General features: G+C 46.7%; 8 protein-coding genes across 10 annotated transcripts in view; 3 read left to right on the top strand and 5 right to left on the bottom strand.

Moving 5' to 3' along the window:
• Window positions 1-4,716, top strand: part of LOC101784855 (nudix hydrolase 14, chloroplastic) — an 11,749-nt gene extending 7,033 nt beyond the window's left edge. Inside the window, exon 5 of the mRNA XM_004966553.4 lies at window positions 2,626-4,716. Within this exon, the coding sequence (XP_004966610.1) occupies window positions 2,626-2,696 (71 nt within the window). The 3' untranslated portion in view covers window positions 2,697-4,716. The remainder of the gene's footprint in view (window positions 1-2,625) is intronic.
• A 10,194-nt stretch (window positions 4,717-14,910) lies between these two features.
• Window positions 14,911-21,448, bottom strand: LOC101785498 (SPX domain-containing membrane protein Os06g0129400). Of its 2 annotated transcripts, XM_004964358.4 has the most exons (11): window positions 21,214-21,448; window positions 19,823-19,895; window positions 19,312-19,432; window positions 18,580-18,891; window positions 18,220-18,324; window positions 17,647-18,104; window positions 16,921-17,222; window positions 16,436-16,620; window positions 15,954-16,144; window positions 15,610-15,743; window positions 14,911-15,516 (listed from the first exon to the last, which is right to left on the bottom strand). In XM_004964358.4, exons 2-11 carry the CDS (start codon window positions 19,873-19,875, stop codon window positions 15,278-15,280), a joined length of 2,100 nt encoding a protein of 699 aa, XP_004964415.1. In that variant the 5' UTR covers window positions 19,876-19,895; window positions 21,214-21,448; the 3' UTR covers window positions 14,911-15,277. The 2 variants fall into 2 exon arrangements, with proteins under 2 accessions (XP_004964415.1, XP_004964416.1); XM_004964359.2 differs by lacking the exons at window positions 19,823-19,895; window positions 21,214-21,448 and adding an exon at window positions 19,193-19,242.
• Window positions 21,449-25,721: 4,273 nt separating this feature from the next.
• LOC101785096 (pentatricopeptide repeat-containing protein At1g60770) lies at window positions 25,722-29,888 on the bottom strand. Its single transcript, XM_012845071.2, is given in 3 exon segments — window positions 25,722-27,003; window positions 27,006-27,465; window positions 29,542-29,888. Coding segments are annotated over 3 exon segments (1,593 nt in total). The 5' UTR covers window positions 29,758-29,888; the 3' UTR covers window positions 25,722-26,086.
• Window positions 29,889-29,950: 62 nt separating this feature from the next.
• Window positions 29,951-33,079, top strand: LOC101784707. The gene is made up of 5 exons (XM_004964356.2): window positions 29,951-30,348; window positions 31,363-31,568; window positions 31,799-31,897; window positions 32,008-32,081; window positions 32,470-33,079. Exons 1-5 carry the CDS (start codon window positions 30,048-30,050, stop codon window positions 32,684-32,686), a joined length of 897 nt encoding a protein of 298 aa, XP_004964413.1. The 5' UTR covers window positions 29,951-30,047; the 3' UTR covers window positions 32,687-33,079.
• A 700-nt stretch (window positions 33,080-33,779) lies between these two features.
• On the top strand, window positions 33,780-36,523 carry LOC101784021 (BTB/POZ domain-containing protein At3g05675). Of its 2 annotated transcripts, none has more exons than XM_012845702.2 (2): window positions 33,780-34,037; window positions 35,024-36,523. In XM_012845702.2, the coding sequence occupies exon 2, from the start codon at window positions 35,085-35,087 to the stop codon at window positions 36,375-36,377; it is 1,293 nt and encodes a 430-aa protein (XP_012701156.1). In that variant the 5' UTR covers window positions 33,780-34,037; window positions 35,024-35,084; the 3' UTR covers window positions 36,378-36,523. The 2 variants fall into 2 exon arrangements, with proteins under 2 accessions (XP_012701156.1, XP_004964411.1); XM_004964354.3 differs by having other exon boundaries at window positions 33,780-34,083.
• A 1,659-nt stretch (window positions 36,524-38,182) lies between these two features.
• Window positions 38,183-40,552, bottom strand: LOC101783624 (short-chain dehydrogenase TIC 32, chloroplastic). Its single transcript, XM_004964353.4, has 5 exons — window positions 39,893-40,552; window positions 39,290-39,529; window positions 39,022-39,191; window positions 38,837-38,883; window positions 38,183-38,734 (listed from the first exon to the last, which is right to left on the bottom strand). The coding sequence occupies exons 1-5, from the start codon at window positions 40,246-40,248 to the stop codon at window positions 38,483-38,485; spliced, it is 1,065 nt and encodes a 354-aa protein (XP_004964410.1). The 5' UTR covers window positions 40,249-40,552; the 3' UTR covers window positions 38,183-38,482.
• A 5,270-nt stretch (window positions 40,553-45,822) lies between these two features.
• Window positions 45,823-47,406, bottom strand: LOC101783219. The gene has a single exon (XM_004964352.2). The coding sequence runs from the start codon at window positions 47,288-47,290 to the stop codon at window positions 46,136-46,138; it is 1,155 nt and encodes a 384-aa protein (XP_004964409.1). The 5' UTR covers window positions 47,291-47,406; the 3' UTR covers window positions 45,823-46,135.
• Window positions 47,407-61,529: 14,123 nt separating this feature from the next.
• LOC101782413 (probable E3 ubiquitin-protein ligase XBOS36) lies at window positions 61,530-65,806 on the bottom strand. Its single transcript, XM_004964350.4, has 8 exons — window positions 65,319-65,806; window positions 63,713-63,772; window positions 63,381-63,452; window positions 62,969-63,295; window positions 62,823-62,869; window positions 62,578-62,721; window positions 62,342-62,451; window positions 61,530-62,250 (listed from the first exon to the last, which is right to left on the bottom strand). Exons 1-8 carry the CDS (start codon window positions 65,493-65,495, stop codon window positions 61,934-61,936), a joined length of 1,254 nt encoding a protein of 417 aa, XP_004964407.1. The 5' UTR covers window positions 65,496-65,806; the 3' UTR covers window positions 61,530-61,933.
• Between the last annotated feature and the right edge of the window lie 3,551 nt (window positions 65,807-69,357).

Below are 69,357 nucleotides of genomic sequence, written 5' to 3'. Positions count from 1 at the left end.
CAAGGAGGTTATGTGGGAGATGGATCCCACTGCCGAAGAAGTAGTCAGGCAACTAGACCTTGAGTAGATCTATAGATGAACAAACATTAGTACTTGTATAAAGAATAATTTGTCAATGCTTGTAATATATTGAAGTCTTTATGCAATTATTTTCTTGCTATGTGACTTGTTATTATTTAGTACCCCTCACAACTAACCCTGATTGTTGCTCGTACAATTAATGTGAGTGTCTGCACAAGGCTTCTTTTGTGAGCCACATCAGATGCACATTGTAGAGTATTTAGGATGCATGTTCTTTTGTGGAGCGTGAGTACTCGAGCTATTTTGATAGTAGACTACTGGAGGAGTAGTCTCTTTAGGGTTTCGACGACTAAAGCCTATCTTTACAACCTCTTTGAGTTATATTGATGTTACGCTCTAGAAAGTCTGGAACTACAGACTTGTTATTACAAGCCGCGACTAGACATATTTGTCTGGTAAGCAGTCACTCAGGTAGTTAATTAACTCCTGAGGTACTGGTGGCTTCTTTTTTGCAAGCAGTCAAGGGACAAATTTGTCCAATGAGTTAACTAACTCATGAAGTTTACTGCAGACTTGTTTTGCAAGTCGCAGTTAGACGATTTTGTCCAGTGAGCTGAATAATTCATTAGAATTTTGCGGACTTGTTATTACAAGCCGTATTTGAGCAATTTTGCCCAGGGAGCTGAATAGCTCATTATAATTTTGCGTACTTGTTATTACAACTTGTATTTGGGCGATTTTACCCAGGGAGTTGAATAGCTCATTAGAATTTTGCGGACGTGTTATTACAAGCCGCGATTGGGCGATTTTGCCCAGGGAGCTGAATAGCTCATTAGGAATACTGCGAACTTGCTTCTGCAAGTCGCGATAAGGTAGAAATAAGTAGTCGAATTACAACAAAAATATGACTGCTTTATTGAATTGGAAATCTACCACTAGGGCTGATGGCTGTTTACATGAATATGTAAATCTAAATTAACGATAAAATCGACAAAGTTGCTCGATGTTCCACGAGTTGTCGATGTTTTCACCAGAGGGGTGTTGTAGTCGATATGATCTAGATCCAATGACCTTGGAGATGATAAAAGGCCCCTCCCATGGAGATGAAGGACCATGTCGCTTATGTTGAACGATCGTTCTTTGACGTGTCGGTCACGGTAGCGGCGAAGGCCTTCGAGGTATCTTGCGGACTGGACGAGTGTTGCGCAGCGAGCTTCTTCGAGGCTGTCAATATCTAGACACCTTGTTTCTTCTGCTGCGCCTTCCTCATACTGCTCGATTGTTGGGGATTGCCACATGACATCAGTAGGCAACACGGCTTCAGATCCATAGACGAGGAAGTAGGGTGATTGCCCTGTAGGCTTGCATGGCTGGGTATGTAGCCCCTAGAGTACGTTGGGTAGTTCCTTGAGCCACTTGCCTCCCTTGGTGTTGAAGATGTCGTACTGCCTTTTCTTAAGAGCGTCTAGCACCATCCCGTTGGTGCGCTCAACCTGGCCGTTAGCCCGCGGATGAGCGATAGAGACGTACCAGACATCGATCCTACTATTCTCGTAGAATTTCTAGAACCCATGGTTATTGAAGTTTGAACCCAGGTCTGTGATTATGCGATTGGGGAAGCCGTAGCGATAAACAAACTCGTCGAGGAAATCAAGTACTCTGTCTGCTTTAGGGGAGGTGACTGGCTTCACCTCGATCCACTGGGTAAACTTGTCAATGGCCACCCGAACTCGGTTGAATCCTCCAGGCATTGTGGGTAGTGGGCCAATCATGTCGAGCCCCCTAGCACGCAAAGGGCCAAGAGGGTGGTATGGTAATCAGCTCGTAGGCAGGGACGTGCTACTGCTTGGCGAAGAATTAGAACCCTTGGCATCGGCGGACTAGTTCCTCGGCATCAGCGAGGGCTACAGGCCAATAGAACCCTGATCTGAAAGCTTTACCCACAATTGTGCGTGAGGATGCACGGTTGCCGCAAATGCCTTTGTGGATCTCCTCCAATATGTCCCTGCCATCTTGCCGTGAGACGCACTTCATCAGCACTCCTGATGATGCGCCTCTTTTGTAAAGCTTGTCTGAGATGCAGAGCATTAGACTGACTGTATCAGATTCTACTGATCGAGTTGTTCGAGTTCTGCCAATTGAGCCAACTTTCTAGTGTACTTCTTCTGGGGCATCGCGCGGGTGATGAGATAAATAGACGCGACAGTAGCTAGGGGAGTACGATGGTGACACATTTGAACTGCTTCAAAGGCGCTATCCAGGTTCTAGATTGGTAAATCCGCTGCAAGGCGATGGCGGCGCTCTGCTCTTGCGGCGTTCCGTGCTCGTCGTCGAGTTCTTTGAGCTTCGATCTCTTCTCCGACAATGTTGGCGGTAAGCTCATTCTGCAAGATGTCATTTGGGTGATGCTCATGTCGCGGGTTCCTGTCCCGCTGCTCTTCTTCTTCGTCCTCTTGTCCAATAATGATGGTGAAGAGTTCTCGCTCTGGAGAGTAGCTTCCCGAGCTTGAAGTGATGACCTCCGTGGTGCCGCCTTCCTCGTAGATGGGTGACAGAGGATCTTCCTTCTGGTACGGGAGAGTGTCGAGGTAGGCGATGAGGCACGAATCGTCGTTCTTGGCGAGAGCGGGTGGCTTCATGTTGGACCAGTAAATAAATCTACTTTGAGGAGTTGATGTGATTACCAGGCCCTGCTGTGGACCTGATGAAGGAGTCTCCTCGTCCGGATCCGAGTAGTAGTCGAGGTCCTCGATCGCATCCGTATCGGAGTGTGATTTGGACAGGGCCGCCTGATAAACAGTGGTCGCGTCGTGGAGTCCGAACGAGAATCGACTCTGGTTGTAATCTAACTCGCACGATGGCTTATGCGCCGGCTCTTGCAAGTCAATCGGACCGGCGGAAGAAGTCGAGTTGTACTCAGACTCGTCCCCCCAGCCTCTGGCTAGGTCTGAAATTGAAAATTCACCGAAATTCTCGATGAGATCCTCCAGAGCTTGGCGCTGGAGCTTCATGGTTTGCTGCTTCTTCTCCGAGGTCGGCGCAATGTGGCGGTGGAAATTTCCAGCACCGTCTGCGACGCAAACCCATGAGCCAAAGACGAACATCGCGCCTACTTCAAACGCGACGATTGGCTTGATGATGACTTGTGCCATCAAGTTCACCAGTGGATTCTCGACGAGATCCCCTACCTGGCGTGCCAACTGTCGGTGTTTAGACTTGGCAACCTACCGGGGGGTGCCCGAGATAGTGTTTTGGTTAGTGGGGCTCGTCGAAATCAAGAACTAGAAGATAAACATAGACACACGATTTAGACAGGTTCGGGCCACTAGATTGCATAATACCCTATATCCTATGTGTTGGTTGGATTGAATTGCTTTGGAGAGGGTCCATGCCTCGCCTCATATAGTCGGAGGCAGGGTTACAGGTCGGTTGGTTACAAGAATACTAGTCGGATACGACTAGAGGAGTTCTACTCTTATTACAGAGTACTTTCCTAATCCTCGACTAGTTCCTATCTTTCCATGTAGACTACACCGTCCTACGCCATGGTCTCCATGTCAGATGCATCTCGGTGTCCGGCCCCATATCTAGGACTGTCCAAACCTTTTAGTGGGTCCATAGATGTATGTACGACAATTTGTGCCTTCAGAAGGGGTGGTAGGATGTGGGCGGGATGGCGAGACGGCGGTGTGGCACCGCCCGCCATGGTGGTAGAGGAGTCTGGTTGGGGAGGGTCAGGGGCAGGGGTGTCGTGGGCACAATAATGTTTAGCGGCGGCGGCACTGCGGTCGTGGATCCAATGGTGATGGCATCGTTGGATCGTATTGGGTGGTGGGGGAGCTAGGATTAAAAGAGGATGGTGGGGGAGGAGGGGAAAGAGGGCAGCCCTCACGAGTCGGAGGCTAGTGGTGGGGTGGGGGTGGGGTAGGTGCGCGGAGGAAGAAGGGGTTGGTGGCGAGGCTTTTGTCGATTGGGTGGAATGGGTGAGAAGATAAAGAAGTTAATGGTAGATGGATGTGGGGGTCCATGCTGAAGATATAAGAAATGGGATGAATCTGAATCTGTTTAGAAAGGGTCTTCATTTACAACTAAGCGGAGACTACTCACAGTTATCTTCATAGTAGTAAATAAACATAAAGTTCCACGATGTGGACCCAACATCTGGTTCTTCTTAATATAAAGATTTGTGGCTCTCCTACCTATGCCGAAAAAAAGAGAATTTAATAGAGCCATGTGATATGCTATAACGAATTGAAGCAAGTAAGCAACAACGTATGCTTGAAAGATGGGAAACGCCAAGTTGCTAACCATTAATCGACTGCTTAAAGATAGGGTTAGTTGTAGGCCTTGTACACTTTCACCTGATGATCGAAGATGGATCGATGTTTGATGTTTCAAGCTGAGGACAGTCGCAGGGCAACTCTCCTTTGGCAGGACAGGACGTCTGATCCGGTGATACGAGTCGATCGAAGACCAAACTAATCCACTGGCAACGTGCACGCATATGTACAAGTACACGTGTGCCATGTGTTTGCATGCATGCATTGCATGGATACCTCGAGTCCTCGATCGACACCATACACCCATCGACGATCGATCGCCTGCCAGAGGAGAGCTGCCTCCTACTGTCTTCAGCTGCTAGTACTGCGCATCAGAGACTCATCAGCAGGTGCTTCTTCCTCCCCTCGATCTCGCTCGCTCGCTGACCTGCATTCGTCTTCGCGGCATCTGCGCCCCCTCTTATAGCCGCCCCCCGGCATGCTGTGGCGTCCACGGGCGGCGAACTGACGAAGCAGCAGCTCGATGGGCATATGCCGCGGGATGAGACTAAGAGACCGATACCGAGGCCTTTGGGCGAGGGTTTGTACCATGGATATCCCTCCTCCCGATTCCTCCGGCCCGGCAACTTTATCCTATTCCCCGACCATGATGAGGCCTCCGTCGATATGGAGAATCCCGCGGCCGGTCGGTGTCCAGGCCAGCCACTCTCTACTCCACCCGGCCGGGGCGCCGGTCATCGAGGGAGATGGTGGCTCGTCGCCTGTCAACGAGCATCTCCCCTTGCCGCGCTGTCGTTGTTGCACTTGCACATTCCTGTCGTTCTGTGGCCGCGTTGAGCCGGGCCATTGTGTGCGTGCATGGCTCCTCCCTTATTACTTGCCCAATGCCAATGCAGACATGTTGATGATTGATGAGTCACGAATCCTGGCTCAACATTCTTTTCTCCGACGATCCCAGTATAGTAGTCGTCCATTTCAGTTTGATTTATATGAATCATGTAACCTCTGTCGTTGCAGGTTCGGAAATTAAGGATATTTCAAACGTCATTTTCTTTGCCACATCTTTAGGGTCAACTCTTCCATATGTTAAATTTTCATGTAACTCATTTTCCGGATGTTACTCCATCTGTTAATACGAGTGTCCCCTTCAATCTTTGTTAAATTTTTTTCAGAAACAAAGTGGTATTCAATCTTTGTTAAGGAGCTCAGTCTCGACAACCTCCTGACGCGGCCAACATGGAGTCCTCCTCCGAGCAAGGGTTCCTCTCGGCTATAGCGTGTCCTCCTACTGTCTCTCTATGCACGCCAGAGAATGCAACTAACATGTGTAATGCAAGTTGAGCCGAACACTTCAGCTCGGCCTAAAACAAGATCCGGCTTGGGCCAATCTCCGTTTCAAATTCTAGCAGCGAGCACCCGGTTGAATTGGTGCAAAAAATTGAAATTAGCATCTACTTATGCATATTTTGGGAACCAAATGACCTCGTGAGATGCGACCAAATCAATCTCTAATGACGCAGCAAATGCATCGGCAGACCCTATTTTCAGTTGCCTCTAAAATCTCATGTAAATGTACTATAGTGTAATTCTGTGCAGGGAGTAGGAGAAATAGAAGGTCAGTGTGACTGATTGGGGGCAGAGCTGACTGGTCGGGGAAGAGCAATACAAAACACACAAGGTACGTACATTTGAGTCCAGACCGAAAGAAAAAGCTCAGTTAAATAAACAGAGCATAAGGTATCTTTGTGAGAAGAGCATAATAAACACGCAAGGTGCATGAATGATGTGGTTCACTAGCAAAATAAAGGACAAGAAATGCACGACATTTTGCATAAAAAGAGCAAGCAGAAGAAGCTGAAGAAATTCAGAGAGAGGAGGACTAAAATTTTAGTTGAACCAGATAGATGTTAAGAAATTCAGTTATTGTCTTAAAATCTATGTTTCAACCTGCATACTAACCAGCCTGGTCGGTAAATAAAAATTGATCACACTACTAGTGACTTGTCCTAATGTCGCATGACACACACAAGAGAATGCAGCTCGCATGTGTCATGCTGTCATGCGACGGGTGTCGGCAATCGGCATGACGCTCTTTTCCCGTCTGCAGTGGAAGTCATGAGCTGAACACTTCAGTCCACTTCTGCCTAAAACAAGATGAGTCTCAGGTTAATCTTTTCATTTGAAATTTTAGCTGCTAGCAACTAGTTGAATGTGTGCAAAAAATTGAAAGTAGCATCTATGATTATGCACATTTGTGGATCGAATAAACCCTTTTTTTGACATGAATTGCAAATAAGGCAATAATCCCTAATGACACAAAAAACTAAAATCGAAGACCCTATTTTCAGTTGCCTCCAAAATCTTGTCCTGGGAGACACATAGCACATACTTGTCCTGGGAGAAGGCAAAATAGAAGCTCACCATGACTGATCGGGGGCAGATCTGTTTGAAGGAAGCAATACAAAACACACAGGGAAAATACACGTGAATTCAGACATAACAAACGTTAGTTCAATTCAATGGCATCAATGAGTGTCCAAAAAACGCATGACATTTTTGCATAAGAAAACCAAGAGGAGGGTGGAGAAAAGTCAGTTAACGGAGGCTAAAATTGTTGCTGATCCAGCAGGCCAAAAACGTGTGTTGCTGAATTGCATAACTCATGATCTGGTTTGTTCCAGTGCCTTCAACTAGAAAAGAGACGGCAGCATGCACACACAGCGCAAGCATCGCCGCTGCAAACGGCTAGGATACGTTCTTATCTGACTTCTGAAGAGTTTAGAGCACAAACCGACAATGAGTGGATGGCAAGAGGAATTTCTCGGTTGTTGGGAGCAGATGCATCTTCATTCGGTTGTGAGGCGCCGATGCATCTCGATTTCTGTCGCGCAACGAAGACGCACCCAATATCCGATCGATCCGCCATGGACGGAGAAACAGACAACAGGTTCAGGAGGTCTGAACCGTCAGAGAGAAAAACATCGGCTTGCCCCCACAAAAGGAGGCGGCGAGGCCGAACACATGCGCATTCAAGACCGTGAACTCGCCGGGGAGCGGCGGTGGCGGCGAGGCCGGCGTCGGCGAACCAGCGCGGGCGGCATGGCGGAGACGGTGGCGCGCTCGTGCTGTTATCACAGCGCGCGTTGGCCCCCGTGCTCAATCGAGGCCGTGGAATACGAATCGGGCGGTTTCCAGATACCCAAGGGGTGGACGTTAAATGAAATACCGTCCACCCTGGGCCCTGGCCGCGGCGAACGCCACGCGCCGGCGAGCCGGGAGTTGCCGACGCGGAGATAGGAAGCGCGGCACACGCTGCATTCGACGAAGAGAACCCCTGCCACACCACCTCGACACCGTTTCGCCGTCGCCGACGCGTGGGCGACGCCGCTCTCGGATGTGCGCCCGTGGGTTGGATGACCGGTGATCAGCGAGCACGACGTACGGCGGCGGCGCCCCCGGCCCTCGCACGCCGCCCGCCGGAGAACCGGGAGGCAGGGAGAGGAACGACAGCCTCGGGAACCCTCCGGACCACGACGACAACAGCCTCGGGAACCCTCCGGCGCTGGAACCAGTCACCGCGTGCGCCCGTGCCCCGCGCGACGCGGGCAGGGCCGCGCGCTCGCGGTGCGCCACGACTCGACCACGGCCGCCACGGGTGGCGCAGCATCCACATGACCACATTCCACGCTGCCGTGAACTCCGAGTAGGGGCCTAGCGCGCATGAGCCGCCGCTGCAACGGCCCGCGTCCGCAATGAATGCAGAAGAAAAATAAAGCATCCTGATATGGCATTGGTAATCCAGACGGTGCAGAGAGTCTGAAATTCTGAACACTTCTTTCAATCCGGCCTTGACAAAACGCAGAAGAGAAGGAAACATTTGATGCAGGTATTGTGATGCTCAATGGATAGGCAAGCACATCACACACAATCAGCTTTAAAAACTGGCAAAATCTTCTTTGAGTTACCAGCAAAATCTCCAATGATCAGTCGGCAACCACCATATAACAAAACGGAATGTCGTAACCTGACGATTAACTGAAGGAACGCAAACCTAAACGGTGCAAATGGTCTGGTAAGGTGCAGTGAGGCTGGGAGCAGCAGAGAGCAAAACTTCGATTAGATCAATGTCAGGGTGTATATGGTGTTGTTCATAAGCTGGAGCAGTGTGCTCACTTCTTCCCTTCTTTCTGAACGTGTTAATGAAACTCAGTGAACTACGGGATCCAAAAGCTTCAGTAGAATTGAGTAAATTCCCTGCCTGTAAGTTCAAGAACTAGTAAAAAGGGGCTGCCCATTTGCAATTAGTTTCAACTTCCTACAACAATCACTGTTGAATAAACTTGAAGCAACACATTACTTTAATTCTAAACGAACTGATTCTTCTGCTCATGTTATGGTACTTTTCCTCAGTTATTGTCTGCTCCAATCTTAAAATACAAGAAGAAAAATGGACCAGCTAGCTAACCGAGAGACGCTTGCAGACTGAATATACTCTCCGAGCGACGTTTTGCAGAATGAATAAACTTATTATCACGAGAGGAATCAATTTCATACAACACGACAAACCACCAAGGAGTCTTGTCAACACCAATTTTCAGTTGCCTCTACAATCTCAGATCAATTTTGTTACAGGAGTAGGCGAAATAGCATCTCAACACAATTAATTGGTGGCAGATCTGTTGGTACCAAGCGGTACAAAACACAAAGGTACCGACATTTAAATCCAGCCAAAGTCCAAAACTTTCAGTTAAGTAACAGGATAGTAAGGACCATCATGAGTGATATAATACATGAGTAATGCGCTTTGCTGAACTGAAAGTTGAGTGAGAAGAGCATGGCGTTTTGACAAAAGAAAAGCATGAAGGAGCAAAGAAATTCAGTTAACAGAGGACTAAGATTTAGCTTGACCAGCAGTACAGAAAGTGTGATATCGAATGGTATAACTCATGAGCAGGGTGTTCCCATGCCTTCAACTAGTAGAGTGACAGACAACATGAAGAAAGTAGTTCCAGATGTTCCTAGTCCATTTTTCAATAAGATTGAGAAGGAGAAAAGTAGCTTACTGAACCACATAATTGAGTTTGTTTAGGACTTAGTAGGAGAATTGGGGGATAGTTGCAGTCATGTTGGCCCAGTACTCGTGAGTTTTTGGGAGCCGATGCAGGCGAAGGCGCATCCAATATCTGATGGATCTGCCATGGACGGAAAGACGACAGACGTTTTCAGGAGGTCCAACCGTCTAGGGGAAGAAAGACATCGGTTTAGGCGAAGCTCGCGGCCGGCCCATTCGAACGAACACCGACGCTCGGGAATTTCCCCGGAGAGCGGCGGTGGCGGTGAGGCCGGCGAAGCAACGCCGACGGCAGCACGCCGGAGGCGGAGGCGCGCTCGGTTTCGCATCACAATTTCACAAGCGCGCGTTAGCCCCCTTGCTCAATCTAGACCGTGAAATATGAATTGGACGGCTCCCAGGTACCCAGGGGGTGGACGGTACCGTCCACCCTTTGGCCGCGGTCCACGGCGGTGAACGCCACGCGCCGGCGAGCCGGGAGCTGCTGGCGCGGAGATAGGAAGCGCCGCGCACCCTGCATTCGACGGACAGAACGCTGGAACACCATCTCAACACCGTTGCGCCATCGCCGCCGCTCTCGGCTGTGCGCCAGGCGCGCCTGCGTGTGGGGTGATCCCTGATCCGCGAGCGCGGCAGCGCTCCCTCGCACGGCGTGTTCTTCGAGTGGCGGCGCACCCCGCACGCGTGAGCGCGGCGTCCGCTTCAGGGTGGAGCGTGGCGGATGAAGCCGAGGGTTGTGACGACGCTCGACGACGACGATCGGGAGGGCGGTGGGCCGCTGGCTGTCTGCCGGTGTACCTGTGACTTGCGGGAAGGGAGGCGACAACGGCCTCTCGGGTGCCTCTCGGTGAGGTTGTAGGAACTAGGAAGCTACGCAGAGAGACGACGGAGACAAGTGGGAACTGGGAACTAGGATTCTAGGAGCTCGATCGGATCAGAGAAGTGAGCTGACTGCCATTGCCATACCCACGAGTTTTCTGTTGGACGATGCAAATGTTCCTGATGCCTTTTAGTCAAAAAGTTAAGGTGTTTCCTTTTTATAAATTTCCGGCAAGATTATCCACGATCAGACGATTTGCAACTAGGCAATAGGTATTAAATGCCGGTGCCTTTGTGCTTTCTACTGCTTGGTACCAATAGATCTACGCCCAATTAATCATGTTGAGCTGCTATTTTTGCCTACTGCCATAACAAAATTAATGTGCGCATGATGTGAGATTTTAGAGGCAACTGAAAATGGGTGTTGACAATATTCCTTATTGGTTTTTCGTGTTGTTTGAAACTGATTGCATGTCATGAGAATAAGTCTATTCAGTCCGCAAACGCGTTCTTGTCCCACCTACGTCAGCCGGTTTATTTTTCTTCTTATTAACATAGATTTTAAGATTGCAGCAGACAAATACCCGAGGAAGAGTACCACAACAAATTAATGTGTTGTTTTAAGTTTTTTCAACAGTGGACATTGTTGAAACTAATTAACTTTTGTATGGATTGTCCTTCAATACCAATTGTATGCAACAACTGTCTACTTTTAGGCCAAACCACCTCTGCTTTAAGAGGCAATGCTCCGTTTGTTTAATATGTGTTCAATGTTAGAGCGCACTGAACGTATGGTGGCTGATAGTCTGAAATTTCATGTTCCCAAAGAAAATATTCGGACATTTCTGGTGCATATCTGAACTACCATGTATAAAGGCAGCCTCTTTACTTCTTTGCATGCGAAGCTTCGATCTGAAGCAATTCCGCGCCATTTTTTTCCTCCAAAATCACAGCGGCAGAATAAGCAACTTGAAATTTTAAACCAGGGTGCCGGTACCTCTTAATCTCCCATCATTCTTTATATTTTTCGTGAATACGAGGAGAGCTGCGTATCTTTGTATTAAGAAGAAAAAAGTTTTGTACATCGCGGGACTATCCGGGCGCACGCACACGGGTTTAGGCATGTTTTAGCTTACATTACACCACCGCAACGACAACACAAATGGCACAGAAAGGCCGAAATCAGAAATGCTGATCTAAAACACCTGATGGTATCGGCCAGCCTATGGCAGCTAGGTGTTTTACACCAGAGGCGCACCAAAGTTGCCCTTCCTGAATGATCTCCTGCAGCAGTTGTGAGGCATCCTTTGGTGGCGATCTTGCAAACACCCTTTCATTGCGTTCCTTCCATATTTTCCATGAAACAAGCATAAACGCTAAATCGAAGCCTTTCATTTGCTCGGAATGGACACCGCTTCTCTTGCTGAGCCACCAGTCTAGCAGTCCGACTTCATTTGCCGGGATGATGTTGTGCAGGTTCAGTACTGCACTGACTCGATGCCACACATGCATAGAGAATGGGCACCTGGAGAAGAGGTGATCTGCAGTCTCTGATTCCTGGTCACACAGGCCACAACGCGCATGATCCTGCAATCCTCGCCTCTCCAGAGCCGATTCTTGTCCCATCATTCTTTATAAATACAAGTACCCATCGCCACACCGATGCATCTCTTCCATTCTTTGATCTCTCTCGACGCAAAATTAGAGCCAACACACGAAAACAGGGCCTCGATCTCGACAGCGGAAGCACGCGACTCGCGGCTCCGATCCGCCGCCCTCGTCCTCCTTCGGCGAACAGGGCCTTGCGTGTGACGAGATGGCACCTTCGATTGCGTCGCGCGGGTGGAAATAACTGGATGTAAGGGAGAAGCAATGAGCTTGCCATGGCAAGTCGTCCTTGCATCCTATGCTGACGAAGTGACGACATGCCCATCCGGCGAGGAGATCGTCATGTTGCAGTCCATTGCATTCAGAAAGATGCAGACAGATTATGCAGACTCTACGAGCGCGGTCGTTCGTCAAGCACATTATCATTCGTGCAGGTACCAGTTCTTGTGCTATCACCATTGATCTCGGGCTCACATAGACAACCTCCTTCATTTCCTGGAGAAATGACGAAGTACGCAACCAAAACTGCACCTGTGTCGACTAACTTTGGAAACAATGCTTTGTTTCAAAGATGCTGTCAAACATATATGTTCACACACCACTTTGTAGTCACCTTTGCTCTGGATGATAGCCTGAAATCTGCAGGTTCTGAAAGGAGATATTCGACGGAAACTAGAGCTCTTCAGAAATTTCTAGCGATTCACGGCATAGCCTTCGAAGAAGTAAACTAATACCAAGCAGAGTTTTGATTGCATTGACAATCTCTGGGTTGTAAGAAGTAAGATTATGCACTAGTATTAGTGACTATAGACTGCCCAATTAGACTAGAGTACTCTCTTAGTATATGCCTTTTAGGATAAACTAATTACTTAAACTTCATATATTTAAAAGCAAAGGGAATGCTAGGTATGAGTAAGTAATTCCGATGAGCACCAAGTCTAAATATTTCTTGAACCTGCACGGAAAGTATTAGTTTTGTCTAATGCAACTCTGTCGTTCAAAAACTATTGGCGTTAACAATATCTCATTGTACCTGATAAATCAACAGTGCTAAACACTCACGAGTGGCAACATGAGCTCTGTCTCCGTGGCAAAACTCTGAAGTCTGAACTCTAAACTTAGTGTGTGATAGAGCTCCACAGATGTATAGCATAGTACCATTTTCCTCATGCTGACATCACCTTACAAGTTGAAGGCATTGGGAAGCAGCCTAATCATGAGTTATACCATTCAGCATCACACTTTCTGTTATACTGTTTCAACTACAATTTTGGTCCTATGTTATCTGAATTTCTTCAGCCTCTTGTTGCTTTTCTTATGCGAAAATGTCATGCACTTCTTGTCCTTCATCATGCTAGTGAACCACATATATCATGTACCTCGTGTGTTTATGCTATTCTCATGATGATACCTTCTGCTCTGTTTATTTAACTGAATTTTTCCTCTCTGCCTAGATTCAAATGCATGTGCCTTCTGTCTTTTGTATTGGTTGCTTCCAACAGCTCTGCCCCCAATCAATCATGTCGAGCTTCTATGTTGCTTACTTCCGCAACAAAGTTACTCTATGCACTTACATGAGATTTTAGAGGCAACTGAAAATAGGATCTTAAAGTTTTTTCAGCAACTAAGGTGGATGTTGGTCTTATGTTAGAATAGTTTAGCCTCTGCAATGTAGAGTAGTGGACGTTCCGGCACGAATCTCCGCAATTACTATTCTCCTTGATTTCGACTCTCTGCTTTTGGTGGAACAGCACCGATCCATGAGAGGTGAAAGAACAGCTCTACTTTTCAGCTTCTGCTACTTCACATTTGTAAAAACATATCTGAATATCATGAGTATACAATGACGAAACACTGAACATTTAACGAAATGATTTTTGCTAACGATATGAAAGTCAAAGGTGCTAAAAAGGATTTTTCTAACAGAATTCATTTTTTTTTTCTGGTTGAACGCAGGGTAGCAGAGAAAAGCTTATCTGATTTTGATTCTTTGCTTCATAAAGGGATGGTGGTTAAAAAAAGAATCATAAGTCACACCATTCAACGTGACACTTTCTGTACTGCTGCTGGTTCAACTGAAAGTTTAGTCTTCGGTTAACTGAATCTCTTCATCCTTCATCTTGAATTTTCTTTTGTAAAAATGTCACGCACTTCTCACTCGGTTCACATCATTCAAGTATTATGCCACACACGAAGATACTTACTGCGCTGTTTATTTAACTGAACTTTTGGTCTTTAGCTGGTTATACCAATCACCATTATATTTATGTACTGCTTGTTCAACTGAAATTTAGCCATGGGCTAACTGAGACTCTTCACCCTCTTCTTGGTTTACTTTTGTGAAAGTGCATGCTCTTCTCATCCAGTTGGCATGCTAGTGAACCACATCATTCATGTACTCTATCACTCACGACCACACCTTCTACACTGTCTATTTAACTGAAGTTTTGGTCTTTGCCTGGATTTAAATCCCTCCTTGTGTGCTTTCTTCCAAACAAGAGCATATGCAGGCACAACTCTGCCCCCAAACGTTCATTTCGAGCTACTATTTCACCAACCCCTAGAACAAAATTACTCTACGAATATGACTTGAGATATTAGAGGAAACTGATAATAGGTGCTGCTAATGCTCCTCATCTCCCTGCAGAACAAATGGCATCATAGCCCAGTTGTAACTGATCGACTCCTCTTTGCAAGCATATAAGCATTGAATTGTTGAAATTTGAATGACTTTTTGCCCCTATTATTATAATAACCATCGACTTCTCTTTGCAATTCTCATCTCCTTTCTTTTAAAACCATCGACTTTTCTAAGCAACTGTTGAACCATCGACTTTTCTAAGCAATTGTTGGAAGTCAATACTTATTGATCTCCATCGACTTCTCTTTGCAAGTTGTTGAAATTCAATACTTACTACTTACTGATCAGCGATGCCTACGACATCCAGTGCTACTTGCCCTAGACCTCAGTACACTTAACTCGACATCCAATGCCTGGATTACTAATCGGCAGGATTATTCTAGCTAACTACTTAACTCGCATCGTAAACCTTTCAAATCTTTTTCTTTAAAGCGGCAGTTAAAGTGAAGTCATACATGGGCACTGAGTTGTGGAATCTAATCATTTAGATGTTTTAGCACACATGGCTTGTAATGAGATGTCTGATTCGAGTTGCACACGGACGCGTCAGCGACCAGCAAGTCTCGACAAGACATCCCTGTAGCAAGTCACAACGGCGACGGTTGTCACCATCGACGAACCAGCGAGAACAAAAGAGTACAGAGAGGATCTGATCGATCAAAATTTTGCAGGGCAAAGCTCAGTTCCGTTGCTGCGATCAATTCACAGCAATCAAATCGACGAACATACAAAACGACAGCCCCTTCGGGCAACTGCAATGGCGGCCTACCCGCCGCCTTGATTTACGCTACCATGGAACGAACGGTGACACGACAGAACACACCGTGGAAGCTTCCATTAGAAGAGCGAGTTGTAGGTCAGGAAGGTGCAGGCGATGGACGTGGCGCAGATCACCAGGGACGGCAGCAGGGTGATGTTTAGGAGCTTCCCCACGCCCAGGTACCCTGCCGCAGTGATGGTGCAGTCGGCGACCACCCTTGCCAGGGTCCCAGCCTCCGTCGAGAGCAAACCACCGTTGTACGTGCCACGGGAGAGGCGGGACGACATCACGCTTGATAGGAGGGAGAGGTTCACACCTGCATTTGCCAATAAAATCGGAGGTTATGCTCAATGCCGAGGAGAAACATAATATGAAGAGGCACGCGTATTAGGAGGCTGGATCTTCTTACCTTCAAGAACTTCAGCAGAAACAAACGTGATGAGTGCTGAGGCAACGTACTGGACAATAGAGTATGTGCTCGTAACTTTGAAGCTGAAAATAATGCCTACTAGCAATGTAATTTGAGATACCATCAGGAGTTGCCTGTCAAAAACATCAACGAATATGGTAAGGCAGTTGTATGTTTTCATTGAAAACACAAAAAATGCTTTGCAGTAGATTTATCTACAGAGGGGTAGTGAGAAAACTCTCCCTCGGTCGAGGACTTGTGATAGTACCCAATAAAAACAGAAGGAAAAAAAAAAGGAAAGGTCATAAGTAGTGGCAGCGCTTCAGCATGAAAAATTCACAAACCTGTCCTCAAACATATTGCTGATGTATGTTCCAACAACAGCATTGACAGGAAGGACTGTTAACCCAAGGATTGCTAGAAATATTGCCACTTCACTTGTGTTCCAACTGAAATAGTGATTGGTAATAACACTGGACTCTGAAAGTAAAATCTCCATTGCATATTTGAGCATGAAGTAGATCAACAATTGAACCTGCATGAGCAAAGTACAGTTGAGTCAAGATGTCCAGAAGTAGAAGAAAAATAATAAACGCATTCTTAGCCTAAAGCACAGATTGGTTAAAATTTGAAAACCCTCATTTGGGTGAGGAAAGCAGAATAATCAGAGGTTGTCTACTACAGTGCAGGAACTAGTAAAATCAGAACATATTTAATCTATTTCCAGTTCATCAATACAATCTTGGGTTCAAATAAATTCTCAGAAAAACGGTACAGAAACAAATCAAGACAAAAGTGGTAGATCAGCATAATGGCATCCTCATACCTTTACTGATGGAGTAAGCAATCTGTAAGCTGAGCCAATTGATGTTGCGGGCTTGCGAGAATCTTCTGAAGCTTCTTCACTATCATCAATTTCTTCATCTTCATCTCCATTTTGTTTATTTTCAGCGTCTGTGAGCAGCGGTTGTGCAAGTCCATTTTCCAGTTGCCCAATATCCACCCTTTGTCCTGCCATCATGACAAGAATTCAATCAAATAAAATCAAGAGCAGGAAGTCAGATAACTTTCTGAATTAATCACAAAACTCAAGCTACAGTCAAGGATGCAAGTTACACTTCTTTTGGGTCATTGGGTCGACCAAAAACTTGCTAAAATGAACTAAAATGGAATGCCACATAATTTAGGGAGAGAAATGAACTAAACAAGCTGACCCGAAAAACACCATTGAGTACCCACTTGCATCGTTAGTTACAGTGCACAAGCCAAAGTAACTGAAGCCATCGGAGCAATAGATTTTTTTGAACTTACCAGAAGCAGGATTTTGTGTGGCATCATTCACCTCAGTAGCACGGTTTGGTTCCTTGAATGAGATCGATAGCCAGACTAAGTACAACAGCCATGCAACTGCCATCACCCAACCAGGTAGGGTTGATTGATTGAAGGTAACCATGTAGATCTTAAATTTCCACTGAAGTAGACCAGCTAGTGCTGGCCCACAGGCCATGCCAAGTGCACTTGCACTAACAAATCCTGCCGAAGCTTGCATGCGTATCCTTGCAGGGACACAATCACTAATATACCGGCGATTGACAGCTCTTGCAGAACCCAACCTATATCAAAACAAATTCATTCATTAAAAACGTAGACACAAACTATGCAGAAATGATAATTAACTGCAATGCAGAATGTTTAGTACAAAATTCTTTGTGTAAGAGCCAAAGGCCACAGGAAATCGGATTACACCTAAAATTTCTTCATGCTGGGCAGAAAGAACTAGAGATATTAGGATATCTGCAATTGCATCCTAACATTTCTGATCAGCACTGTTCTGAAAAGGGACACTTGGTACGAAGAATTTAATTATTAATCTGAAAGGGCACTGGCTACTGAAGAGTGAAGAAATAATTTCCTGTTGTTTGATCTTCCACTAGAATATAGAACTGACAACTAAAGAAAAACCCGAATGAAAACAACACTATAGCTGAATAATCAAGTGCTCACTCGTGAAGAGTACTTCTATGCAAGGACACTTACCCACATAGTAAGCGGCCGATAATAAGGACTGTGAGGGACTTCATATCATATGCTATTGCATAACATACATTCCCCAAGAAAAGAACAATACTGCTGAAAATAAGTGGTTTGAAATATGACTTATTGGACCATGCGCTGAAGTAAACCGAGGAAAATATTTGTGCGACAGCCATTGAACCAATAACAACACCACAAACAGTAGAAGCAGCCCCAAGGCTCACTGAGTAGTCATCTGCAGTTGGCACAATGATGTATGTGTTGACCATGTAAAGGAATGTGTTCACCAGGTTCAACATAAGGGACATGAAATGATATTTTTGATCTTCTATTTCTTCCTCCCCTGCAGTGCTAGGAGACTCCTCATCAACAATCATGGCATGTTGCCCCAAAAATCGAAGAAAATTAGTTGAGCGTGTTAACTTATCCACTGACGAATTTATCATATCAATGATTGGGTCCTGCAGGGGATCAAAAACAGGCTGGTCAGCAGCAGGTATTGAGTGCAACCACTATTCTACTGGATGAGTATGAAAATGTTCTTAAGTGGCATAATGTAAGAGAAATGAAATAAACCTTAAGAGCAGAAGATGGCTGATCATAAATTGACAAATAACTTCCTTGACGCTCCTGAAGTTCAGCAAGGTTACGTGACAAGGCTCCTACAACAGCCCCTACACCCTGGTTGCATAAAACATGTAAGGTACACTGATGCATTTTCCAATCTATGGAATGTTTCAAATGATTGGGGGCAGGCCATAGCTGCAACTAGAAAATTTTATATAACAACAACAGTGCCTTTCAATCCCAAGCAAGTTGAAGTGGGCGAGAGATGAAACCAAATAAGAGCCCCATATAGAAGAATTCATGCAATGCAAAAGAACATGTACAGCATGTTTGAGTGATAAAATTTTTTTTCCAGAGTCAGTGCATTACCACATGCTTGAAGACCTGCTGTAGCTGAGAGTAGGGGTGATTTGATCTACTGGTCACATAGTAATCAGTAAATCTGTAACCGAAACGCTTATCGAACTTCTTCAAGATTTTCCGAATGCCAGTTGCATTAAGATCAACGAACTTGAGAAGTTTGATGAGATCCAAACCAACTTCCCTATAAGCTTCTCGCAACTCAGCAATGCCAGATATATCAGGCTGCTCTTGTAGTATTGCCCGTTGCTTTCCTAGCTTCTCTATCTTGCTTGCCAGCATTCCTTGTTGTTCCAACAGAAACAGGACAATCTTCTCGATCTGAATGAACAGAGATTAAGAGATTAATACACTGAACCCAGTAGGAACAATGGTATTGTACTCACATCAATATCAATATGAATCCAAAGGAAGCTGTTAGTTCACATAAAGTACATGAAGTATGTACCAAAAGCAGAAAGTCCAGAAAAGCACATAACCAAATGTTTCTGAACAAACCATCAACTCTTCTAATGATGTTTCCATAGTACTGTGTTTCTGAACTAGTCATTTACATAAATAGCATGGCCTTGCTTAACATGCAAGTGCATGCAGAGGTCAGATATGGATAATGCATGCTCACCATGTTGATGCTACAGTCAGCAAGTTAAATATCCACAGAGAAGCTTAAGTCTGCAAGTTAAAGCAGATCAGGTAGAATGAACTGATGAGTGTTCGCAGATTTCTATTTCTTAGCATTACCTGATCATCAAGCATCTTCGAGAAATCTTTGAGAACCCGGCGACGATCTTTCTCACCCAGTTGGATCTGCTGGCCATATTGTTTAACTTTTTTCTTCATCAACTTGTAGTTTATATAATATCTGAAGACATCGACATAAAGAAGACAACGGTCAAGCTTGTTAACTAAGGGTGTTGGTGTGAAAACTTCTACACCAGGAAGAGTGCACTAAATGGAGATGTAAGCACAAAGGTCAAAACTACAAGGCAGCACAGCCATAAATTTAAAGGCAATTAAAGGTTCCACAATGTCGATTTCAATGTATCATTGCCAATATCTGGTTTGTTAAGTAAAGTAACAAGATAATCTAGATATATTTCCTAAGATGCAGCAAATATAAACTATTTTCCTCATCAAAGAAAAAAAAGGTAAACCACTGTTTGAAGAGGAACTTGATGGCATTCAGACCACTCATAACTCTATATTAATATGGTTCACAATTGAGAGAAATATAAGAAAACATAAATTGTACCCTTTCCATTCTGGAATTTGATCGGCCATCAATTTTTTCCCAAAGTTAACCATCTTGACTTTGATAAGTTAATCTGCAACAAAAATAGCGCTGCGTCAGTAGCACAAATGGAGAAAAATAAACAATTATTGGTTCCAAGTTAAGATAGTAAGATGTGTGAGACACAAAATGAAAGAAAGACGTCAATGAGCAATAAGGTATCTCATTCTGGACGTATGTTCTCAGTTCAGTGTAACTCGGTATAAAACTCAGTAAATAATGCCACCACTTTACACATAACAAAACAACTAATCAGGATGACGCAAGGAACACCCTAACATGTGGAACTTTCAGAAGAAAGGATATTGACAGTCCCAGGACAGTTTCACAAAGTATGAGTATACTGATCATTGGTGCACGGTCTAAACCACTTCAAGTTATCAGGATAACCTGAAGCACCTTTTTATTGTAAATAGTGGCTTTACCACTCTGTTCTCACTACTGAATGGGACAAATTTGCTGTTACAGTCACAAACCTGTCTAGTCCTTTCCAACAGACCAAATCTTCGACCAATTCAGGGAACCATAAATCAAACATGGGCGATCACAAATTGAATTCATGTCCCAGTCTCACAAGGCGAAAGATGACAAGAAGTCACAAAAGTCTCAACCAATCACATAATCAATTAACATGAAATTTTATTTTGTATCAACTTGTGACGCACATGCATCTGCCAGTAGAACAGTCAGCACAAGAGACTCATGCGGACACAGTAAAAACTACTATCATATAAAATCCGTCAAAACCAATTTGGCTACAGTTTGTTGGATGAGAACTAAGTGTGGAACTTTTGGTTTAGACCGGATCTAAATTTGGACCAAGCTACAAGCCACACATAATCGTAGACCCCATCCTGCGAACGCTACCCCGAATTCAATCAAATTGGTAGTGGTAGTCAGGGATCAATCATAATAGAAAACAACAGCCTACCAAATCAAACAAACCTGACGCTGAAATTGGCAAGCAGGTTTGAGCACAGGAACACATACAGCCATACAGGCTCTATCGCTCAATCTAAAGGTGGATAGTGGCGGAATCTCCATATTGTAACCCGAAACCCTCTTATGGAAACTCTGAAACACAGGAACAAGCTTTGTTTGATGTTGTCCGGCAACCAAGCAGCCTGCGCCGTACCGATGGAACCAACCATCCGCACAACACCGGGGACCAACTGAAGTTTCACGAATCCATCCGATCGGAGCCCCCAACACTGACAGTCGTTAGCGCATTAACGCAGGCGGCTATCGTCTAACTCATGCTCAGAGGTCCACCCCCATCTGAACCACACACGGAACCCATCCAAATTGAACGCAACGAAATCACGGGTGAGCGAGCCTCGCCTTCAGCTTACCTCCTCTCTCTCCGACGTGCGCGCGTGCGCCTGCTGGACCGGCGGATCGGACCGGACGCGCGCGTCTGAGCTCGTGCGCGGGGGAGGCGGAGGGAAGGCGTTGGGGGAAGGGGAGGAGCGCGAGAGACACCGCAGGTGGGTATTTATAGGCGAGGAGGTGTGGCAGCCGTGAGCCGCCGCGGCGAGGAACAGAGACGGCGCGCGGCGGTGGCGGTGGCGGTGAGGCGCGTGTGCGTGTGCGGCGCGCGCTCGCGTCGGCACCGCCGGTTTTGCCGGGTTGGTTTGGGTCGGGTCGGGTTGGGTCCCCTCGCGTGCGCGTGCCCAATTCCGGGAACGCTTCTTCTCCGGAGTCCGGATTGCACTTTGCCGGGCGGGCCACGTCAGCGCGCCGCGTGGCTCCAGCCCGTTCCGTTCCGTGCCGTTGCACGGCTAGTGGTCCATGCATGTTCCTCTCCCTCTAGCGTGGCGCACACTTTTGCCTGCTCATAATGTAAAGCAGCTTTATGCACGCACACTACTGCTCGGGAACCTACCGGCTTCCTGAGTCAAAAGTGGATCTTTTTTTGTTTTTTGTTTGTGTTTTTGACAAATGAAGATTTACTAGTTTCACTCAAGCTCCCTCCTACGAGGACAGTAAAAAAGAACCAAAATTTTCCTTTAGCTTTCAGGAGATGCCCTCACCGTAGCCATTTTGTCATCCTTGGATGGTTCTTAGGCTCTAGCTGGCACTGATTTTGTCTCTTCCGGAGTAGCCAGGCATTAGGTTATTCCTTTTCCTTTCTTAGATCAATTATTATTTCTTTTTTTTTCGAAATAAAGATCAATGATTATTTCGGTTTAAAGCTGCTCTGTTCAATCTCCAACTTCGATCTCGAAGAAGATTACTGCTTGCCCCACATTTGATCCTATCGTGTCTTTTTCTTAATTGATCGTCACACATCACGTTACGTGATCCTGGTACAGTGCTGACTGTATTGTAGCATGTCTCGAGATCTTGAAAGGGATCGAGGATCGGAGGATGCACCATGCACCTGTAGTATTTTATAATTTAATACAATTTAAAAACCTGCATTATCTGAGGTCCTCAATGATCACTGGTATTATTATCATGTGGTCAGGAGGATTTGGCACAAAAGTCTCTAGGGATTTGGCCTGTGGACGGGACGGGGCACGTGGCTGGTCTGGGTCTCGTCCGCTTGCCCGGCGGGCCGACGCCCGTGCAGGCCGGCACCACCTCGAGCCCTGCCGACCACCCGAGTCACCCCCGCCTCGATCGGCTCCCCGCTATGCGGCGGTTGGCTCGGTCGTTTCCCGTGAACCACCATTGGTGCACGCTGCCGGAGCCGGCGGTGGCCGTGGCGGCAACCTGGCCGTACGCCGACGACGGGCGGGCAGTGAGTGGACGGAGAGGAGGCGCCGGAATGAGACGAGAAGCAGCCGGCAAGGATAGCGGGCGGCGGCGATCAATTCGACACCGTCCCCTTTTTGTAAAGAAAATGATGCTCCTAATTAGTACTCGTGGAACACGAACGTAATCGTTGTCGGGCGCGATCCTTCTTAACTTAAACGATGATGAGCACGCATGGTTTTATTTTAGGACGACGACGACGAATCTGCCGCCGCCAACCGCGTGCGTCAACAGTCGCGGCAGGCCATAAACGTGCCACGAGCCGTTGGAGAGGAGGGTAATCTTGTTCTCCGATCCAACAGCGACGGCTGGGAGAGCACCGGGACTAGAGACAAAACCTCACTACGGAGACTGACACCGCGATTAAATTTAAATTAAGCTAATTAATCGGATCGACCTCCATGTTAACCGTATCTGGGCAGAGGAGGAGGAGAACAGGTGATCCACGGCCATGGTGCGTGCCGGGCAGCGCGGCGGGCGGGCGGGCGGGCGGGCCTGCACACGTCGCCGTCCCGTCCCGTCCCGTCCCGTGTAATCTACGACAGGGGATGGCCGGATGGGGATCGAGCTGATGGCTGCGGCCTCCGCGACGGAGAAAATAATTGCTGGCTGGTGTGTTTGGATCCGAGAAGATGAGATGAGGAGAAAAAGGAGGCCTGAATTGAATGGAGCTTTCAGGTTCGGCCCCGCTGCCGGCTCCCTCCGCGGCTAGCTGCTGACGAAAACGAAAGGAACCCATACTATGGCCGACGTGCGCCGCGCAGCGCCGCAGCCTGATCCTCCCGCCGGCCGCCGCAGCCGGCCCCGCCAATCGATCGTTCGTCGTCTGCTCGATCCACGAGATGGCATCGGGCGATGTCACTTCAGGGCCAAGTGGACTGATGAGTGGGCTGCACTGCCATGCCCTGGTGGATGTGTGGTGGCGGTACAATACAATGGAGTGAGCTGCACTGCATCTGCCTCGCCTTCGCCTAATCGCCTCCATGCTAATGCATTTTTCTTTTCCCTTTGCCTTGGTGGTGGACTGGTGGGGACCTCATCACCTGAACGCCAATGATTGGGGGGTGGCAGGCTCCAATGATTCGGAATCATCGACTTGGAGCGTCAGTACTGACTGTACCTACGCATGCTCCGTGCAGCTTACGAAGAAGAATGAATGCGTGGTACAGACAGACAGGGGATCGACGTGCATAAGGTGGTGTTTAGATATCAGCTCGGATGTTTGACACTAATTAGAAGTATTAGATATAAGCTAATTACAAAACTAATCGCACAACCTCTAGGCTAAATCGCGAGATGAATCTATTAAGCCTAATTAGTCCGTGATTTGACAACGTGGTGCTACAGTAATCATTTGCTAATGATGAATTAATTAGGCTTAATAGTTCATCTCACGATTTAGTCTAAGGGTTCTGCTATTAGTTTTGTAATTAGCTCATGTTTAACCCCCTTAATTAGCATCTGAACATCCGATATGACAGGACTAAAGTTTGGCTCGTGTCTTCCAAACACTCCAAAATGTTCATACGCAGCGCGATCACACATGGGCACACACTCGGAGAGATACGTCTGTCGGCCGCGCACGTGCGACGCAGCCGATTCCCCTGTGTCTTTCTCTGATTTTTCTTCCATGTTGACAGAGGACTGGTCGTCTAGTCCGCCTGCTGGGTCGCACGTTCCCACGTTCCTCCGCACATTCGCCGCATGTTACCCCCGCCGGCTCTCCGACCAAACAAACCATGCGCCGCCGTCCGTGCCAACTCGAGCGCCCCCGTCCTCGCCCTGCCGTCCTATCGGCGCAGCGTCGAGCGCGATCCGATCGGTCGTGGCGAATAGATGGCTCACGGCTCACCGGCTGGCTACTGCCAATGGCTCGGTGCAGGGGGCACACCGTCAGACACAGCCAGCCAAATTGTTCTCAAAAAGGTGTTTCTGCGGGCTCGGCAGGTTACTGGATCCAGTTTAGATGGCTACTAAAGTTTATCCAGATGTGTTTGGATTGGTAGTTAAAAAGTTATTTGTCTATTCTATTCTTCACTTACACTTTGAATATTTTTCTCGGGAAAGATGGAGGTGCAGTTTCATCTTTTTATCACTTTAGCTGGGTTTAACTGTTTGAATCTAACAAAATTAACAAGATCTTAGACCTGCTTGGATCCAACCATCAAAACTTCAGTTGGCTAAAGTTTGGAGGTTTTTTTTAGCTAACTCTAACTAAAATTTAGCTGGATGTTTGGAGCTAATTCAGTTGAATTACCCTTCCCTCTCACATCCTACAGCCACAAACACACGCAGATCCCACGGTCCTCACCTTCGCATCTCTCGATCTCGCTCTCGGATGCGCGATGCCGGCGGCGCGCGGATTGGCAGGCCGGAGCAGGTGTCGCCGGAGGGGAGCAGGTGTCGCTTTGACCATCTCCCGGTCCAACCGGAGGCGGCGCCACGCGCGCGGGGAGGGGCGGCGTGGAGAGGCTCTACTCGCTCTCCGGGATGGCGGTCAGGTCGGGGGAGAACCTCGTCGACGCCCTCCCGCCGCGGCACGCCACCCTCCGCTTCTGTGCGGCGGCCACCCGCGGCTTCGCCGCGACGGGCGAGACCGGGTCCGCTGCCGCGTACTCCTCCTTGGGGACCGGGAACACGAGCGGTGGCCTTGACGAGCGCCGAGCTGGCCTTGACCGCGAGCGCGGCCACCTCCTCGCCGTCGCCCTCATCCGCCGCGTCGCACGACACGCAGATTCCCGAGAGGGGAGGGGGCGCGGGGAGGCGAGCGGGACGGGGGGCCGAGAGGTGGTTGGCGCGCGGGGAACGAGGCGGGAAATTTTGATTTCTAGCCAGTTAAACTTTAGTCAGCCACGTGCGATCCAATCGAGCAGAAAGGTCGTCGTCGCCTTCTTGGGCTCTTGTCGGATTCCAAATTCCAGCGTGCATGACTAGCTCAGCAACTGAGGGACACACTGACAGGCAGCCTAGCTAGTGTGGTGCCTCGCCAACACACATGCCAGATGTATTACAATTTGCTTGCTTTGCCACCGTCCTCGATTCTGATCTGCCAACACCAGCAAAAGACACCACGCCGCAACGTCAATCAAAGAAGGCAGAGTTTACCAAGCAATCGAAAGAGCTCAAATTCTGTTATAACTTGTATAACTGGCATCAGTTCAGTGACAACAGCAAACGGCATCACAACTCAGTTCTACACGAAACAGAAAATTCTAACTAGTTCAACCCGCCCAAATTGAGCAAACAGGCAGAAGAACCGAAAGTTACAAGATTTGGAACTGAGGTCTGCGGGGCATTTTCATGTCCCAGGGCTCCCACGTTCGTAGAACCATATGACGAAAGAAAAAAAAAAGGTGGCTAAATTGCAGTGCACATACTGGCATCACAGATTTCACACAACAAATAGCTGAGAGTATTCGAAAGCACCCTGCCGTTATTAAGACGAACAAAAAAACCGAGGCCCATCTATTGGTCGACGCAGATGGAATCGAGCAGCTTGGCAGCTTCCTCCCCGACTTCCACGTTCTCGATCTTGAGCCGCTGCCTCATCCCAGGGAACTTCTTCCCGGCAGCCGCGTACGTCCTTACCAGCGGTTCGAAGACCAGCGTGCCCAGATCCTTCTGCACCTTCTTCAGGACCTCGACATATTGCTCGGCTCCATCTACGTCTTTGTTCTTCTCGAAGTAGCCCATCAGGGTTTCCGTCACATCGCGTGGCGGCACCCAAATCCTGCCGCTGCTGTGCCCCTTCTTGATCGCGCGGTCGGCGCACCAGTGAGCCATCTTCAGATCCCCTTCCTTGAGGTAATGCTCCATGAAAATTTCCCATGTCTTGGCGTTCAGTCTTCCGCCACGCATCTTGGCACGCTTCTTCAGAGCAACAGCCTTGTCAAGCATACCCTCTGCAATGTATGCTTTAATCATAGCATTTGCAACCCGGATGTCATATTTTGGATGCTTCAGTTCGAGCTCCTCCACTCCCTTGGTTCCCTTGACATCAGACTGATTACTAGGCACAGTAGTTGAAGAATCTGCTTCTGTAGTGGATGCCCCAGAGTCCTCCATGTTCTTCTTAGGTGGATGGATGTACTGTGCTTCCCACTCTTTGAAACAGGCTTCAGCTGCAGGCAAATCATTCAGACTGGCCAGAACCTGAATCATGTTAAGATAACTCATGTTTGCCTTTCTAGGACAATTCCGCTTCAATGACCGCCAAACACGATGAACTTCCACTAAATTTTGCGTCCTCCCATACAATGTAATAAGGAACTGGTAGGCTTCAATGTCATTGCTAGTGTTCCGCTTTTCAAGCTCCTTAAGAGAAGCTTCTGCCTTCTCAAACAGTCCAGCATTAACATATATGGAGGCCAGGTTACTGTATTTGTCCAATCAGGAGTAACACGGCCATCCCTTTTCATCTCTTCAATCACCCTTTTGACCCCTGGTATGTCTTTGAGAGCTGCAAGCGCCCTCATCCAAACATTATAAGTGAAGATATCTGGCAATACATCATCGGCTTTCATGTCCTGAATGATACTGGGGACCTTCTCTGGTTGGTTGACTTTGGTGTACAGTGTCATTAAGCTGTTAAAGGACATGGCAGTGAAAGCAAAGTTGAGCTCCTTCATTTTTTCCATGAGGGCCTCAGCCTTCTCAGCCATCAACTCTTTGCAGTAACAATTGAGAAGAGCGCCATATGTGAGATGAGTCTTGGAGGTTTCTGGGAGGTCCAAAAAGTACTTCTCAGCAGCAGCAATGCCTCTTGATTTGGCAACAAGATCCAGGCGGATTGCTTGATCACTGATAGTAGGATTCATGCCTCTTCTAGCCATAACTTCAGAAAGCTGCATAAATGAACAAAAGGGAGAGAAAGGATCCAATTAAACTTAGTTGATCAAATTCAAAGCAGTCACAATCAAATAACAAATTCAACATTATATGATTATATAATGATTTTGATCTGGACTGTGCTCTATCCACTTTATGTGCTGCTTCGGGAAAAAAAAGTACATGAAAATGAAAGAAAACAACAATATTTCAAATAGAAATGGCTGGTTAGCAGCCAGCACAATTACTCACAATGAAAGGGACCAGTGATCACTAGTAGCAATTATGAATAAGTAATAAATGGTTTTGTAAGTACTGACATGTATATAACAATATATACACTGAACACCCATTATGGCGGAAAATCTTTCTTTTTCGATCCAAAAGAATTGCACTATCACAATCAATCCAGTCTTCTAACAACATTTACATGTGGCACACTACTGAAGTTCCGGGGGTCAGTCAGACAAGAGCTTGTAGAAATACAAAATCTCAACTTTGTATGATGGGCTCAAGGATCAATTAGGTTATCTCACTAGCTACTGCCATATGAGCAAGCAATTAGGAAATTTCAAGCTTCTGCAAAGGGTGAAACTACTACAGTGTCAAGCAGCACTATTTACATTGGCATAACAGTAGAAATTACATGCACTATAGTTTACCACTCTCTCAACATTATATTCTTTACATCTACAGTTATGTACACTTTAGATACAACAAGGTTGAATAAGACAATGAAATGTGAAGGTGCTTCTGTAGAAAATCATGGTTCTTAAAATAGATTAAACCATCAAAAGTAGCTTGAAATAACACAGTGAACATTTACTGCAATTGATCACACCAAAACTCGGGAAAAAAAACAGGTCAAAACATATAGCAATGCCAGCTTCCCAGCTAAAGGTTGTAAAACAATAAATAATAGAGAAGTCCACCTTAGATTTAAAAATAAAAATAAAAATAAAAGAAGTCCACCTTCGCACATGAAAAGTTCCAGAGGAGTGCTAGATTCAGAAAAGGATTGTTTACATGGCAAATTGTGATGCAGAGCATATTCTTAGGGAATATTAGAGTCACAGCATACCAAGAATCAACTTGTGCAAGAACTAAGGAAAAAAGTAACCACCATAATCATGGCATAAGGAAATGAATAAACTTCTTTAATGATCAGCAAACATCACTAAAAAGTTGGCAATTTGAAATTGAGCAGAAAACATGACATGTTGTCTTATTGATAAATTTATTGACGATAGACCAAACATAGGGAAAGCAGTTCTGATTAAGATGAATAGCACAGTTCCTAAGAAGATACAAAGGAAATGGATTCTGTGCATGTCAACCTTGGTTGTTCAAGAAAAAAAATGAAATACAAAGAGAAAAGCAAAAGATTAAGCTGATTTTGTCACAAATAAAAGCAAGAAACTGGTGCCTAACTCTGTCACTTGATAAAATATATCAGATATAAATATATAATACCATCAGTTCAGCTAGCTAGCCATAACAATGAAAAGACCAACTGCCACAAGTTATGAAGGTTCAGTGCACAATAAAATGGGACTAATTGCAGGACAGAGAGGATATTAACAAATTCATGTGTTGTGCAGATCTTACAGCTTTTAGCTATCAATAACAAGCTATACAACCCCATCTAAAGGTCAATGAAAAGAGAGTAGGAATTCCACGTAGTTGAGTACTAGTTTAACATGGCTGAGAAGCTGACGAATAACCGTGTTAGTGGTAAACAAACGATGGAGACCAGAGCATAATTTCACCGTGTTCAAGCCTATTCCCAATTCCCATCACACATTTCACAATACTCACAATCAAATGAAACATTTCTTAGCGTACTTCAACAACCCACAAAATCAAATTAAGCATTTGCATGTCTGGGGGACAAATTTTGCAAGAAAAGAAATTCATCTTGGCAATAAGTCACACCGTACTACCATGTTCATGCCAGCTAACATCTCACATGATTTGTTCCCTTCCGAAATCCTACTTCCATCATCAGATCTAGCAACATGAGCAACCGCCGCATCACGAGGCTCAAAACGGGATCACGAAATGAGGATAGAGAGAAAAAGGAAGGGCCGGACCTTGAGCGCCGGGCGATAGAGCGCATTCCGCCGCATGCGGCGGACGCAAACGCCCACCTCCCACTTGAACGCCCGCTTCCGGCTGTCGAGGAAGCCGTCCACCTCCTCCCGCACCGCCTGCGGCGTCGACCCCTTCCGGAACAGCCGCCGGTACAGCGCCTCCTCCACGTACTTCTTTGTCGACCGCCGCGCCACGTCCTTCACCCGCGTCGCCATCTCCGCCTCCGCCCTCTCCTTCTCCTCCTCCTCCCCGCCGGCGTCTCGGGGTTTTGAGGGTTTTGGCGGCGGCGCGGGGAGGAGCTCGCCTGACTACCCCACTCGGCCAACTCGTGTGATCGCGTTGGGCTTTTCTGGGCCTTGATGGGCCGTGGGCTCTGAAAATAAGAAGGCGTCGGTTTTTCTCGTCATGAGCCAGGGGTAAAACGGGAAAAGCCAAAAACAATAGCTGTGAAGAAGGGGGAAGAGGAGGGGGGGCCCGACGTCGCCGGCGGCCGGAGGCGACGGGGATGAGTCGGAAGGATGCTGACCCGGCAGGAGGGGATGGGTCTTCTCCGTCGGTTGCGGATGAGGGAGGGAGTGGCAGTGGCAGCGGCGGGGAGCTGGTGGATGCGCTGGCGCGGCGGCGTTTGTACCGGGAGGTGACACTGGCGCTGCGGTCTGGCCTGCGCGATGCCAAGGCGGACTTCTCCTTCCTCCGCGCGCGCGGTCTGCGCAGCCTCCTCGGCTTTCTTCGCTCCACCGCATCCGAGGCAGATGACGCGCGGCTGCTCCTTTTCCGCCACTCCCAATCCATCCCCGATCTCCAAGGTACCATACTACCATTCCTCCCCCGATTTTGGTGATCTGATGCGAAAATATTGGAATATTCGTGAGTTCCGTACGGTTGGCGATGCTAGTATCATTAGGTGAAACTAATCTCTTATGCGATGATGACCAATGACCGCTTGAATTGAATGAACAATGCTTGGATACAAATTAAAGACTATAAGTTGGAGCCATGGGAACCCTCTTGTTAGAATGTAACATAAGCAGAGGAGATAAATCAGTGAATGCTCACAGGCTCGTTAATTAGAGTCCACGATTCAGCATTAGGTGATAGTTACCCCCCAAACAGCCTTTTGATCTATACCCCTTCAGGTCACAAGAGTGGCATCCATGGTAACAATAACAAACTAGTAGCCGTTATTGGTACCATGGTCTAGCTAGCTATAGTTTTAGCTTTGTCTCCCCATTTGTCGCTTTCTCTGGTGCTTTTATCCTGCTTTTTAATAAAAAATAGGCAGTCTGTTTTGTTTAAAAAATAGTAGCGAGTAATGACATAATGATTTTGTTGCTGACTTATTGGATTGCATTTAATTGTTGCCAATGCAATAACAACTGCATTCGCTTTGTTCCCTCATGATGCCTTTTGAGGGAAGTGCAAACCTGTTAACTATGTATTGGTAATCTTTTTAAATATAACGTAAATGAACCTATTTAAATCTTGAATTGGATTTATCCATCATTGGATCTGTCTCATAATGATCTGTGCTTGTTACAATTAAATGGTCAAATTGGAGGACTATGTTGCATGAGAATCTTATATCTGTACTCAACTTTTGGAATTTATGATCATTCTCATATCTAGCATAACTTTCTATGAGTAATTTAGTAGAGAAATGTTACAATGATGTATATTTCTTCTTATTCTGGATTTGTAGTGCACATACCAAGTTCACAATTTTATAAATGTCAAAAGACATTTATATGTTTAGGCATTTGGCTAAGTGTGCTTACACCCGAGAATGGAGCACTTACTGATGAGCTTGTGTTCTGCTACAGTTATTCCTGTTCTCTTCCAGAATTCGTTGCATCAACCAAAGGAAGATCCTGTTGTGACATTGGATCATATAGTTGGGACTGAACCAATGAGGATTACAAGCCCCCCAACTGATTCTGAAATTGCTCTTGCTCTTAGAGTCTTGGAAGGTTGTTGCCTTTTATATAGCCGATGCACAGCTCTGGCCCACAAATACAAGGCTGTGAAGGTAATCACCATCCATTTCTGATAATCTATGTCTCATTACTTCTAGGCTTCAATGAGGTCAGATCACTGTCAGGAAGTTCCTGTTCTTTGTGACAGTAATCCACCAATCTTATTCAACTATGAAGGCCTTCTTTGTGCAAGCATAAACAACAATTTAATAGAGAGTACCATCTGCTTATGTTAGACCCATTATTTCTTACATTGATCAATTACCAACTTAACTTGGTGTAGGTGCTCTTGAATATATTAGCCAGCCGAGGTCCAACTGAGCAAGGCGTGTGCTTGGATGCGCTGATATCACTGATGTTGGACTCACCCTCCAATCAGATGGTATAGTTACCTCTTTACCTAAATATTCTAATTGTCTAACTCTTGACCGTTTCTGGTTTCTGTGGTTCTTCCTATTCTTCAGCTAACTATATTTTATATAACTACTCCAGGATTTCGAGGAATACAGCGGACTCGAAAAGGTTGCTGAACTTTTAAAGGATGTGCAAGTAGAAAAGCAAATAAGGCAAGTATTATTCCTTGAGGTCTTTTTTTTTGTCTGAATGCCTAGCCTCATAATTTAACTTATTTTCACTGTGCCATGTAAATAATATTTTGCTGATGTTTCATTATCGTGAATTGATCTATCTGTATCTCATCAGTCATGTGCCAATTTAAGAAACATAAACAAGTGAGTGATCAAATGAAAAAGGTCCGTTAAACTACTGTGTTGGTGGCTTGACAAAGCTGTAGATACCTCTATGAACAATATATTTGGGTTCTGCTAAGATATGAAGCATACAATTGTGTGTGAAAGCTTAGCCTCTGTTTGACATTGTCATGGCTCTCAGAAACACCTTTATATATCTATTTTGAGATGACTTAGTTTTTGTTCATTCGATACTTCGATGCAGATTGAAATGCGGGGAGTTCCTATTGTTGCTCATTGGTCATGTTTATGTGAGGGAAAACTCTCCCATACATGGACAAATGAAAAATCTATTTGGTGAGCAGTGTGCGTCGCTCATATGGGCAGCAAGCCGGTTCGGCTCCACCCTCGACGCAGAGCAAAGGCAGACGACCTTGCAAATACAAGCGATGAGAGTTGTCGAATCCTTGGAGCCCTACTAAGGCTGCTGCCTTGGTGTATGTTCCTTACGATTGATTTGTGATTTGACGACTCTAATTTCAGCTGCTTGCTCCATTTTGTTCATGGCAAGCTTTGTTGTCATTTTCTTCTGTGTAAAGCCTTTCTTATTGTGCCCTTCGAGCAAGGTTTGTTGAAAGGGTTGTATTAGTTTCCATTTGAGGGCCATTGAACTAGGAAGGACCATGGATGATGGATAACTGACAAGATTTTGGTAAATGGGACTTCCAGATATCCATATCATGTGGTAGATATGAGCGATTGTACCTGTGATTCGAATAAAAGTAGTTAATCCAAAGTACTAGTAGTGAATGTTATTGATCACTTTATTACTGATGAAAGGGAATAGAGCCAGATCTTGTGCTCTATTGTATACACTTGCACACTGTTTGATACCTTCAGGGTTCCAAGGCAAAAGTACACTCCCTTGGTGCCGGCATTCATTGCATGTGTACTGTTCGAAATCTTTGCTATTTTATTCTCGAACTTGTGCTCGTTTTCAAGAGAAGTTAAAAGATCAAAATCATTTTTAAGTGTTTCTTTGATATATATTTTGCGCTTCTTCAGAGGTTTTAGAGTCTCTTATTGCATGATTTTTGTTTATCTATAGTTCCATCCTTTGTTTCTTCCATTTGCCAGTAACTTTGCCACAATCAAAGTTTGGATGTCACTAAGGTGCTATTTGGGATGGTTTATTTTGGCTCCGACCTCTCCTATTTTGCGCAAATCGAGATATTGCAGCGTAAAAACTATTTGTAAGTTAAGACTAAAATGAACGAGAAGTCAGGTGAAACTATTTTTTTTTTAACTTCATTGGTAAACGTTTTTAGAGAAACTCTCCCAAATAACCCTAACTTTGCTACAAGTCACAAGTCTACAACCGAGGTTAAGTAAAAATTTGGCCAACAATATCTTAACCGCACTTGTGGCAAAGTTAGTAAAAAATTGAGCTAACAAAGTGCGGCTTGCTACGGTTGCGATTGTAACAAACACTAGGTTATAAAAAAACATACCCATATCCAATCAAATGCTCTAGAAATTGGTCATTGAAAGCCTACAAAACAACTGGAAAAATGCCACTGGACCCTTGCGGTCTTGACCATCCGCCGTCTCCTCATTGTGTCGCAGGCACCTTCCTCTCTCCCCGTCCTCCGTCACCGCGATAGGGTTCGTCTCGTCACTTCGTCCTGGGCGGTGCAAGGCGGAGCAGCCGAGAGGAACGGCTGGCCGGAGGCGTGGGGCTGATCGCCAGGAGCTGGGACCGGCGGGACGAGACGTGGAGATAACGGAGAGGCTTCCTCGCAGCTCTCCCTCCCCCTCCCATCAGCTGAGCTGGTACTGGATCCATCCGGACTCGGATTGATTTCTTCTTCTGCTGCTGGTATGGAAGCTCTATTCTACCTTGATGGGTTGGCCAAAGAGTTAATTTTGCTCCGGTTGTATCTTCCTTCGCTGCAAGCAATCAATCCCAGTTTGTCCGGTCTCCTTGCTGCGTGGTGAAGTTCTAGAACCGGTTTAATTCCAATACTTTTACTTTTGCTCAGGTAGTCAAGTAATAAAGGGGAAGAGAAATTGGTTGATTCGTGGTGCCAGTAAGTAGAGCTGTAGTGAACATTACTGGCTTACTTATCTTATGAAATCCACCCCACTTGGAGGTGTATGCTTGCCTAAATTGTGCAGCTCACTGACCTTAGATGCGTGTGTGCAGACCAGCTGCCACTAGCTAATAAGTAGGGAACTCAACTCTTTAACTCAAGACCTTACTTCACTGATGGTAGTTCAATGAGGCGAGAAGTTCAGTGTGTAATTATGCATCGCAAACGCAATGTGCCATTTGGGTCGGTTGTATAATAAAGTCTTGCAGTGGTTATCTGAATTTACGGTTGAGTTTGGGTTTTGGAGGGACATAAGGAAGTGGCCTCTGCTTTTATGTTTAGAGAGTGAGGTTCCATCATGGTTTTGGCATGAAAAAATAGTATTAACACAAGAGGATACGAGTTTACATGCTGAAGTTACCCAAATGGATTATTGCAACCAAAATGGTCGGAAAAGTAGTTGTCATGTCTAGCTGAATACTGACTCTTAAGTCTTAATGCAGATTTAACTTTTGCTATGAATGCCAAGAAGTATATGATATTTTCTTGCAAAACAACAAATGACCTTTTTGAATGATATACTCGTAAAACAACAAATTGTACTATTTCCATAAGCTATGTTAATTTCATCAAAAAGTTTGTTCGTGATGGTAATAGTGTGATATGCTTTATAACCAGCAGTTCTCTTTTGCACCCACAGTTAATTGTTTGCTTTTCTTTTTGCAGTTTTCTGAACTTCTGTTGCTAATAACCATGGAGGAACAATACCAGTGATCTCAAGTGAGATATGGAGCCAGTCAAACTGGTTGAGGGGTACAAGTTTGATGACCATACTACAAGTGATGTCCGTGTTTGCTTCAAATTGATTGATGAGCAGCCAGAATGGTTTTCCTGCCATTCGTCTGTCCTTTCCCAAAATAGCAAGTACTTTGCAGACTGGTTTGGTCAAAATGATATTCGTTCTAATAATTGCATTGAAATCGAGTGCCCAAGGGTTGAGTATGACCATTATGTAAAGATGCTAAAGTCAATGTATCTTCCTAGAGAATCAGTTATAGATTCATTTGATTCTGTGAAGTCAGCTGTTGGTGTTCTTCGAGCATCAAATTCTCTCGGATGCGAGTTGGTTACCAAAAGTTGCATTGAATACATTGAAGCTGCTTCCTGGGATGAAAAGGAGGAGGAGGAGATTTTAGAAGTAGCTCGAACCCTTGGCTCCAAAGCGGTGTCTTTGTTAGCCCGTCTTCAAGCCCCCAGTGCGGACGCTGTTAAGAATGTCTTCATCTCTGCCATTCGTTTTGCTACATGCATGGAAACTCCATTCCCTCCTTTCTTGGATGACCTCAAAACTTCTGCCCAGGAGCAAATTGACTTCATGATCCACGAGGATGATGACACTGCTTTGGTTACTATGGATGAAGACGTGAAATATGTGGTTCAGGAAGGTTTGAGAAAACTGTTATCCACACTTAGGACTGGGCTAGACCTGTTGTGCACTGAGTTTGATCAGTCACCTGATCAGGCAGAGCAAAGGATTCTGTGCAGCTTAGCTGACATTGACTGGATAGCGAATCTCCTGGCAAAGATTGAGATGATGCACGACTTTGTTTCTGGCTGGTCAGAAATCTCTGACCATGTTCTTTCAGTGGTTCAGGATAAGAAGTATAGCTCAGACTTGTGGGCTGTGAAGTCAAAGCTTATTGAAGTGACCGGAAAGGCCCTGGATGCTGTTGGCTATGGCTCAGTGGTTCTCCCATCATCATTCAGAGTTCATTTCCTGAAGACATGGCTTCCTTATATTCAAATGACAAAGCGTTTGCTAGATGAAAATAGTAAGGATGAAACATCTCTGCAGATGGATTCAGACTCATGTCAGAATATTGAGAGCGCAATAGTCTCAATGGTGTTAGCATTGCCGTCGGATGATCAGGCTGATATACTGTCAGAGTGGATGAAGAAAGCAGAGCAGTTCAGGTATCCTGATCTCACTGAGGCATTTGAGGTGTGGTGTTATCGCAGTAAAACAGCAAAGAGAAGGCTGGTGGACAATGGAGCTAGCAACCCCACAGTCAGCTTGTAAGGGTACTATTAATTTAATCTTTTTGTTGTAGTTTTATAGTCAGCTGAATTAGGTGGTTGGTACCAAGTATATACCAACTAATTTCTCATTGTTGTATGTTGTAAAACAGCTCGTCATGTTTAATAAAATTCAGTTTTATTGCAGCATGTTCATGTTTCTTCGAAAAGCATGCACTTTCATCTATTACTTGCACTTGCTGAGGTATTCCAGAGCACAGTTCAGGAAGCAACCACTGTTGATCTTTTTCCCACTGTCTTACCTCCTCAGTCATAAACCAGGTTTAAGAGGTTCTGAACTTATGAAGGTGCATGTATGCAGCTTCCAGTATTTTACTCCTGTTCTTCCTGGAACTGCTTAAGCATGGATCCTGGAGGACTTCATGAAGTACTAGCCAAATGCTGTAGACTAACTGCTAGCCTATGTTCAATAAGGAAAGTAGCCTATCTTGTTATATCTAGGAAATAAATGCATTATCAGTTAAACCCACTGTTAATTTTCTTTTGAGAACACCAAATGTTACTGGCACTGGTAGAATTAACCCAAAAAAAATTGAAACGATTTGTGATACCTTGATGGTAGTCTACTCTTGATGGAATTTAGGACTTTTTCCCCTGCTACTGAAATGGAAAATAAATGTGTTCCTATTACAATGTATTCTTTTGATGAACTTAACGCCTTGGCCTTGCAAGAAACCAAAATTTGTCATATGGGTGCCATGACGTGCTGAGCACGAGGGAGGTCATTCTTTAGCGTTATTGCACAGGTTAACAAAGTGGTCCATCGAATAGATTGTGAATTTTAGTTGATAGAGATCATCGTCTTCATTAAACTGCTTGATTCAAATAGTTGGACTAAATTATGGTCCATCCTAATCCAGCTACTGATCTATTCATTCATACATCATTAGCCACTTCAAACTGAACCATTTGGGATTTGGCACTTCTGCGAAAGACGGTGCATTATTAAGTTGTCCCGTTATGGCACAGGAATCTTCTGTGCCTTTCAGCTAATCATCAACAGTTTTGCAGCCATCATGAGGCCAATCTTCTTCTAATGATATCTTAAATCATGCCAATCACTTGATTAAGTACACCTAGTAGGTTTAGTTGTGTACTTATTGGTAGAAAGCGATCTTTTTTATGGCAGAAGGAATCAGGGGATGATTGCTAGCAAGTGTCCAGCTTAATTCTTCTATCTCCTGATGTGTTAGGGTTACCTAGAAAGAGGCTTTCCTCCTAGTGGAACATAAAGGGGGTTGTTTAACAACTAGTTAGAGGTACAATGAGTCTTCTCAGTCCATCATTGTTTAATCCTCTACCTAATTAGATCATGTGTGTTCTTTATGGTCTCTCTTTTCTAACAGGTAAACAGTAATCACACCTTCAGATTAACAACTGTTTAGGAGTGCCATGAGACCCTCCTAGTCAACTAGTGCCAAATTTGCAATAGAACTGCAGTGGAGCTTGAGTTGCAAGCATGGTTAACCTTCTTTTGTTTGCTGCTACCTTTTTCTTCTAGCCCGTGCTTAGCGGGATAGAAAATTCAGCAAACTGTTGCAGTTGGCGTTGAGGACCAAATCCATGGTCCCTTTTTCTTCAGCTACAAACAAGCTATCTATTTGATGCCAGGCATTACTAGATGACGTGCGAATAGTGAAGTCCACTACTGCAAGGGGCCAAAGGAAGAGTATCTAGCGCAATGGATGGAATCATTGCATTTGGTTAGTGGAGTTGAAACCTTGATCCAGTGTAATCTAGTATATTGCTGACATATGGACAGAAATGAAGAAATTGTTGAGATGCATGTTCGCCCAAAAGCTTAAACGGATGACGAAAATAGTCAATATACTCATGCTTCAGCATAAACATTTGACATACTGATCTTTGCATCTGCAGACAATTCCCAGAACACACTAGCATATACTTGTATACATATATATATGGCTATATATTTACAGGCTCAAAGCTATACTTGTATTTCTACTAGTTTACTGCTATATCCTCTGGTTTTTGAGACTGATACTATACTATTACTATGCTTTTCAGGATGTGTGATCTCATCAGGGGCACATCGTTGGGGATCAAAATTTCTGAATCTCGAGGCTCCTATGCGAGGGCCATGCCGCGGTCTGCATTAGAGCTCTGAACCTGGAGCCGGAAGCCGCCGGCGCTGACATGGACACTCATCTTCTGAATCTTCTCTGCCGTTATGTTCTCAGAGAAGCTCCACAGCTTGGCGGCCTCCTCGCTGCTGGCGCCCAGCCTCGACGGCGACGCCTCGTTGCAGTCGGCGAAGTACTTCCCCGACACTCCGGCCACCGCCGGGTGCACCGCCACGTAGCACGTCGTTGCGGCCGCCTGATGAAGAAGAAGAATCGGACTTCGGAGTTCAGAGACATGGAACAGAGCAGTAGTAACAGGGCAGAAGAATAAACCAGATGAGCAGTGAGCTGAACTGACCTGAGGGATCGTCTTGAGGAGCTTCGACGCCAGGAAGAACACTGTATCTGCAGTTCAGTACGAATACGAACCCATCTTGTCAGAATTAAGGTTCGTATAGGCCATCAATCGGAAGAACAGATGATACGCAGCTTTCTTGAACGATAAAGGAAGTGAATGGATTATCAGAGAAGAAGAGGACGCACTGGTGACGAGGCCGTCGCGGTCGCGGATGAGCCGGGTCCTGACGATGCCGGGGTGGACGCAGTTGGCCGTGACGTTGGCGTTCATCTCCCTCAGCCGTTCGGCGAGGGCTCTGGTGTGCAGGACGTTGGCGAGCTTGGAGAGCGCGTACGCCCTCGTCGGATCGTACGGTCTGGAGATCAATCAGTAATAATGAATTAAATCAGAGCCGGTAATCTCAATCTTAATCACCGGAAGATCGGTCATGGCAGGTAGATATCGTGTGCGTACATCTTCCGGCGGGTGACGCGGTCGAGGTAGCCGACGGCGTCGTCGCCGGCGAACCAGCTGTGGATGGTGGAGGAGACGTTGACGATGCGGCCCTCGAAGCCGCTCGCCCGCGCCGTCTCCGCCATCTTCTCCAGCAGCAGCCGCGTCAGCAAGAAGTGCCCTAAGTAGTTGGTGGCGAAGGTCATCTCGACGCCGTCCTCCGACAAGGCGAAGCGGTCGGCGTACTTGCCGGCGTTGTTGCTGGAACCATCCAACCAAAGCATGTCATCAACAACGTACGACGAGTCAAAAGTCATGGCGCATGCAACAAATAAGTTGATGCAGCGCCGCCGGTGCTCGCGATGGCCGGAGTTGTTGGTGTTGGTGTGCAATATGACAGACTAGTCGTAGTTGTCGTAGGAGGAGGAGCAGGGCTACGTACACGAGGAGGTTGAGCGGGAGTCCGAGGTCGAGGAAGCTCGCGACAAGTCCGCCAACACAGATACGTTTTGACCGTCACTACAAATCTTTTGTGGCGTAGCGGTGGCCGGAGTTGATGGCGGTGGGTGGTGTGCAATATAATAGACTATTCGTCGTAGTAGTAGTAGGAGGAGGACTACGTACACGAGGAGGTTGAGCGGGAGGCCGAGGTCGAGGAAGCTCGCGACGAAGCGGCGGACGGAGGCGAGGGAGCTGAGGTCCAGCGGCAGCACGACGACGTCGGCGTCGGGGCACTCGGCGCGGAGGCGCGCGCGTGCCTCCTCGGCGGCCTTGAGGCTCCGCGCGGGGAGCACCAGCCGCGCGCCGCGCTTGGCCAGCACGCGCGCCGTCTCCGCCCCGATCCCGGACGTCGCGCCGGTGATGATGGCCGTCACGTGGCGGAGGTCGCCGGCGCCGGCGGTGGCCTCCTCCGCCGTGGCGCGCGAGCCGAAGCCGCTCGGCCCCGCTGTGCCCGCAAGGTACCTCAGCGAGGTCAGCATGGTGCCGCCGCCTGCCGCTGCTAGCTGGTGTCGTATGACAGATATAGAGAAGCAGGATGCTATCTACTAGCTAGCTAGCCCGAGGTGAGCGAGAGGAAGGAGACGTACGGGGAGGGGTATAAATAGAGAGGGGACTGCAGTGAGCGAGCGTAGTGGCGGTGGCTCTCTCTCTCTTGCAGCCTTGCTTTGCTTTCTTCCTCGCGCGGCTGCACTGGAAAGAGGAGAGATAGAGGGCCTGCCCTGCAGATTAAAACGGGTTTGTTTAATTTAATCTAGTCACTTGCACGAAGAACAAATACAATAATATAGCTTGGGATGGGGGTATCATCCCATGATCTCATCGCCGTGGCCGTGCGCGCGGGCGTGTCAGTCAGCGCGGGAGTGAGCTGTGCGCATCAACCTCGCCACCAGCAACAATATCAATATCTTTGCTTCACACACACACACACACACACACACACACACACATGTATATGTGCATACGTATCTTTTTTCCTATGCTTGTATACAGCATGCATATGCCTGCCAGTAGAGACAAGGGTTTCGGCGGGGTGTGGGGCCTCCTCGTCAAATGTAAGCCATCTTGTTTCTTCTTTCATTTCCTTTAGATGGGCTTTTCCAAACGATGAAAAAGAAAAAGAAAGGATAAAATCATGCATGTCATGTGCTTTCTTGAATAGTTACAGTGATAATGTCTGGATGCTTGTAATCAGGCGATCCAGGTGATAATTCTATGCAAATGCAAGACAAAAAAAAAAAAGGGGCGAGAGGTAGCAACTTGGATGTTGCATCCGGAGTCATCGACCGGTCAGCAGCAGCTGGATCCAATTTTCAGCATGCGATGGTGAGAGACAATGTTGATGGCGAACAAGACGTGACGGGGATGAATCATTTCGATTGTCTCGGTTGGCACCATCGTCGAGAGCCTTGTGGTCGTGTTGGACGTCGCGGTCTCCATCGTCGGGCGACTCGGCGGATTTTTGTCTCGTGTCTCGGCCGTGTCGTCGTCGATCCCGGCCGTGCCCAGCTTACCGATCGATGCCTACGTGTCCCTCTCACTCGCCAATTCATCACATGTCGTCGCAGCGTGCGCAACTACTGGCACGAGTCATGCAGCCACAAGCTGTAGAAAAAAACTGAGACTGGCAAGCATTGCTCGTCTTCGTCCGCAGCTGTGACAAGTAATTAGACCCACTTAGAATGTACTTGTACAACCAATCATGTCGTATCTCAATGCTCAACATATTTTAGAGAGGCCGCATTTCCTTTTTAGAGAAGGGAAAATATTGGTATGTCAACATGTTTTAGAGGCTGGATTTCTTTTGAAAAATCATCGACCGAACTGAAAGAGAGATGCCCTCGCTTAAACATATTCGACGCAAACACCAACTTCATTTCTATAATTCTATTATGCTACAGTACATCCAATCGTGTTATTCTTTAAACCATAAGGAAAAAAAATATGCACAACCACTTCTAAAACAATGTGTTTTGTTAGCCCTATTCATCCGTAATCGTAAGTAAACGATTTGACTCTAGCTAGCTATCTGCAAAAGCAAGACGCAACGGACTAAACAAAGCCTAATACTTTTTTCCTCGAGTACTAAGCAAAGCCTAATATATTTTTCTCCATGCTCACTATTTCTAGAAGAGATGCTTTCCCTGCTGTACTTCCCTATTCTTTAATTTCTTTCATGTGCCAGAGCTCAAACCTAATTTCTTTAAAGAAAACTAAAAGGATTGTTATCATTTGGACATAATTCAGAGGATGAAAATTGTTTTAAAATCATCCAAACTGAAAGAGCTGTTCTTAGTTAATAGTGGCCGGTGGGCTTGATTTCAGTTGGGCTTGCAAAATAATCAAATCAAATTTAAAAGTTGCAGCAGCCCAGTGGTGGTGGGTGGGGAGCAAGCACAGCGAGCTCCAAGACTGGGAGCAAAGAGGAGCAGGTCGCATTTGCGAAAACAAATACGCATTGCACTAAACAAAATCAAACGGCCATGGAAAAGATGGAAAAAAAAGGATGTGATGGAGACTGGACCTCAAGAATAGCAGTTATGGTGGGGGCTTTGGATCTGGGCGGAGATTTTGTTGGCGTTGTTTTTTGTGAGTGTGCGTGGTTGCAGTAGTAACAAAAAGAAGTGCAGGACCAGATTAGTTCAATGATCTTCTTGTTTTGTTTATGTACTTTATGTTTAATAGCACAGATATAGATGGCTAGAAGGGTAGAAGAAAGTTGGAAATCATGTGAAAATCATGCAGTTATATACATCAAAGTTAGGTATTTGATTCTGCGCTTCCAAAAAAAAAATTCTAGATCAAAGAGAGATTTGGAATGAAGCGTACAAGGAGATCCTCCATTTTCTCTTGTCTTGTGATTCATTGGCTTCTTTTCTGGAACAGGGTCCCATGAAGATCCTCTTGACGCAAAAAGTATCTCTGCAAAACATATTGGGGACGGTTTTTTATGACAAATCTTCAGATTATTGGTGCAGAATAGTATAGTATAAGATTTGTTGTAGTTTGGTGTTATTTTTTTTTCCTCAGCTCCCCTTGAAACAAAGTTGAGCACGGCAGCAACTTTGCTATTGACTGGTCAAAACTTCAAACACCACTATTTTCAATTCATTTACAGATATTTTCGCCTTGTCAATGAGATTGTGAAATGCAGCTGAAGTTATTAGGTTTACAACAAAAGGTCATAATCTCTCTGGTCAGTAACAGTAGTAGCAGTACACCCAATACCAGTAGCACCGGAAAGGTCTGGTAAGGTGTCACTCTGATGGATCTCCTATGGGCAATGATATGCTTGACTCTTGTTTTGCCTTTTGTTCTCATGTTACTGTGTTAAAGCCAAGGAAAAAAAAGAACAAATGTATAAGATTTGGCATGAGCCCATAGGTGATAAACAATTGAACGTGGTGATAGATGCTGCATCAGCTATGAAGGTGATGCCCAATTTGGCTACAAATGGTTGCAATCATTGCTCAATCCTAGCTCCTTGTTTAGAGTTCAAATAATCCTCCCTCTCTTCTTTTTTATTCTAGGGTCTCAAAAGCAGTCTGACTACCAGAGCACCTACTCTAACATGTTGTGCAGAAAAATTATCAGTAGGATGCAAATATATAAAAGACCATCCTAATTTTTGACATTGTAATGTAACCTAATCTGTAGACACTTCCTTCAATATACAGAGTACTTCTTATTAGTTTTAATTTTTCTCCCACATGGATTATACAAATATACAAAGTGAAATATGCAGCAGAATAATAGTAATAGTACTAGATCCAACAACAGAAAAGAAGTTGGGGACTAGGTATCCAAATCTAGACATAATATATGTCAGTTGAAATTGGTTTTGATCAATCATACCTGCTTCATCATTGTCTTGTGAGCATTCTTCAGTTATCTTCCTATAGCAGGCATCTCTTATTGGCTTCTTTAATTACTTGATATGATCCTCTCACAGAAAATAACAATTAGTGATACACTAAATTGCTACTTAAGTTTCAAGGAGAGAGAGTGTGTGGACTAGAAGTGTACTTTGAAAGGCACCTGCAATCCCCAAGGATAGGGGATTCCATCAGATTTCCTTTCCTGGTGTCACCTGCTCTTCCAACACGCACACAAACCAATGGCAAATGATCCGGTGACGATAACTGTATCTTAATCCTGCCCCACACTCCACTAAGAATGCTGAAACAGTGAGTTCCAAATCAGAGCAACTCTTGTTTTGCTCATACAATAATAGTATGCTCGTATCCATCCCCCAAGATTCTTCCTTGGTGCATACAGACTTGGACTTTGGACCATTCTTCACGTACTCAATCAAAACACGCGGACCATACTTCTTTTCAGGCATAACAATACAATCCTTTGATCCCCTTCCCTGGACTTTTTGGCTAAGATCAAGAGCATGCACGGTGTAATAATGCAAAAGAGAGTTTGGCGCGTGCACTGACCGAAAGGCATTTTTGCCATGAAGAACCACTCGTGGATCAGCTCAAATCTTCGCTGATAGCAACTGGGTAAGTGGCCAGGTCAAACACCTTGATCAACATACTGGTCCAACTTCCAGCACCCTGCAAAACATAAATTAAGCCTTGATGATGCGTGACTATGCTTAATGGTTTTCAACTGAAAGGCACGAGATGATGATGAAGGCTTAGACTCTCGGCAAACCCTAAGCACGCTATAGGTGGTTAAGGCATAATCAACCTTGTAGTATGTGCAGGAGAGACTGAAAGCAATAAAGTACCATTTGTGCAACACTAACACAAATGTATCTGATTTTTCCTCTGTTTTTGGTTTCCTTAAGAAAACCTAAAACTGACTAAAGTAGGGTGTTAAAACTACTGTAGGAGAAACTGATAACGAATCACTTTGTTTTAAAAGGAAGCCAAAAACGAAGATAGTAGGATGGTTTCAGCATCCTGATGTCTGACTGCTATTGCACATTGTCAGGAATTATACTGATCTGTATCTGAGGAGATGAAGTCATACAAGAAGAAAATTATGAAACTAAAATATTAAATTTAAACTTACAACATCCTCTGTTATTGCACTAATAGATCAAGATATGGTGAAAAAAGTTAATGCTTGAAATATTGGTTTGCACCACAAATTCAGATTTTTGATGCAGTTGATCCTGAAGACTCATGCTCCTCACTGTGACATATCACAATATTGGTTTGTGAATCTAAACTTAGAAGAACAGAGATCACCTTTTCTTACTTGACATACTAAACTATACCAACTATAACAATGATAGGAATAATCAAATTCATTCATCATTTAACAGACGTAGGCACCAATATTTCTTAATCTAGACACAAATACACTTATCCCATGGACGAGTGTCATGAAATTCAACAATACGTACACAGGTTTAGCTGTATAAAATAAATTAGTTGATTATATACCAAGGTATGAGTAACCAGCCCTCCATACAAATGAAACCCTAGAAAGGAATCTTGCTACTTGCACAACTGAAAAGCTAAAAAGAGAAGCGTATAGAGCAGGTCAACATGGAGGAAGAGAAGAATGGGAGTGCAGGTGTGGTCAAAACATTCAGATTCAGAATACTAACAGAACGAGCACAGGTTTCATACCAAATTCAAAACATTTGTACATTAAGATCTCAAGGACATGGCACAGATTGTGAAAGTTAAGCTTGATTCTTCACATGAATGTTTTACAGGTGTGGAAGTGAACATTTGGGTAAAATAAAGAGTTAGCTAGGTAATTAAATATGAAGCAGTCATGGTAAACTGTATATGGAGCAGTCATGATAAACTGTATGTAAAACAAAGAGTTAGCTAGGTAACTGAATATGGAGCAGTCGTGGTAAAACCTGATAGCGTGCAACTAATGTGTTGGTTCCACATAAAGACTCTTTCTAAGGTTACCTTGCAGTATTGGTAAAAAGGTTCAATATGATTGGCGGTTCCGTTCAAGATATAAAGTAGGAAGCAGGAACAGCGCTCGTTTTTTTTTCCTTGAATGAGGAACACAAGTAAGAATCACTTACAGTTAGACAAGCCTGTAACAAGAAATACTCTTCAAAACATGCATTCTGGTGATAAAAGCAAAAATGTGATCCATTGATATATCCATCAAAGAGTACAACAGGGTGACTGACCAGTCAGTTTTCTGTAACATTACTCCACCCCGAAAGGGAGAAAAAAAAAATTGATCTCAAATTGCTTCTCCAGTAAGGACAGACACAAGAAAATTCAAAAGAATTGATCCAACATTGCTCTTGCAACATAACAGTGCACACAAAAACTTGTGCCGTGGTACCAAAACTCCGGCAATCCACCTCATCAGACACCAGCTTCGTCCGAAGCAATCACACAGGCAGAAAACAAGCTAAGGACGGACTGATCACAAGACGAATAACCATCCACGTTTGTAGCAAACAAGCGTGATCACAGTCACCGCCGACCACACAGCCACGACCCACCGGGCCGCAAGCAATGCCGCCTCCTTCATGGCAACAGACCATCCAACAAGCCAACCCAGTCCCTCCAAGCCCTCAAAGAAGTCCTTCCCTTGCACCCGCCACAATGCAAGCAGTGACAGCACAAGCAATGGCGGCGCAACGAGCTGTGTGGCCACGGCGCAGAGGTGATGGTTGTGCAAGAACACCTTGGCCCGGCCGTACTCCGTGTCCGGCGCGCGGCTCGCGTGCAGCCGCTGATACCAGCAGAAGACGGCCTCGTTGAGGTACATCTGCACGGCCGGCCGCGCGGCCAGCAGCTGCAGCCCAGCCGCGGCGGCGAGCAGCCTCACCTCCTGCTCCGCGCCGTCCACGAACCCGCAGCATTGTAGGATCGAGGCCACGGAGGATACGAGGACGGCGAGGTAGAGGAGGAGGCGCGCGGGCGCGGACGACGCGAGCACCGCGAGCCCGGTGCGGGGCTGGTCGGTGCCGAGCCAGAACGCGCGCGCGAACCGCGCGGCCGGGAGCGCGGCGAGCGACGCGAGCGCGCCGGCGAAGGGGCTGGAGGAAATCAGAGTGGTGACGAGGAGCGCGCCGAGCGCGGCGGCGAGCTGCGCGGGGCGCGGCGACGGGACGACGACGTGGCGGAGGAGCGCGACGAAGAGGTATGCCGCGGGGACGAGCGGCGCGAGCGGGGAGGCCGCGGAGGCGGGCGGGAGGAGGAGCGCGGGAGGCAGGAGCGCGAGCGGCAGGAGGAACGCGGCGTGGTAGGCGCCGAAGTGGGGACGCGAGGCGAGCGTGGAGTGGGAGAGGCGGAGGCGGTAGAGCTGCGCGGAGGTGGCGTCGAACGTGTCCTTGGCGGCGGCGGCGCCGCGCTTGGAGGAGCCCTTGGCGGGGCCGGCGTCGGAGCCGGGCGGGCGAAGGACGGCGCGCGGGGTGTTGGAGGGGACGGCGTCGGGGTGGATGTAGGTGTGGAGGGCGTAGAGGAAGAGAGAGGGGAGGTGGAGGAAGTGGGCGGCGGCGGCGAGGGCGAGCGCCGCGGCGGCGTGGAGCAGCGCCGGCGGGATCGGGATGGGGAAGGAGAGGGACACGGCCATCGCCGGCGGCCGGAGCTGGGCGAGAGGCAGGTAGGTGGGTGGATCACTGGATCTGAGTGGTGGGGCGACGGAGAGAGCAGAGCTGCAGCTGAACAGTGTGCAGTGGGTGGGAGATGGCCGATGGGCGCGGGCGGGCTATGGGCCGGATTTCGGACTGTAATTTTATGGGTTTTAGATCTGGGCTGGTAATTACGAGCTTTTGATCTGGGCTTGTTTGGACATCTTTCTTTTGCTTTTTCGCGAGGGAATTGAAACTGCGTAAATCTTTGTGGCCATGTTTCTGACGGAGTCCCAGAAAGCGACTGTTAAACCTAAAAGTTCATTCGGTCTCCCTTTTCTAGAACGGTAAAAAAGCTCAGTCTAATGCTGCCACAACTCAGCAAAATTTGAAGCAACTTAATCTTTTTTTTAGAACGGTTAAAAGCTCAGTCTAATGCTGCCATGACTAACTCGGCCAAATTTGAAGCAAGTTAATCTGAACATGAAAGGTAAGCATGCAGAAATTGCGGCACGCGAGACCGACAATTTTTTGGGGCATCCCATATTCAATTTAGCAAAATAGAAGCAGACCTATGTAACAACCTGGCAGTATAACACAAAGAGATTGCAAAAGTTCAGCAGTACCTCCTCTGCTATCGTAGCATCAAAGATGATCATTATTTCTTACTTCACAAGATTGCAGATTCTAAAGTCTACATCACGCACCGATACCACAAATAATGTCTGACCGATTTGTGTTTTAAATCCAACAGATGAACATTTGACAATGTTGGATCCATCCATGCCCAGACATTCAGATAAAAACACCATAAATATTTATTATTGCGTTTATCATACAATTGGGTACACTAATCACAGCGTGCCTCCGCTATAGTCTGGAGGTAGAGTAGCAAAAAACCTCATGGCAGTTTCTTTATTTCAGGCGGCCCAAAATGAATAAAAGGTTCACAGACTGAATAATGGTACAGCATGTCGGATTTAACTCTTTTCAACAGAAAGCTCACTCCCCGCTCAAGATGGGGTTGATCAAAGGCTTCATCTGAGCAAGGTAAACAATCGCATACCTACACAAAAATATTAATACATGGTTAGTAGAAGAACGAAGGAGCGTCAAGACTCAAGACCACCAAAGAGTATTGAGAGTGATGCAGGGATGTAGGAACCAGTAACAGAAAACATGCTTTATTTTTTTAGGGGGATTTTCCAAAAACTTCTACAAATTCTTTTATGTGATTTCCATGAACAAAAGGTGGCTTCTATGGCATGTTTTCCCCCAAACAGCAGGAACTTGCACCGAGATATAAAAAAAAGCGCTATGGGAAAATGTCAACAATGTCTCCAGTTTTTACCTCTATCACCAATGTTTTTCTATCTAGTTAACTAGTAACAGTAACTTTGTAAAAAAAATGAATGTGTAACAAACTTCCCTGCAATCCAGCATCATGTTATTTGCGTGATCAATAGAATTTAAAGTGAGCATGTAGACTACAAGAACCAGCTGATATTGTTTATCAAAATCGGCAGCATGTTGAAATTAACACTGTATATTACTATAACTAATGCCGAGTGCTGATCTTGGCCTTACGATGACACTGTTTAGTTTATGCGAGAATGGGATCCAACCGTCCTAGTCATTTAAAGTAGGGTACCCATAAGGCATCAGGTAACTAGCCCAATACTTTTGCTATTCACAACTTTATGTAATGTGTTTCTTTTAGTGGATGACTTCATATTATGTAAGCAAGTAAGCGACCCAAATATTCACATGCATCCAATTGTCAGATTTGTTTTTGAGCTGTGAGCAACCTTAGACAGGCAAAGAGGACTTTATTAAGTAAGAAAAAGCATGGATAGGAACTTACATCATCCAACAACAAATTATAGCCGTGGTCACCAAGGTCAAATGGAATCTGCATAACATGAATCAGCAAAGTTAAATCAATATGCTATAAGAATTTTTGCGGAATTTATAAATTAGCTAAAAACGTACAAATAAAGAGACCCATAATTCGTCACATTTGGAACATCCCAAATTGTTGCAAGACAGATAAACAGCCAGATGGTAATAGCAAAGTTGGAGCACAATTGCTGGAGATAAATAAAATCTCTGAAAGATAGAGTATAACAAAAAAACAAGAGTGTGTATGCAATACTAATAACTAAGAAGCTGGAAAAAAAGGGTATTTTTCCATGAAAGCACAAAGTGCAACTGTTACAGTGATCCACCGTGAAAGCAAGTCCATCTCCACGTAATGCACGTGCGATCCACACAAATAAGAGTATCAAAATTTTGAGGAGAAAATCCTATGTGTGATCCACGCATTCACATTCCATGCAGTTATAATCCTTTGGCTGCATGCCTCAATGAGATTGAGATGATATGCACCTAAGCAATGCTGATCTGTGGTAACATGTGTGCATTTTTTAGAAATCTTCTTCCTATCATTTGATTTGAGCAATGGAGCTAAACTTTGCGTGAGTAGACAAAAACAAGCCGCAAAATCTCAGATATATAATATCAAAATTAAAGCAACTCGAATCAGCAGCAGCGAAGCAAACATCGTCACTGCCCTAAATTTTGTGCGACGAACTACAAGTGAATTTAGAACCAGTTTAGGTTTCCAAAGACAGCTTCTACTGCCTGAGGAGTCCAATCAACTTCATTGCAACGGAAGGCTCACCATTGGATCTCAGCCAGAGAAACTCTAAAGCTATCCAATCCACCCAAATCTAGATCGAAATCCCCAGACCAAGACAACAGCGATCGATCCACGGTCAAACCCGCCAAATCTAGCACGCTAGGGACCCCAAGTCCCAATTCCCCGTGCCCGGTGCCAAAACCACAAGCGCGACACCCCGGATCACTGCCCGACGGGATCGAATCGAGGGGGAGGGAGAAGCGAGGGCTTACAGGTTGGTGGACGGCCCGCGGTTGCAGCAGAGGAGCGTGAAGAGGGAGGCGGCGACGCCGGCGATGAGGAAGATGAGCGTGGTCACCCAGAACCCCATGGTTGTCGGCGGCCTCGACGAGCAGAGCTCCTCCGCGCGGCTGCTGCTTTCTCTCGCTCGCTCGCTGGATCGCGCGGCCGGGGAAGGAGACGCGACACGCGAGAGGGGGGTAGAGAGAGAAGCAGGGGGGAGATGGAGGTGGAGTTGCTGCCAGCCACGTCACGTGCTTCTGGATCGCGATTCGTTTACGGGCTCGAGATGGACTCGCAACCTGGGCTGGGAGGTGAAGGCGTTACGGGCTCGTGATGGACTTGCAAGAGAGACCTGGTGGTGGTGGGCCGGGAGTGTGAAGGCACTATGGGCCAGGCCAGGCCTCTGTTTTGTTGCATTATGTAAGTGGTTATACACGGGCTTCTTTCAAGAAGGTATTTGGGTCCAACAAGAAGGAAAAGGAAAATGGCAAATTGGCCACAACATATTCATTCCTGCTTCTCCAAATTTTACCTACCAAAATGGCAAAGTTGTAAGCCCTCTCAAAAAAAAACTTCAAGTTCAAAGCTGGTGATGTCACCAGCTCTACAATATCACAAAAGATTTTTTATGATACGAAGGAGGGAGAGGGAGGGAGGTGAGAGAAAGATGCAACTACCTCGCAACTCATAACATCCATTTTTTACACACAAATTAAGGATTATAGAGTTATGATGAGACAAGTCAAAATTGCATGCCAATGCATGATGCATGAGACCGCTTATAAGACCATCGTTAAAAAAAATTACTGCGAATAATAAACTGTAAAACAAGAGTAGTGTTACCACTTACCACACTCTCTCTCTCTCTGCTAATCATGCCACTATTCAGGAAAAATGGTGCAAGAAGTCATTGAGTATTCCCAAAACTCTCCCATCATCCGACATAATTTTGTGGTTTGATGATGAACCACACCCACCTAATTATGTTATTGAGATGCACGCCACGTCCTGCTGCCGATGCAACCATCGATCACGTAATCAATCAACAAATTTTGCCCTGCTGTTTTTGTCTAGCAGAAAGCATATTTAGACTAATAACTTTGACGAATGTGTTTTGACCCGTCACGTATACTACTATGAACTTGAAATAAAGGCCGTGCACGTCGCTGTCAGGTGGTGTCAACAGTCATAGCACAAGTCGTATCTTCCAATTCGACGAGGATTTACTACTCCGTTCCAGACTGCGTTCTCGATCCAAATTCAAATCTTGAAGCTTTGATTTGATCTTCGTCGTCGTCGCCGTCGCCGCCGCCGCTACGAATTCAAAAACTTTTGCGAGGCAACGCCGAAGCAGCGAGCCGGTTTATTTAGACCTCTTCCTGCTTTCCTCCGAGACGAAAACGAATAAGAAGAAGATTATAAGTCGCCATCGCCGTCGTCTCGAGCTCGTTCCACGTAGGCCGCGCGAAGACGCCAAGAACGCGCGCCAAGCGGAGCGAGCTGCTTCGCGCTAGCTAACTTTCTGTGCGGTTTCGCGAGCCCCCAATGCAAGAAGCGAAGCTGCTCCTTGTCCTCCTCCCGCCTCCCTTATACTTTCCCCTGCGCCCCGGCTGCACCCTCCCAGCCATGCGCCGGTATAAACCGCCATTTGAGGCCACATGCCCGCTCCACTTGTCGCACTTGCTCCCGTGATCGATCGATCGAGGCGAGATGTCGTCGTGGCGGTTCTTGCCCAAGAACGGCGTGGCCGGCGGCGGCGGCGGCGATGGGTACTTTGATGGCGGCGTCGCGCTGGAGGTGACCGTCCTGTCGGCGGACTCGCTGCGCCTGCCGCCGTCGTACTCGCCGCTGCCGCGGCGGCTGCGACCGTACGTGACGGTGTCATCGGACGCGCCCGAGTCGGCCTGCAGCACGGCGGTGGCGGCGGGCGGCGGCGGCGAGCACGCGTGGGGCGACACGCTGGTGGTCCCCGTGGGCGCGGAGTTCCTGGAGGGCCGCGCCGACGTCCACGTGGCCGTGCTCTCGGAGGCCACCTGCCGGCTCGTCGGCGCCACGCCGCTGGGCTGGTGCGGCATCCCGGCGGTCGACGTGCTCGACGGCCTCCGCCCGCCGCGCGCGCTCCGCCGGCTCAGCTACTCGCTGCGGTGCCCGCGGCGCGGGGGCGCGCCGCCCGCGTGGGGCCACGGCGTCGTGCACCTCGCCGTGCGCGTGCTCGGCCTCGGCGACGGCGCCGCGCGCGTGGCGCCGAACGCTTCAGCGCCGGCCGCGGCGGCGGCGGCGATGCCGCCGGCGCCGGTGCAGCAGGGGTGGTGCCGCGTGGCGATGGGCATACCGGTGTCCGGGGCGTCGGCGGCGGCCGCTTCCGCCGTCGTCGGGATGCCGCTGTCGTGGGGCGCGACGTCGCGGTGAGGCGCGCGGCGGCACAGGATCGGATGACAGGCAGGAGGAGACGGCGACTAGCCGTGGAAAACCGGTGGAAGAACTTTATGCGATCGGGTGGTGCAACGACCAGGTCGCGATGGCGCCCTTTCTCCCGCGTCACGACGAGGAATAGCGGCGGGGAAAGGAGGGTAGTGCACTAGTGCGTGAGTCAAACCGGTGTGGCTTCCATGCAGCTACCTGCCTACCTGGACTGGATATATGTGGCCTGTTTGTGAGGCTGACGTGCGGGACCGAACATGACCAGTGTACATGCAGCATAGGAAGGTTCATTTTGAATGGTAGCTTCGTACGTAATTGTAAATTTCTGCTACTACTTATTGTGAAATTAATTGGCAATCTACTTGGAGAGATGGTTATGGTGCAAAATGAGCGTAGTTTAGCCGGTAAGTTCATTGTGAAACCTGCCTATCCGGATTTGAGTCCTCGACTCAGCATGAGTGCTCGTATTTTTTCAGGATTTAACTAGTGTGTGTATGTGAGCATCTGCGTTTGTATTCTGATTCACGAAAAAAGAGAGAGATGGTTATGGTACTGTGAACCACTTATGCATACTTCCTCCTATCACGACTGTTAGCAGCTGTTAGCACGTCAGGTTTGTAAACAGCAAAAGTATGCATCAATTATAACTCTTCCCTCAAAGTATTCCCCCAAGGTTTATCAATCCGTTTCCTCCCATCACGACTGTTGGCGGTTGTTAGCGCACCAATTTGTGAACCGCAAGTGCACGGATCAGTTGTAGCTCTTCCCTTAAAGTATTCCCACAAGATTTATCAATCCGTAGAACTTATAATACAAAGATTGTCAGTATGATTCTTATTTATGAGTAGATCAGATGTAAGATAAATAACAGATATGAGAAAGAGGTAACCAATCTAGAGCAACCTAGACTATGCATATGTTCTAACTCTGAGCAAGATAACAAAGCAAGAGAGATGCGATTCTCAATCAAAAGCCTCTTTAAGTCTACACCTTCGGTTTGACTCCCAAAAACCCCTACGTTACACAAAAACAGACCCTGTCATGATTCCCCTATCAGTGCAGGCCATTTAAGGGCAGAAACATAAAGAACATGTCATACTCATCGGTAGATCAGGTATGCAAATCTAGTCACCATGACTACATGAACATCCTATGCAATCTAGCATCGATTGAAAACAAGCAAACCCGCAAAAGCATGAAATCATAGGAGGCACTTAGATCGCTAAAGAACTGGAACACATCTATTACTTCACCATGAATGATTGTACATCACCAGATCTCCACCAGGATCCTACCTTGATCTGTTGATCCTAACTTCAGAACTCCGACGTGGATTTTCTTCGCAGGATTCCCACGTCGTCTAGGTCTTAGCTATGTTAATCCCTAGAGAACTGCATGGCTCTCGGCTCTTCGAAGTGGTGTTCCTCAGGATCCTTCTGCTTCTCCATTGATTAGCATTGAATACATAGAATGGGATGCTCGTGACATTAGAGAATCGGGGTATTTGTAGTCTAGAGGAGCTGTGGTTGAAATGGGAAGTCGAGGGGGCCCAGGAATAGCCCAGGCTGATTGTTTTGGGTGGGTCCAGGCTAATCGTCTTGGGTGGGTCCAGGCCGATCGGCCTGGCCCTTCCTTTTAGCCTCTCGTGCCTCCCTTCGTTCCCAAGTCTTCTCTGATGTTTTGGAGTCTTCTTCTCACTTGCATGTGGTCCTGGCACGATGATAGCCTCAGGATAAGAATGGTTCTTGATAGCCTTCCAAATCTTCACTTGATTCACTTTGATCCCGATATCAATCTTCATAAACTTAGACCCTAAGCCTTCTCGGAGCATTGCTTGCCAAGGATGAGCACGAATGGGGCCCTGGGAGCCCTAGGCTGATCGACTTGGGTTCCATAGGCCGATCTGGGTTCCATAGGCCGATCGGCCTAGGCCTTTTTGGGGCCCGTTGGCCTTCGTCTTTCTTTGGGTTGTTGCTTGTTCAGAGCCTCATCCAATTATGCTCTATTATAATCCAAATTTCTACGAAAACATAATATCCTCCAAAATACAATGCATATGCAAAAATGATCTGATTATATGATCAATAGTTGGGTATTAAATTCATGTTATTATTGAAGATAAATAGGGGTAAAAAGATGCCAACAATAACTAGGTAAATTTCCGCTACTACTTAATTTAACCAACGTAATCTACTTGGAACGAACAGATGATCATGGTTCTGTGAACCCTCTATATAGACTTTCTCCGTTTTACAAACGTAAGTCCACCTATATTTAGTATTATACTAGTAGCTATTAAAAACTAAATGTATAGTACTATTATTAAAACAAAGTCCATTTTACTCCCCTCACCTATTTACTTTGTCCGCTTAACCTCTGAACAAAATTTAGGCTCACTTTACTCCCCAAACTATTTCATTTGGTTCAATATATCTCTAATTAAATTTATCTTTTTCTGTTTCTTCGTGTAAAAGTTGAGTTTTAATTTTATATTTTGTCAGTTGACTTATAACATAATGCTTGATGTTAGAAAAATATATTAGAATTTTTTCATTATTACTTTTCATGCAGTTTTATACATCTAAGATCAATTTCGTATTAAATATTCCTAGGCTATGAAAATAACTATGAAAAATTCTTAGTATAATTTTTTAACATAAAGCATCATGTTTTGTATCTGCTCACAAAATTTGAACTCAAAATTCAACTCATACAGAGAGAAAGAAAAATGAGAAATTTAATTAGGGGTATATTGGACAAATGAAATAGTTCAGGGAGTAAAGTGAGCTAAAATTTTATCAGAGGTTAAGCAGACAAAGTGGATAGACAAGGGGAGTAAAATGAACTTTTTTATTATTAAAATTTTATATCTTCATGATTAAATTGACATACAAAATACTACACCTCGACTCAACTGCCATGAATGCACACAAATCCAGTGGGGTGGTAGGATGCCATACGACAAAGGCCGGTGATTTGACCAAGGCACCTCGTTGTCACTTGTGGCACGCCGCACACTCGAATGTTGCAGCAGCTGGCGATTTTGGATGGAACCGTGGCATAAAACTTCTTTATATTAAAAAAATGTTGCAGCACAAGCATAACACGTCCAGGACATTGTGAAATCAAGATTAGAAGTTTGTATGAAACCTTGATTACATCGTTAAGTTTTCACCACATATATAATTGGACACACGTTCGCATCGCCGGTTGGCAAGCACCGGTGGAAAACTGAGCTTAAGTTGGAGAGATACATAGATCTCGAAAATCCAACCGGAATTAATTATTCAAGACTAAAGGTTCCCATCTTTAGTCCCAGGTATCTAACCAGGACTAAAGCTTACTTTTTGTCCCCAGGATCAAAGACTTCCAAAAAATAAAAAAACTCCGGGCCACCCCCGTTGTGCCTCCCCGCACCGCCGCCGCTAGCTGCAACTCCGCCTCGACCACCACCTCCTCGAGCTCCAACTCCACCACAAAGACAATCAAATCAAGAGCAAGAAACAATTGACACCACAAATTGAAGCAAGAAACATGCTATCTCACATGACCATCACACAAGTAACAGAGCACACAACCAATCAATTCGCACAAGATCTGATTAACAAATCACAACACATGAGTTCAATTTGGTTCACAATACGCGGTGGATTCACTAGCAAAAATCACAAACGAATCATTCACAAACAGAGGTGAATCAAATCTGGCAGCTTGCCTGGTAGCTCGTGCTGCACCGGGCCGTCTGCACCTACGCCGCGCAAGGAAGCTCCCCGCACCGGGCCACCTGTGGCCACGCCGTGCCAGGCCCTTGCCCGCCCGCGCTTGCCATCTCACGGGGAGGGAGCTAGGAGGAGGAGGACGGGGAGGTGGGGAGGGAGGAAGCAGAGGGAGAGGAGGAGGCGGGGAGGGAGGGAGTAGAGGGAGGAGCACCAGCCATCTGCATGTGCTGTGGGAGAGGAGCAGATAAGGGGGAGAGAGAGAGAGGAGTCGAAGAGATAAAGCTCGGGACTAAAGAGGTATTGGTTGGTGGCTCCAACCAGAACGTAGTCCCTCAAAACCCTTTTAGTCCCGGTTGTAGCCACCAACCGAGACTAAAGGGAGCCACCAACCGGGACTAAATCCATTTATTCCGGCTGGTGGCTCCAACTGGGACTAAAAGCTTCAATTTTGTCTCGGTTGGAACCAACAACCGGGACTAAAAGGGTTTTGAGGGACTACGAAATTTAGACCCGGGACTAATACCTCTTTAGTCCCGAGTTCAATTCGTTCTGAGATTTTTGTCCAGGATGCAATCATAACCACAACCTAGCCAGTACCACCTCTGAAGAAGCAATCAATCGTAGCATGCATGATCCTTTCTTAGTCCTATGCATCATGGCAGAATAATGAGAGCTAGGAAATTTCTATTTGACGATTCTTCTGTGCGCTTTGTGCCTTACCCTATTCAGATATTAAAGATTTCATCGTTCCATTCCAATGGCAGATATTAGTAGTACATATACATGTAAAAGTAAAATGTTACATTATTCAGAAAATTGTTGCATTTGATTCACGCTTCGGAGAGCCCCGAACAACCTCACTTCTCTAGGGGCTTACTGCATCCTGTGTACTCACTGAAGCGCCATCAACAAGTTCCACCATCTTGGACATGTTTTCATTTCTCATGTTCTCTTAAATCCAACAAATAGCTTGTTCTACGCAAGCTGTAGTATCTCAAATAATAACCACGTAATCTCGAACAACAAACGAAGGCAGGAGGTTGCATGCTCATAGCATTAGGGGCTAATGATGTATATGACAAGCCTACTTGTAATCTCATTTCATTAATATTGATATTTCCTTGTGACAAGTCCATATGCTTGGACGACATATCCTCAGAGTAGGCGCAGGAGACCACGGACTTTATTAATTTACATAAGTTGTCTTCATCTTGTGGTGTGGCAGATCATGATCAGATAGGTTATACTTCGAATGTAGCTTGTCCGAATGTACCAGCGGAGACAGAAAGCAAACCTAGGGCTTGCTTATCCGCCGTACCTATATGCCCAGTTGCCGGGGTGGTGGTAGGGCTTAAACTTGGGAGCACCAAAAGGAATATCGATGGCGTCCGCGGCGAGAACGGCCCTTCAACACCTTCGTGTGCTTGTATTGTAGCACGCCGCGGCCGTACCTCCGTGGTACGAACCTTCCCCGTCGCCTGGCACCTGTCGACGACGGGTCGAAGGGCCGTCACTCGATGATGCATTACTAGATAAAATACCATCACCGCTGGCCCATCACCGCAGGTTTTCGACGAGCTGACGGTAATAAGTTATCACTGCAGGATCCAACGGTGATAATATCCTATCACCGCTGGCTTGTAATATAAACCGACGGTGATGGGGTTCATGGACCCGAAATTATCATCAACTCTGGTTTTCTAAATCTCACGTCCGGAAACAACCCCATGCCTTACCCTCTCCTTCTCTCCCCCCTCTCTCGCTCCTTATCTTCCACGGCCCTCTCCGTCTGGCCTCACCCTCTCCCTCTCCTCTCCGACCTCTCCCTCTCCCCTCTACTCTCCGCTCCCCCCGGCGACGGCCGCCGCCTCTCTCACTCCCTACCTCCCTCCACTTCTCTTTCTCGAGGCCGGCCGGTGCCTCCCCACCCCTCCCCCCTTCGCTCGCCCCTCACCAGCAATGAGGAGCAGCGGCGGGGCGAGGTGCGGCGGCGGCGCACAAGGTGAGGTCCGATGGCGCGGGCCGTGGAGATGGCGGGCCCGGGTTGCAGGCCACGACGGCGAGCACGGTCGGGAGCGGGCTGCAGGCGCGGTCGGGAGCAGGCTGCTGGTAGCGTCGACAGCGGCCGCGGCTACAGGCAGTGGCGGGAGCGGCTGTGGTCAACGGTGGGCGCGGCTGCGGGCGACGGCGGGCACAGATCTAGATCCAGATCTAGATCAAGGTCACCAGGTGTGTCCCTCTCCCTCCATTCCTCTCACTCGGTTCGACGACCGCCGGTGAGGGGTCAAGTGTGTTGGCGGGGCGCGTCTCCGGCGAGGGGCCAAGCGCACTGGCGGGGTGCGTCGTAGGGGCTGCAGGCGGGGTGTGGGGCTCAAAATTTTCTTTTCAAAAAAGACCATCACCGCTGGTTCCCCATCTGGCGGTGATGCCCCCTATTATCATTGCCAACCTTGATCCGCCGGATCCCCAAACCGGCGGTGATGCACGGTTTGGGGCCGGCCGTGATGTTGTCTTGTGTAGTAGTGATGGCATGGTCGCCAACGTCGAGGAGTTCCATAAGGTCGATCCAGCTGCTAAGGTGAGCACGACAATTGTGGATCTAGATTTGTTCTGAAAGGTTTGTTCATGTAATAATAGGGAGGGAGACATATCGCATATTGAAAAAATATATATTTTCTCTGTCCTAAATTGTAGATGCATATATACTAACATCTATGAATCTAAAAAATCTACAACAACCTATAATTTGAAACATATGGGTGCAACAACACAAGGATATTGCCGACCTGCTGTTGACTCGGACAAGCTTGTCCGTCCTCCTCCTCGCCAGGCTCGTGTCGCCGCCGCCGCCGTACGTGCGAACTAGCCACACCCAGAACGCCACGAGGGCGACGATGAACGCGGCAACGACGCCGGTGCATCCCGCTAGGACCCGCCTGTCGTGGACCTGGGCAGCGAAGACGGCGCCCTCCATGACACTGATGACCGATACGCCGACGCCCCACACCCCTATGCTCATGAACCTCTCGACGACGGCAAGGGATGGCATAACTGGAGTACCAAACGAAATTCTCCGTGTTCGTACTTGGATAGGTCTCGGTGATAAGAGATGGAAAGAACCTTGTGATCGCTCGGAAAACTGGAATTTGCAAACCGATTCAAAATAGTTATACCGATAATATATAGACCCGAAAGCGTTAAGAAAACAGACACGCGGAAGCAACAAGGGCACTACATGTATGTGAGGTAACAAATGGCATCAAATGCCAGAATGCCACGAGGCCGGCGATGAAGGCGGCGACGACGACGCAGGTGCAGCCCACCAATACGCGGGTGTCCTAGCTTGACCTCGCTGGCAAGGACGACGGTCACCATGCCGCCAATGGCGAACAAACCGACGCCCAGCCCCCCGATGTACTTGATCCTTCCATCGAACAAATCGTACGTGTGTGCATGTATTTATATGTAGCTAGGGCCCCTAGCTACCTTCAGTTATGGAAACGATGAACAGACGATTTGCTGCTTGAATCGAATTAAGATGGCATGTAGGGGATATTGCTCATGCCATAACTGGAGAGGTTTTTGGCGATCACAGATGGCACTATCCATCCTTGTTTCTACTTTTGGTAGATTTTTGCAACTGGATCGTTAAAAATAACAACGCGGAAGCATCGGTTGTTATGATACTCCGTATTACCGAGAGCCCGGGAGACTTGATGGACCGCTACAACTAACTGAAAGGGATGATCATACGAGCTGCCGTGCTCTGACGGGCTGCTACTTCCGTTATTTTGCAAGGACACGCCACGCCCAAAACTTGTGATGAAGACGTGACGCCGCCACATGCATGTGTGCATGTATATGAGTATACAATAAATACTGTCATGGCCACAGGCCTAATTTATGTGTGTTTCCTGTTAGTAATTGGGTTGGTTTTTGATCCATCAATTTTATCTCTGCTTGTTCCTAAAGTTTATTTATACGTGAAAAAAAACTACTTGAAATCAGATGTTGTTTGCAATAAACTGTGTTTCTTCTATGCTGGTTCTGATGGTTGCATTCATTTGCTTGCTAGTAGTTGCTACTACTACCTGCTGCTGCTAGTGGCCTTTAATTTGATACATTGTTATTGTCACATGACACACTGTTGTCATACAGCTTGCCACCTTGTAGCGATGATTCATCAATTTTTCCTTTTGTTGGCTCAATTTGACACATCATTTCTATATTTTTTTTGAACAAGACACATCATTTCTACTGTCGAGTTTAAAGTCTACAAAGCAAGGTTCATATGTAACTGCTATGACTATGAATTTGCTCTGAAAAGTATATGATAACTTGGATGCGCACGTATGTTTGCAATGGAAGGATGCTATCTACCCGGCTGCTGATTCGGACTGATCCGCGGCAGGAGCCAACTCCAACGCGCCGGCGCCGGGGCCGCCATACGCACGATCAAGCCAAATGGCGTCAGGGTTTCAGAGTTCAGAGTTTGTGCGCCTGTACAAGAAAGTTGCGATCCTGATCAGGAGTTCAGCAAGCTCCGGCACGCACGTCGGACGTCAAGTGCTTCCGAGAGGCTGCCCATTTCCTGAACGAGGCGATGCTATCTTCTGTTCAGTTTAAGCAGGCAGTGCTAAAACCAAATGTCGAATCCAGATGGAACGTTGATTCAACATAGAAGAGTCAAGAGTACAAGAAAGCAATAGCAATGCAAGAATTTAAAATTAGAAGGCCAATGGCATCGCTTCTTCATCTTGTGCGCCTGAGTGTTGTTTGGCAGGTCCACTTCTTCCAACTGGGCCGCAGATCGCGGTGTCCTTTCTACCCAGCGCAACAATTCTGTGCGTTTCCACACAGGATTTAGACCCTCCAATCCTCATGTGGTGTGTGCGTAGGACACGCACGCGTGTGTGCGTGCGGTGTGACGCGTTCTAAATTGTACCCTTAAAAAAACAATTCTGTCCTTTTTTTCTTTCTGTTTTTTCCATGAAAACATGCATGCACGGACTCTCATTGAACACACGGGCAAAGACGATTACATACATGCACATCCTCTCAGCCTAAAGCACTGTTTGGGAGAACTTATTTCGACTTCAGCTTCACTTGTTTTGCGCAAAATAAAGCACTGTAGCGTGGAGTCATTTTATAAACTGAAATTAAAATGAACTAGAAGCCTAGTGAAACCACCATTTTTTTACTTTACCGATTGTGGCTTCACTAACGAAACCGTTTTGGAAGAAATCCTCCCAATCAGCTCCTAATAACGCACCTTGGACGCCATTAGAAAGCAAACAACCTTTACAACAAAGAATGTTTGTTTTTCTTTCTACAACCACTCTACAATAAACCAATCAGACGTACATGTTACACCAATCCCATATACACCACCATAAAATGATCTTCAAATGCCATCGATTAGCAGAGCCAACGTAAAGTAAAATCAAACAAATCTGTCTGTCTCTGTGCATCTACGTACCTGTACTTGCATAATACTGCACATTTTCTAATGGTGATGCAGCTCCTCTGCATCTGCTAACACGCATCGACAGCTGCAATGCAATGCGATCCTGATCAGGAGTTCAGGACAAGACGGCGGGAGGAGAGTAGAGGGGAAGGATGATGCCCTGATCAGAATCCGTGCTCCGTTTCTTCTCCGGGCTGGACGACGCCGTGTGCTCGCCGGCGCTCTTGTAGTGGCTGCCGCCGGAGCAGGCGGAGTTGAGGTCAGGCTCGAGCTCCTCGTCCTCCGCTTCCGAGGCCGCCCGCTTCCTGAACGAGGCGATGCCGCTCCGGCAGAGCGGGCACGGGATGCTGCCGGCGATCCCCGGCACGTCGTAGGACTTGATCACCGAGCACAGGTCCAGCGCGCACTTCACGCACAGCTCGTGCCCACACACTGTCGAGCATGAAGAGGATTAGCATCTGCAAGAACTGATTTTTTTCCCCCTGCGACAGATTCATATGTTTGTAGCTATGAACTGGCAAACCTTCGGCTGCAACGTTGCAGGGTCGTTCTAGGCAGACAGCGCAGGCGTCGCTTTCGTCGACGCCGCCGTCTGAGAACTCTGACGACGTGTTCAGAACCAGGCCACAATCCCTGCACCAGGGTTGTTCACCAACCAGCAGTGGGTCAGAACTCAGAAGAGGCTCCAACAGAAATCAACCGGCGTTCTTGATTCTTACAGTTACTGAAATCAATCGGCGGAGATGGAGATGGGATTACCTTGCGAGGGTTAGAACGCTGGGGAGCGGCGAGGAGAGGTAGCCGGACGGCGGGAACTTGGGGATCGGCAGGTGCGACTTCGGCGACAGCACGTGCTCCAACCAGTGGCAGCCCCATGTCCTCGCCACATCAACCGGGAGCCACCTGACTAGCAGAATCCTCGCAGGAATCAGCTACCGATCCGAGAGGCAATGGAGAATCGGACATGGAGGAGAAGAGATTAAGCCGAGCAGTTGACTAATTACCCGTTGCAGTTGACGGCCGTTCTGTCGGCGCCTCGCGACACAAGAATCTGCACGAGAACAGCATGCTCTGTGTGTCAGTCAGTGTTACTGATCGATCTTCCTGCATGGTGATCGGAAATGGGAGTGATCCGGCGAGAACAACTTGCCTGGCAGCACTTGACCTCGCCGCCCGCGGCGGCGTAGTGCAGCGGGGTGCTCCCGGCGCCGATGGACCCCATCGGCGCCGCGACGCAGGGGAGCGTCTGCGCGGCGAGGTCGGCGTGCTCGTCGATGAGCAGGTGCACGCAGTCCACGTGCCCGTGCAGCGCCGCTAGGTGCAGCGCCGTCACGCCGCCGCTGGCCGCCCTGTTCACGAACCTGCCGCCGCCGGCCGCGGCGGCGGCGGCCAGCAGCAGCCTGGCGCACTTGACGTGGCCGCCGGCCGCCGCGGCGTGCAGCGCCGTGCGGCTGCTGAGGCTGTCGGCCTTCGACACCTGCAGTGAAAACCCGACAGGGATCACGATCACGCCAGCGAGAGCATTTGCAATTTGCAACGAGGTAGCACTGTGCCGCTCTTACGTTGCATCTGAAAACCAGCAGCGTCTGAACCACCTCCCAGTGGCCGAACCGACAGGCTTGCATCAACGCTGTCTGCAATTGACCCACGTGTTCAAAAACCGTGAGCATCATGCCATTAATGGATTCAAACTCAACGGATCAACCCCAGGAAACGTGGTGGTTGAGAAATCGGTACCAAATAAATGTATAATTCAAAGGCATATTTAACACAGTTAGCTTTTCACCGTAGAAGATTGCACGGTTCGGGTCGGAGAGAGACCCGAGTCATGCAATCCTCCACGGTGAATTAGTTAGTTACAAAATGATGATGTTGGATCGGATGGCTCACCCACCTGTCCGTAGATGTTCCGGGCATTCACGTCAGCTCCGTTCTCCAGCAGCAACGCGGCGATCTGCAAAAAAAAAGGTTGGATGTATAACATGATTAATTCAAGAAAAAGTTGGGTAACACCGATTAGTACTCGTCAGAAGGCATCATCAGGCTACAGGCAAATTTTAAGAGTGCTGGTGTGAGGCTTAGCAGCTGGCCGGGGCGTCCCAACCGTTTGGGCAGCGATTGTTTTAGGACTCTGACCAACGTCAGCTGACTAATTGTGCCTGCGATGTCAATGACATCCTTTTTCCTTTGATTGTTTTCTGATGCGACCACATTAAAAATTTGGGGGTTATTACGTTGGATGGATCCCACAGCGATTAGCGTGCATGGACAGCAACCTGATTGGTCTGTGATATTCAAGTGCACCAAAAAGAAAAACGAAAATCATCTCCATTTTTTCCTTTCATTTTTGCCAAGTGGTATGGAGATGTTTGCAACTGGGGAGTCTAAAGTTTTCGAAATCTTTTCGTTAATCCCCCTAAACTATAGAAGGAAAAGCTGGTGGTAGATTTCGTGTCACTGTCCCGTGTCCAAGTATAATTGCGCCCCCTAACAACTTGCAGGACGAAAATGAGTCAAAAAAAGTTGGATCTACATCTACTATTACCAATCGTCATCAGGATGACAACAACGTAGAAAATAATCCATACCAGGCCACTTGCTCAACGTTACATCTTGTAATTGAAACGTCACGGATTGTTCCCTTGCCACATGCTAAAGAAACAATAATCGCGTGGCTGTATGTACGGTCATGATTTTTGGCAAGATTTTTCAGCTCCCATGTCACCTCATGAATTTATCTCAAAATCCGTTTGATTGGCACGCAGGAGAATTAATTCGATTTGTGTACATGCTACTGAACCAACAAGGGGAGAAGGAATCAAGAACGGGATCTACTCATGGACATGTTTTATTCACTTTTATTACTTCTACTACAATTCTTGACTGCATTTTAATTACATGCCATGTATGCATGCCTCCAGTGTTATCAGCTCCAAACCTCATCACTGCTGGACATGGGTCATTTTGAGGGGGGAAAAAGATATGCTAACATGAACTATTGAGTTGCATGCAGCGACCATACTAGCGAGGAAAGCTAAGAAATATATCCTTTATACGCTACACCCTTGTGTTTACTATATCTTCCCTAAGCTTAAGACGTGGAATAGAAGTGTGCATTAATTTAGTGAAATTTAAATCTAAGGCCTTTTGTTTCTGATATCATAATGAGTTGTACACACCAACCAACCAACTAAAAATCAATAGATCAATAAGGAAAGGTAGGCATGGACTCATATAGTGTAGGAGTAACCTTGAAGATCCTAGAAAAGGAAGGAGAGAACAAAAACAGAGAACAAGTGGGCCTTGATCAGTGACCCCAACCCTCATACTGCCTACTAGGTCAAACAGATTTAGGCTAAAACCTAATAGCCTGGCTCTATAGCCAGCTGCCCTTCATAACAAAATCAAAACTCAATCAAAATTACAGAAAAAAAAATCCAAACGTACTAAGGGCCGATCAGACTGCACACATGCAGGCTGGCCGGTAACCGCGCACGTACCTCGTGGTGCCCTTTGGCGGCGGCGAGGTGGAGCGGCGAGTTGAGGCTGCCGAAGGCGGCGCAGCGCGCGAGCCCCGGGTTCGCCTCCAGCAGCCGCCGCACCTCCGCGCCGTCACCGTCCCTCGCGGCGGCCGCCAGCCGCTCGCCGAGCCCGGCGCACCCAAGGGCGTTGCCCATGCGCCGCTCGATCGATCGCGCCGCCCGTCGCCGGCTGGCCGCGCCGCCGCCACGCAGCTTCTTTCCGAGCTACCTCCTCGCCGGTTATTAGCTCGAGTAGTTGCAGCTTGCAAGGGAGAGGCTTCCGCTTGGCTTGGCTTGGTTGCTGTCGTAGGACGACGGCTAGCTCACGCTAGAAACGTGAGGTGCTAGCTCTTGGTCGTTGGCAAAAGCTAGCGATTCGATCTCTTGTTGAGCTACACGCTTCTTCAGGTCTTATACACTCTCTGCTCCAGGTGCCGGCCAATGGCTGACGAGAGATTTTTCTCCCATCTTTCTCTCTGGGTAAGAGGCTAGCTGGGCATTAGTGTGTATTAATCAGGTGTGTGGTGTATTTTGCACAAACACCCTTGTGGATTGGCTGATTATTTTCCTTTTACCAAGTGGGTTAATTTGATATGGACGTCTTCAAAAATTAGAGAGAGGGACAAATGAAGAATCAGAGAACTTGGTAATTCTGCCTGCTGAATTTCATGGTGATGAAACTTATCTCACATATGATAAAACTTCCTCTCCTCTCTCCTCGTAATGATCTTACCACGTTAGCAAAATTGTTGATATGGTATGTTATTTAATAGTCATAAATTTTTTGATGAAACTTCCATCGAGGCTGGCCTAATTAGCTTTTGATTGTCTCCTTTTAACACGCCCTTTCTCTCTTGTCTCCTTTTAATTGTCCGCGGGGGAGGATCCACCTCCTATCTAGAAGATAAGTTAGGTCTAATAATCATGAATTGAGAGGTCGAACACGTGCCAAGCAAAATTGTACGCATTTGCTTTCAGCTGGGGTATTAACTAGCTTTATTGCTCCAACCTACTTCCTCCGTTTTTAAGCATACGTCACCTATTTCTGTAGAAGTTTAGAGAATAGAGAGCGAACTGTTTCCAATATTTATGCATGTATTCGGCTACTGAAATGAGATGCACTTCGTGGTGGTATCCTAGCCACATGTATCATATGAAAAATATAAAATAGGCAAGAAAACCCATATGTGCAAATGCGCATCCATTAAACTTTGAGAGATAATATAATATTGTTAATTGCTTCTATTTATTAATTGTATATCCACTGCAAAAAAAATTGTTTCTCTGCTATTATCATTAATTATGAAAAAGGGAGAAAAGCGACTGGATGTGACTCTTTCATATGTACTGCAGATGATGGGACGTATACCGAAGGCAATCAATGGTACGACACCGCAGCTTGCAGTCTCAGACTCGTCTGGTTTTGGAGAGATTAGGTAAGCGTTAAGCGGATTGTAGTTCTGAGATTTTCTAACTCAACGACGAGATAGTGCTGATATGGCTGGCTTGTGTGCTTTTTTTTAGAGAAAAAAAGCACACAAGATACTGGCCCAAGTGCAACGTTTATTAGAGAAAAAATGCACAAGATTCTGGTTGGAAAAAATGAGCCAGGTAAACAATAATAAAGGAAAAGGCTACTTGTAAAATACCACAAATAAATCTTGTCAAATTTGCTGCCGGTGGTGCAATTTCACTGCTAGGGAAAGCACCTTCGGTACTGGGTCCTAACCCCCATTTAGATTGTGCAACCGGTATTGCTACTTCGGTACTAAAGGGGGCGGTCGGCATCATCGTTGATGGAGAGGATGACGACGAGGGCCGGCGGTGTGGTGGGTGGGGTCGGGGGGCGGTGCGGCGTGTCGTCAGTGGAGGAGGGCGGTGAGGAATGCTGACGGCGGAGTGGTTGCGGAGGTGGCCGGGCGTCGTTGTCGGGGAGAGGTAGAGGGCTGGAGCGGCGGCGGGAGCGCGTGAGGCGCATGGCACTGGTCGAGGGTGGTGCGACGGCGGCGGAGCGTGTGGGGGCGGCGCCGGTCGGCGGCGAGCACGCGCGGAGTGGGTCGGGAGGATGCCGGCGGGGAAGAGGAGGGCTGTCGGTGGAGAGTAGTGGGCCGATGGGCGGCGGCGAAGGAGTGCGTCGGGGCATCGGTCGGGGGGCGGCGCGTCGTCGTCGGGGAGGGGCATGTCGGCGGCGGCACGCGATGATGGTGCGGGGGCGGCAGCGTGGAGGATCCGTAGAGGGCCGACAACAGCATCGATCGCAAAATTTAGCTAAGTGTTGGGGGACGAAGACGGTGGGGTTTTTATCCCTCCCCCCACCCACCCTTTAGTATCGGTGCTAGACTTTAGTACTGGGTGCTGGCTATGGTACTAAGGGCCACTCTTTAGTACCGGGCCTAGCCACCACCCGTTACTAAAGCTGGGTAGAGCGCGCCAAAGTGAAACTGTCCCCCTTTAGTATCGGGTATTGTTACCACCCGGTACGAATGAGATTTGTAGCCCACTGTTTCACCTTCCCGCCTAAACATCTTTTTATTTTTCTTTCTTTTACAATTGCTATAGTATTAATTTATTACGTAGTAAATCAAATAACATTCATAAAAATTGTAAAAATAATTTGTTAGCTTGATGTTGATTAGATATACACTATAAAAATATTAGATGCATTTAAATATCAAAAATAGTAAAATTATTAATTTTAACTTAGTAATAGGTTATAATGGTCATAATACTTGTGTTAACTTTAAAATTAGAAAAAATAGATATTATTGACCGTGCGAGGAAATACCACATTCCCTTCGCAAGAACTTTCTTCTTTCTAGCCTGCCCCTCAACATCATCGGGATCATCTCGCTTGATCTTATAACGCAGCGCTTCGCATACAGGACAAGTCTCCAATTTCTCGTATTCCTCACCATGATAGAGGATACAATCATTAGGACATGCATATATCTTTTGTACCTTCAAACCCAGAACGCAAACAACCTTTTTCGCTTCGTACGCTTCGTACGTTGAGGACAAAAATTCGTTCCCCTCGGAAAGCATGTTCTTTATGATTTTCATTAACTCGTCAAAATCCTTGTCATAAACTCCATTTTTTGCCTTCCATTGCAACATTTCCAGTGTGGTACCTAACTTTTTGTGCCTCTCTTTGACTCCTTCACACTCTTGCAATCTTCCTTTGCATCTCGCAACACCTGACCTAGATCATCGGTAGGACCTTCTTCTGCAACCATCTCTTCTTCAGCCTCGCCCATTGCAGCATTTGCAAAGTCACCTCCTTGAGTCCAGTCAGGAATGTAGTTATCATCTCCTTCTTCATCATCATCATCTTCTATCATAACTCATCTTTTCCCGTGCTTGGTCAAACGAAATAGTTAGGCATGAATTCCGAACTGTATGTGGGTGTGAATAGTCTTTTTGGATGAGTAATCCTTCTCATTTTTGCAAATTCGGCATGGACAATAAATAAAATCAGATGGCGGCTTGTTGGACTTTGCCAAATTGAGAAAATCACGCAAGCTATTAATGTACACCATGGAGCATTTGTCCGTGTTGTACATCCATTGCTGATCCATCTACAAAGTATTACCGAACCAAAGATATTCGGATCATCCATAGAATTATATATGAAACATAACAAACATGATACAAAGTTCATTAAACTCAAATATTGCTGAAAGTTTAGATAGAAATACACAAATTTAAATATCAGACGCAAACAACATGATACACTACGACAAACTCAAATGTTGCTGAAAGTTTAGATAGAAATACACAAATTTAAATTTCATACCCAAACAACATGATACACTACAACAAACCATCCATTGAGTACTATCAGGAGGACTTTAAGCATCCTTGGGTGGTGAAGATGAAGGTTTCGCTGACCCAGCCTTATCCTGTGGTTTATTTGTGCCTCCTGCGACGGTAGTACTCAGTGGACCTGAAACCCCCGAGACTGGCGGTGGAGCATAACGACCACCAAAAAGAGGTTCCTGACCAGCCGCAACAGCATCTT

This window comes from Setaria italica, chromosome IV (genome assembly GCF_000263155.2).
Source record: "Setaria italica strain Yugu1 chromosome IV, Setaria_italica_v2.0, whole genome shotgun sequence".
In the NCBI taxonomy this organism is placed as follows: Eukaryota; Viridiplantae; Streptophyta; class Magnoliopsida; order Poales; family Poaceae; genus Setaria; species Setaria italica.
Note: the sequence above shows the minus strand (reverse complement) of the source record. Positions and strands in the feature narration are given on the sequence as shown.

Coding starts and splice junctions, on each gene's coding strand:
- LOC101783624 (XM_004964353.4), bottom strand. CDS start 40,248: ATGCTGACCTCGCTGAGGTACCTTGCGGGCACAGCGGGGCCGAGCGGC. Junction 39,530..39,892: donor CTCCCGCTCAACCTCCTCGT/GTACGTAGTCCT, acceptor GGATGGTTCCAG/CAACAACGCCGGCAAGTACG. Junction 39,192..39,289: donor CGCGTCACCCGCCGGAAGAT/GTACGCACACGA, acceptor ATTGATCTCCAG/ACCGTACGATCCGACGAGGG.
- LOC101782413 (XM_004964350.4), bottom strand. CDS start 65,495: ATGGGCAACGCCCTTGGGTGCGCCGGGCTCGGCGAGCGGCTGGCGGCC. Junction 62,722..62,822: donor ACGGCCGTCAACTGCAACGG/GTAATTAGTCAA, acceptor TCTGCTAGTCAG/GTGGCTCCCGGTTGATGTGG. Junction 62,251..62,341: donor CTGCAACGTTGCAGCCGAAG/GTTTGCCAGTTC, acceptor CATGCTCGACAG/TGTGTGGGCACGAGCTGTGC.
- LOC101784021 (XM_012845702.2), top strand. CDS start 35,085: ATGGAGCCAGTCAAACTGGTTGAGGGGTACAAGTTTGATGACCATACT.
- LOC101784707 (XM_004964356.2), top strand. CDS start 30,048: ATGAGTCGGAAGGATGCTGACCCGGCAGGAGGGGATGGGTCTTCTCCG. Junction 30,349..31,362: donor ATCCATCCCCGATCTCCAAG/GTACCATACTAC, acceptor GTTCTGCTACAG/TTATTCCTGTTCTCTTCCAG. Junction 31,898..32,007: donor ACTCACCCTCCAATCAGATG/GTATAGTTACCT, acceptor TAACTACTCCAG/GATTTCGAGGAATACAGCGG.
- LOC101785498 (XM_004964358.4), bottom strand. CDS start 19,875: ATGGTTAACTTTGGGAAAAAATTGATGGCCGATCAAATTCCAGAATGG. Junction 18,325..18,579: donor AGCAGGTCTTCAAGCATGTG/GTAATGCACTGA, acceptor TTATGCAACCAG/GGTGTAGGGGCTGTTGTAGG. Junction 16,145..16,435: donor TGCTTACTCCATCAGTAAAG/GTATGAGGATGC, acceptor TTGCTCATGCAG/GTTCAATTGTTGATCTACTT.
- LOC101783219 (XM_004964352.2), bottom strand. CDS start 47,290: ATGGCCGTGTCCCTCTCCTTCCCCATCCCGATCCCGCCGGCGCTGCTC.